General features: G+C 40.3%; 1 protein-coding gene and 1 long non-coding RNA gene across 4 annotated transcripts; both read right to left on the bottom strand.

Moving 5' to 3' along the window:
• Window positions 1-16: 16 nt before the first annotated feature.
• Window positions 17-1,977, bottom strand: LOC124117521. 2 transcript variants are annotated; one of them, XR_007218042.1, is made up of 4 exons: window positions 1,227-1,977; window positions 812-937; window positions 606-708; window positions 17-388 (listed from the first exon to the last, which is right to left on the bottom strand). It is a non-coding gene; the product is annotated as an uncharacterized LOC124117521 (long non-coding RNA). The 2 variants fall into 2 exon arrangements; XR_006858283.2 differs by having other exon boundaries at window positions 812-1,977.
• Window positions 1,978-15,696: 13,719 nt separating this feature from the next.
• Window positions 15,697-54,447, bottom strand: LOC124125268 (ADAM 17-like protease). Of its 2 annotated transcripts, XR_007218111.1 has the most exons (24): window positions 54,320-54,447; window positions 52,482-52,608; window positions 51,129-51,262; window positions 49,583-49,668; window positions 46,205-46,317; window positions 45,823-45,908; window positions 44,605-44,732; window positions 43,621-43,713; window positions 41,116-41,211; window positions 39,735-39,873; window positions 38,252-38,362; window positions 36,130-36,135; window positions 34,172-34,290; window positions 33,363-33,432; window positions 28,472-28,598; window positions 27,869-27,970; window positions 26,072-26,134; window positions 24,860-24,933; window positions 22,621-22,736; window positions 20,896-20,977; window positions 20,048-20,136; window positions 18,704-18,751; window positions 16,592-17,942; window positions 15,697-16,559 (listed from the first exon to the last, which is right to left on the bottom strand). XR_007218111.1 is itself a non-coding variant. In XM_046488542.2 (23 exons), the coding sequence occupies exons 1-23, from the start codon at window positions 54,369-54,371 to the stop codon at window positions 17,793-17,795; spliced, it is 2,211 nt and encodes a 736-aa protein (XP_046344498.2). In that variant the 5' UTR covers window positions 54,372-54,447; the 3' UTR covers window positions 15,697-17,792. The 2 variants fall into 2 exon arrangements, 1 of the variants encoding a protein (XP_046344498.2); XM_046488542.2 differs by having other exon boundaries at window positions 15,697-17,942.
• Between the last annotated feature and the right edge of the window lie 15,659 nt (window positions 54,448-70,106).

Raw genomic sequence — 70,106 nt, forward strand, 5'->3', positions numbered from 1 at the left:
CATCGTGTGTGTCGAATACAATTTATCCGATGTTTTTCAAGGTGTAAGAATTTAAACCATACACCCATGCATATTCTCTGGCATAAAATCACACGGACGAAATTCTGAACTGCAACCATGAATTCTTTATTATATTTGTTTGGGATGATCATGGATATTCAAGTCACTTATGAGTCAGAGTTCTTCATGAAACATTACAAACTGTCGTGTAGCAAATTGAAGCATACTTCCATACTTAAGATAACTTAAGTTTCAAGTCTTTCACGAAGCGCATGTACTTCGCAGATGTTTCTTGTGGGTAAATATCCCCAAAGGACGATGTTCGTAACAGCGACATGACCATCGCAGGCTTCAGGAAACTTCATGTCAAATATGACTCCCCAACATCCTACAACACAAAACATTTATTTGATCATAGTCATATAGTTATCAAACTCGTACATATTACATAGGACATTCTAACAAATGTTCGTTAGTAAACCCAAGATTACCGTGACATTTGTTTCATTATTTATAGGTTGCAAAATGTTTTGCCAAAAATGTCATTTGACTAACAAAGTTACCACTTACTTGGATAAAGGTTAGAGCAAAATATACACAAGTACCTTCTTATTTGATCTGCAAAACCTTGTGTCTTTTCCTCCTTTGTGTAGACGTGTGCCCTGTGCAATAGTTTCCATGGATGGTACTGATTATCTGCAATGCACCCTGAAATAGAAACAACAAGACTGATTCTCTAAAATATTTCACATAAAATAGCCAAAAACATGTCCTGTGAAGGTTTAGTTCTTTTTGTTCATTACATACTTACACTTCTCTCTGCTGATTTCGATGCATTGTCGATGCTTGCTGATCATGCCCTCGGATCCCAAATTTAGATGTTCAGAGATTTGTTGCACGTAGCCCGCTTCGCACTTTCAGGCGATTCATATAGAACCTGAAATATATATTCATTTTATTTGAACATCATTCAAATAAACGGAAACGTTCAAATAGTGACACTTGCAATTTGGATTGGAATTTCATCTCATAATTTATAAATAAAGCGTGTGGAACAATGGCAGAAATGACGGTCAAAATGGCGAGTAATATGTCGTCTGCTATGCGTTTTGTAAGGGGGCGGTTATACTTCGTTGGGATCAGCATATGAATATATCGCCGAAATATTACATTATTTTAGGTACGTATTAAATATGAAACAAAAGTATTCCTAGATGGATACTTACCACAGACACCTCAGATCATAGGAAATTGTAGCGCCAAATACATGCGACGTCACGCCAGTTTCTCACATAACGGATGTGAATCACAGAGCATGGACAGCTTTGAATGCTTGTTAGAAAAACAGAACACCGATGTTCTATTAATGGAACACGTGTTCTCGCATATAACATTATAGAACACAGCAGAACACACGCGTTCTAGGAGAGAACGCAGGCGTTCAGCAAATAGACCGTATATGTTCCAGAGCACCCATTAAAGATCCAGCTAAAATTAGCCATCAGAATGCCAGTGTTCTGATACACGTAAATGTCCCCAATGCAAGCAAGTTATTTCCGTGTATTAGCAATGAGTTGTATTTCAGTAATGTTTCTTGTTGTATTTATTCAGGCTACATATGAGTTATTATTAACACAAAGTATGCCATGTTTATAAACTATTTATTATTCATCAAACTCAAAATATAACCCTTCTTATACACATTTTCTGTTTGACATACCAATCTACCAGCCTCTCTTCTTCTCAAAAATAAATATTCCGAAAACACAAATATGATGGTCGAATTTAAATTTGTCTAACAGCATTCAGCACATTATCTCTGCTAATGTGCATGGACTTCTCCCAGGAGAGAACACACGCGTTCTACATCAGATCACATACGTTCAGCAATAGCACACGTGCTGCACGAATTAGAACATTCGTATTCTGTGGCAGAACGTATGGACGCGTCCAGTGTTCTATATTAGAACACATAGATTTAGAGTGTAAAGTTATCCGGGTTAGAATATGTCCCCAGCAACTTATGCTGGTCATGAAAGACAGCCATATCTATCGGATGGTTTGGCTCTTTATTCGCGTGTCTTCGTATGATGTGATAATGACAGCTTCCTGCAAATGTATACCCTTTGCGTGACTTCAGAATTTGGATTCGGTAAGGAAGTGAGATGCCTGCATTAAACAGAATGGCTTCCGAGGTCGACGGTTTGCGCGAAATTAAGACGCTCGGGCATCGAATGGAGGAAATACGGTAGCTGGAATACCGCTGAATGCTGCGTTAAAAACAAACTGAAAAACATAGGCAATATCGTCATTCTAATAAGTCATGCAAGACATAAACCATGCTACAGCCTCAACGACGGCCTGCGTGGTCTAGTGGTAGAGCATGTGTTCGACAATATTCCTGCTATATATGACGGCGGGGTGTAAATAATCAAGTATGGACCAGACAATGCCGTGATTGACATCATGAGTTTCGATCTACGCAACTGGGATATGATGACATACATCAACCAAGTCAGCGAGCCTGACCCCCTGATCCCGTTAGTCGCCTCTTACGACAAGACCTATATCATTCTACCCCGATCTTCATCATCTTCCCGAGGCAAGGGAGTTAACTGACTTTAAAAGTCGAGTTTCCACCCTTGCCGAACTAGGCTGGAATTCCTGGGTTCGATCGTAGCGCCACCAGTGGCTATTACGAGTTATGTCCTTTCTATGCCTCTCCTATTGACCAATCAGATTCAACCTCTCGTATCACTTGCATTTGCTTCAAACAAAACGGTGGCGCCAAGTCAAGACAATCTGATTGATAATCAAGATCTATATTGTGATAAAACGAGTCTTACATCGCGAAGTGCATCAAATCACGTAAGCACCTTGATTAAAAGCATGAAAAGATTTAGAAAATATCTGTTGACAACGAGTTAGCGGTGCACATGTTTTGCAAATCCTGCAGTCGACCGAAATCTGCATGACAGTTTACGAACCGGATTTCGATTTCGGAGCGCGATTTTGATTGGACTATACATAGACTCGTTAGTCCAGCCAAAATGTAACTCCATAATACCAGCCTAGTTCGGCAAGGTGGAAACTGGACTTTTATAGTCAGTTAACTCTCTTGCTTCGGGAAGATGATCTTCATGGGCTCGTTGTACACTCGAGCGTCCGCCCGGAGAGCGGAAGGTTCAGGGTTCGATGCCCGGCTGCGTCATACGAAAAGGCGCGGTAGTTGTTGTTAACCTGCCTGGCGCTCGGCATTAAGGGGCTAAAGCAAGGACTGATCTGCTCGGAGTCAGTATACTGTGTCTGAGTGGGGTATTCATATCATATTTGGTTTAAGTTATTTTATCTTCCCGGTAGGGCTGGGACGGATCAAATTTACTACCCGGGTACCCTCCACCCTATTACCCGACCCTACCCGGGTACCCGCTGTTTATATTTAGAGATAGATACAAACTATCCGATTTGGAAAAGTTTGACCTTAGCCCTTGCAAAATGTATTTAGATGCACGTGTAAAACGATCTGGTCATGCATACATTGAAGTTTACTGCATGAAGTTTTATCTTTATTCAAACATATAAAAGTCAGTCAGGTGCACTGTCAGAAAGAAATGGGAACATTAGTGACTTAAAGTGTAACCATAGAGTTTTAGATAATTTTTGTCATTAAACAATATATCACGTGACTAACCACGGGTCCGGGTAGTCCTGTGGGTATCCGGGTCCTACTCAGGACCCACCCGACCCAATTACCCGAGATACCCGTCCCAGCCTTACTTCCCGGTATGTTGTTAGTTGTTAATTCAGTTTTAGTTTAATTTAAAACCCTGAAATGCATGACACTTGTTAAATGTTTACCGCATTATGGAAGGTGGTGCATACGTGCCAGTTCACAACAACAGTCTGCGCGGCGATCATGTGGCCTGAATAGGCTACTGCACTCATTAAATTTAACTGTGGAAAAAACCGTGCTGTTTGCAATTTTGTACTCAGCAAACTGTAACACATCTGTCTATACTAAACTTTATGTGAGAACATAACGGCTTGCACATCGTGGTTTTTACAATATCACCATATCACTCATTTCCATTCGTGTCATAGCTCATTGTCACATCAACATCCTCATCATCAGCAATGAATCACACTCAGGTGGTTCTGTTTCATCAGAATCATCAAACTAGACTTTCAAGTAATCTCTCCCTTGAGCTGATGGGTGCTCATCAAGTGGCCTATTTTAATGTGCCAAATTCTTCTTAATATTTTTTTCCTTCGTTTTTCTTTTGTTCTATTGTGATTTATCCAAGTCTGACACTAAAACTCTTTCTACTTTTTCTAAAGTCAGTAGTTCACCCTACTGATAATCATGGGAGGTGCTGCTCCTCAGCTCTCGCTATGCTGCTATCCCTTATCATCTGCTTCAGCTCGTATAGATGGTGCAGTTATTTCTGTACAGCTGTAATGGGTACTTCTTTAAATATTGTTTAATATCATTCTCATTTGTACGGAAGCCTTTTAGGGCCATTTGTTTTTTCGATACTATCTTGAAATTTCAAGATACTATCTTGAAATTTCAACTTAGTATCTTGAAATTTCAACTTAGTATCTTGAAATTTTAACTTAGTACCTTGAAATTTCAACTTAATATCTTGAAATTTCAAGATAGTATCGAAAAAAAACACCCAAAAAACAAATGGCCCTAAAAGGCTTCCGTACATTTGCGATTCCCCTTCGAAATTTTTTGCAGTGTTGCACGCCAGGCATCCCCAGGGCTTACATTTCGGGTTATCGCGAGGTTGGTTAGACTAACGCTTGGTCTCTGAAAATATATAATTTTGATAGAAACAAACAACTCCATTTAAGTTGAACAAGAGCCCCTTTGAGATGGGAGATTCCTGAACCAGTAGGGCGATTCATTCAGGGCTAAGCATTACAGTAATGGCGAGGCGGAAGTGAAAATGATATGATTCCGGGACTGTGAGTGAGTGAGTATGGTTTTACGCCGCTTTTAGCAATATTCCAGCAATATCACGACGGGGGACACCAGAAATGTGAGACAGTCAAGAAGCTGGTCGTCATCTTCTGTCCGAGTTTCATTTGGTGAGCTTAAAGTTCGACGTTATGGTTGGTTGGTTGGTTGGTTGGTTGGTTTGTTGTTTAACGCCGCACTCAGCAATAGTCCAGCTATATGACGGCGGTCTGTAAATAATCGAAACTGGACCAGACAGCCCAGTGATTAATATCATGAGCATCGATCCACGCAGTTAGGATCGATGGCGCGCATCAATCAAGTCAGCGAGCCTGACCACTCGATCCCGTTAGTCGCCTCTTACGACAAACATAGTCGCCTGTTACGGCAAGAATTAGTTGCTGAAGACCTATTCTACCCCGGATCTTCACGGGTCGTCTACGGTGTAGTCTCGTGTACGTATATTGCAACACATGACCATGCAACTCATTTGTTAGTATAGAATATCAGTTACATGGCCCTGTGATTGAAGACACACTGACAAGGTAAGGTCGGCCGCCCCGGCCAGATGACAGACGCGGATGGATAGATCCCAAACAATGGTTGGCCTCCGGGCTGCGCGTTCTGACGAGGTGTTGAGGGATCTCTACACTGGTTATGTCCACATGTGTAGCATCGACCACTGAACTGGTGTTTACTTTTGTGTTTTGTTCTACCACATGATATTTATCTCACGGAGAAAGTATGAACGGAAGCTGCGGGTCGGTAGAGTAGCCTTGTGGCGAGAGTTTGCTCGTCATGCCGAAGGCCTTGGTTAGATTCTCCAATGGGTGCAAAGTGTGAAATCAGTTTCTAGTGTCCCCTGTCGTGATATTGTTGGAATATTGCTAAAAGCCATGTAACTCTCACCCACTTGCGATGTTTATAATCAGATTGTCATTATGTGAACAGTTTTTACAGACGTCATAGGAGGGGCCATTCATACTAAGTTTCAGCTCCATAGGCTATGTAGTTTCAGAGGAAATGTCGAGAATGTAAAAGTTAATGACGAAACCGGTTTCGGGTAAGACTATATATGTGAGTGAGTGAGTATGGTTTTACGCCGCTTTTAGCAATATTCCAGCAATATCACGGCGGGGGACACCAGAAATGGGCTTCACACATTGTACCCATGTCGGGAATCGAACCCAGGTCTTCGGCGTGACGAGCGAACGTTTTAACCACTAGGCTACCCCACCGCCCCACTATATATGTCCTCCGCAAGCTATGCCTGTCGAAAAAGACGACTAAATGGATCAGTGGTCAGGTTCGGTGATTTGGTTGATTGCCGTACGTCTTTGTAGATGGGGATTTCAATGTTGGGTTGACGTAAATAAACCACTGACAGCCTGAATTTTGAGTGTACGAGAGCTGGTCAAAAAGTTCTAAGCCAAACAAACAAAACCAACAATTTGTGAAAGTGTTTTTTAATTGTAGTTTTCAAAATAATCTCCCTGCTTTTCAATACACTTCTCATATCGATAGTGTCCCCGTGAAGATTCCGGGGTAGAATAGGATTTCAGCAACCCATGCTTGCCGTAAAAGGCGAGTATGCTTGTCGTAAAAGGCGACTAACGGGATCGGGTGGTCAGGCTCGCTGACTTGGTTGATGCTTGTCGTCGATCCCAATTGCGTGGATCGATGCTCATGATATCAATCACTGGATTGTCTGGTCCAGACTCGATTATTTTCAGACTGCCGTCATATAGCTGGAATATTGCTGAGTGCGGCGTTAAACAACAAACCAACCAACCAAATCATATCGATGGTGAAGCTTTTCAATTCCATTCAGGAAGACGTTTCCTGAAGCCACCCTGAAAAACACATTCACTGCAGCTTTGGGGCCATCGTAGACATCATAGCGCTTTCCACGTAGGTATTCTTTCAGTTTAGGAAACAGGTTGAAATAACTTGGTGCCAGGTCTGGCGAGTATGGAACCCACATTGTCCCACAGCAGCCTTTGCAAGTCGAGAGGGGCATTGTCATGAAATAGTTGAACTCCAGCAGTCAGCATTCCTCGCAGCTTTTCTTTGATAGAATCTTTCAGGCGATAAAGCAAATTACCGTTTGACTTTCTAAGTAATCAACAAGGATCACACCCTTCTCACCCAGGATACAGAGGCAATAATTTTTATTCACTGATCTTGAAGTGGAATGGTGCCATTCTATGGATTGAGTACTTTTCTCTCAGTCAAAACCTTGTTGACTGCTCGGTACTTGTTCTTTTTCATTTTTGACCCCGATCATATTCAACTGGCTGTCACTTATATACAAACAACCTCAACAGACCAAATACACTTGCAATAAACTACTCAAACAATGAACTACATTGACTAGTTCACTTTTTTATGGTCCATAGTTAAAAGTTGATCAACCTTAGAACTTTTTGACCATCCCTGCTATTTTTACCATAACACAAGGTCAGGGAAAGATGTTCACCCGTAGTCCCTGATTCAAACTTTGCCAGAATTAGGGCAACCTATCCCTAACCCTTCATAAATGATTTTTTATTACTTCCATACTTCTTGATAGGGTTTATGACTTTTTTTTAAAGTCGAGGCAGGGATAATGGGTTGAAGTTTTACTGTCAGTTTCATGTAACATGCAATTTACAAATTTGATCAATTTAATGATTCAAATAGCCATGTTTTTGCACCACAAATGCGCTCATTAATTCAGCAGGTTTGTTCAGGGAGCTTGTTTCATGCAGCCTTGAACAGTATCACAGACACATCACCGCATGTCAGCTTGATGTGGGAGGAAAGTGATGCAGGTCTCATATCACTGTTGTTGAAAGCCACCAGGACAGGAAGTGTTTAGAATGAATGTGAAAATGTAAAGATTGTTGAACCCCTCTGATCCAGTCATACCAAATCAATAACAACAAAGCACTTTCTACAAAAATAACCATTTATTGACATTACATTGAAAATGTAATGCTTCTTACACAGTTGAGTCTGCATAGGGAAAATCTTCCATGTACAATTATAGAACAAATACCATACAAAGAAGTCAGTCCGCCAAAGGCATGCCAGTTATTGTTAACATGCAAACGTCATCATTCCATCATTCTATCTGATATACACCGATATATGAAACTGATATACAGTGTGAGGTGTTAATGATATACAGTTAATACACACATATGTACATGAGATCATAGCAGTCGACATCATTATTCCACACCATCAACTGATGGATGTTCAGAACAGATTTGTGCAATGTCCGCAACCAGGGCATCAAATACAAGGAATAATATGCAGGTATTCTTATGGAAAATAAGGACATGACTCATTCAATGAGTTTAATTTATGTGATTCTGTATCACAATTGACAAGCCTTCAGCACGACTTCTGTTGTTCCTAAGACAGACACATGAAACAGTGACATTGCACCACTAGGCTGCTTGCCTCCTGATCAAACTAACTGGTACACTATATCCTATCTGAAAAACTATTTTGCAAGTGAATTAAGGGGATTGGGCTTTGCGAAAAAGAAGTTTGTCTCCAGAAAAAAATGGAAAAAATATTATTGTTTGCTGGACATGCCTGAAGTCCTTAAAATTAAAAAAAGAAGTAAATTAATAAGCTTCGCCTTTCACAGAAAGAAATGTTTTAGAAGAACTGACTGAAAAGATCTACTGTCTCTATTGAACATCCCCTCCAATTATCAAATGGTTGGTCTCCCCACTCCACCCCAATATATGGTTACCCTTGTACTTCATTCCTTTCCCATTTAAACTTCATGCTGTGTTGAGGCAGCACATGTATACTGACCACTCCCAGTGGCGGTTCCAAGGAGGGGGCTCCTGAGACATTACTCCCCCAAAACACCTTTGCATTAATGAAACCATTGTGTCTATCCTTATCTGATCTCCTTCGCTGTAGGACAAAACTAAGAATGGAACCCCACATCCACTTACCCACAGAAGGTACATAATTTGAACAAAGTCAACAATAGATAAATTAAACCCCTCCCCAAACCCGCAAAATGCGAACCCCTCAAAATTCTTGGATCTCCCAGCATAGGGAAGGGAGCGTTGCCTTTTCATTAACATAGACAAAGAGACACAGAACTTAATTATTTTTAATCAGACCTACAAATTCCTGTTCCTCCCAAGTTATGTTAAAGAATGATCACGCTTGAGTTAATTTCAAGATTTACAGTATTTGTTTGTTGTTTAACGCCCCACTCAGCAATATTCCAGCTTTATGACAGCGGTCTGTAAATAATCGAGTCTGGACCAGAGAATCCAGTGATTGACATCATGAGCATGGGATATGATGACATGCATCAACCAAGTCAGTGAGCCAAGCAATCTGATCCCGTTAGTCGCATCTTACGAAAAGCATGTATGTGCTCATGAGATGACATGTTTGAGTGAGCGTTACGCCGCTTTGAACAGCACTTCATTTGTACAATGTTCAAAATTAAGGGGATCCTTAGGTCCTAGAGGTTTGCTCCTATCCTATTTAAATCTTGGGCACGTCACGGCATGTCAGCTTTATCTCCTCGGAAGATCTTAAGTGGTGCAGTTCTTAGACGTTTACTACCTTGCTGAAACTCTGCCATGTGCTGACAAACCTTAAAACATAACCAGGGTGGAATGGGATTCGATCCCACTATCACAGTTTCCTGGCACACCTAAGGGAAGCAACTCTGCACAATGAATTCTGGCACCTAGACGACTGGGCCACCCTGCCCCGACAAATGTTTGAGATAGTGTTAAGGGTTATACCCTTTAGGAGATCTGCTGTCAAAGTATGAGCATGATTGTGAGAAATGGCATAGATCCCTTTCAGTCAAAAAAACCAGTTCCAACCCTTGAGGAACTGCATGCATTATCAAAACGAAAAAAACAGTTGTTCAGTGTCCCTTCAGACAATTAAAATGTTTCAATAATACAACTAAAATCAAGCAAGATTTATCATTAAAATTGACACTTTGAAAGAGTTACAATGTAAAAAATGTAATAAAAACAAACCGCTTATAAAGCATGCCTTGCAAAAGCTCTTGAAACCAATATGCCAGAATGAAAAGGCATGAAATTATTGAATTTTCAATTAAAAAATAACCTTGAACAGCCCAAACAAGTGGTCTGTACTTGCCTAAAAAACAACACTGAGCACAAAGCTGGCAGCAAGTTTGAAATATACACTTTCTAAATACAAAATTAAACAATGTTTGCAAAAATTCTTTGTTCAAACACTTTTTCACATAAAAGAACACAGGCTAAAACATTCCTTGCACATAACCCTTCTTATCACAGTCTGGAACCATGGAATCCATGGTGCAGGTTCTGTTCCTGAGCAGATAAACTAGTGGTCAATAGTATGAGCATAGATCCATAAGGAGGTAAAATGTTACAGTTGAGAGTTCAGCAGTGTTCAGGATGCTGTTCAGGCCACACTTCTTTCACTTGCTTAATCGATCTGCCAACTTATAATACTGTTGAAATGGGGATATTTTTTTATAGAATTCGCTCCTATTTTAATCCTGCCGAAAAAGCTGATAGCATTTTGCACCAAACAATTATTTTCTAAACAAGGAATCGACGAAGTTGACATATATTAAACATGGGAGTCAACATCAAATTTATTGTTGTTCCTGGAATTGATAGGATGCATAGATTCACGACAGGATTCCCTCTTGATTCATCAGGCTTGTATTGCTTAAAGGAACAGCTGTGTTGTTGGCCCTCCTCCCACATTAAACCAGTTTCATATATTTTAAAAACCCTGTAAAGTAAGTAAAAATAGAGTGTGGCCTCACCTGCTGGGTACGAAATCAGCAGACAATGCTGATCACCAAATTTGTTTCCTATGATGATGTTTGTTTTGTTTGTTGTTATTTAACGCTGCACTCAGCAATATTCCAGCTATATGAAGACGGTCTGTAAATAATTGAGTCTGGACCAGACAATCCAGTGATTGATATCATGAGCATCGATCTAAGCATTTGGGATACGATGACATGCATCAACCATGTCAGCCAGCATGATTACCTGAACCCGTTAGATGCCTCTTACGACAAGTATAGTCGCCTTTTACGGCAAGCATGGGTTGCTGAAGACCGGATCTTTACGGGTAGTTTCAAATTATAAGCTTACAGTACAGCCTTTACCTGAATCCCTAATTCCCAGACTTTAACATGCATGTTTGATCGGCTGAACAGGAGGCCAAGCACACTCACCTCATTTGCCGCCAATGCGTGACATTCCTGAGAAATCACTAGAACATTTCTTATATACAAATTCCTCACAATTAATTATTTGTGAGGTATTTTGATAAAATTAAAAACAAGGCACCAAGTAAAAACAATCCCGGTAACATATATGAAAAAATATCAAACCCAAAATTCTTCTCAAAAACATTCCTGGGTACTTTTACCATTCTCATAGGTCCTTCCTTCATATTTTGATTCAGCAAAGGACCTTTTTAAAGTCATTACTTAAACCATCATACAAAAAACACTGTTTTGAGCACAAAGCAAAATAAATATTTTTTAACCTAAAACATCTACTGTTTCCTTTTTAACAAAGAACAATTAAATAGGACAAGAAAAAAATATTTCCACAAAGGCATATCGTATAATACCTTGGATTCCATGCTAAAATTGTCAACAGGTTTATAAATATGTGTGGGGCTTCAGGAACTTACAGTCATCGAAAGGTGTAAAATACAAAACACATATCTCCATATACGTACATACATATAGAAAAGAAGTTAAGAAGCACCCGATTTCTTTTCATGACTATAGTTATCTGCCATGGCTGGTTGGTATTGCCACACACAGCCTTCCATTTGGGGGTGTTCTTTAACTTGTTTTGAGTAGTATAGTAGTAAATAACAATGTATATAAACAGGTTTACCTGTAGTCTGATGAACAATAAACTTATGTCAACTATTTTCTGTCACTGAACCGTATATACAGCAACAGAAGTCAATAATATGTCCACTCAATTGTGAATAAATTAACTTGCTCTCGTCGCTATATGGCTGAAATAATGCCGATGCGACGTTAAATTTTACCTCACTCACTCAATAATATGTGAAATCCAGTGAAATCCTGTTAATCTTGCCCTGTTTACTTATGTCTACATACCACACAAGGGAGACTACTCCATTACAATCATCTGTTATTCTGAACCCTGCTGGCCTATGTCTGCATAGCAAACAAGGGAGACTACTCCATTAAAATGACATGTTGATCTGGAAATTTGTTAATCCTGATGAAATTACCGCGACCAGTCAGTCCAGATTAACTAGATTAGTGCAGATTGACAAGGTTTCACTGTATGACCCAGGACACATCAACAAATATACTACTCAATAGAAGTTAAACAATACCCGATTTTTTCATATGACTATAGTGATTCTGTCAAACAGTCATATATCATGGGATGTCGGCTTAATGTGGGAAGAAAGCCTAAGTGATGCATGTCTCAGATGTTTACCACTTTGGCGAAACCAAGCACGGGTATTTTGGACTATTGGCTAAAGGTCTTAGTTTTTAAAGATGTAAGCCAACCAAATTAAATAAGAAAGGCTAGAGTGAGCATGAATGGATGTTCTCCTAAGCAATTCCCCATGAGAGGCACATAATCCGTAATCATAAATTTCAATTTTTTTTCTGGACATAGTAGCCATTTTCATTTTAAAAAGAAAATAAAGAAAAATAAATAAGATGTCAGTAATGCACAAACTTCTCGCAACATGACAAAGCTGGCATTTGCCAGGAGTAAAAATGATAATTTTGTCATGCCACTCAATGAGATTAACATGTTATTTGACAAAAAATGGCAAACATTCTCTGTATAGCTAGGATTGCTACGTCATTGGTTTGATCCAGCGGCAGTGTCTCACCAAACAACATTTGAAATGGTACTTGTGTTTGAGTGGGGTGTCCATGCGGTATGGTATCTCAGAAGGTCAGCACTTTAAAACCGGCACAGTATCAGCAGCAACACCGTGTGCGACATACGCTTGAAGTCGGAAAGCGCACATTAAATCTCCAATATAAGTAAGTAAGCAGCAACACACAAGTGCATGCACTTCGAAAATATATGGGTTAGTGAAATAATTTTGAACCAAACATTGAACCTCATTTCACCCCATGACACGAATATTCTGAGAAAATAGTATATGGCTACACCAAAATATGCAGTGATAAGGCAAGTCTATTGCCTCTTGCTATGAACATCTCTCAACAACACAAACCCTGAGCTGAGTTAAATAAGCAAAAGCTTCAAGCCATTTCAAGCCATTTTTATGTAGCGGGAAATATATATAAATAACCAACTTACAAACTAATACAAAATCTGTCGAATAAACACTTAGTCAGGATAGTGATGTATAAGTGTACATTGGGAAGATGTTTAATGAAGTTAAGGGGACAAATATAGGTGAAATACTTAATTATCTGGTGTAAATTGGGAGACAAATTAATGACACCAAATTTGTCTCAATACAAACATATACAGACATTGACACATGTTAAAATTTATTGCAAACTCAGGTCAACTGAGTGTGTTTATAGGCAAAGAGAAGTTGGATGTACATATGACAGGTAGTATTAGGGATAACAACCTCTTTTCTTTATAGACCGCCTCAGTGGTCTAGTGGTAGAGCGGAATGTCCGGGGTTCATACCAAAAGACATTTAAAGATTGTACTTGTTGTTACCCTGTCTGGCGCTTGGCATTAATGGGTTTAAACAAGGGCTGGTTAGCTCAGAGTCAGTATACTGTAGTCAGTATTCATATTCAACTGCAGCATGGTATCTCGGTGGGCTAGCTCTATAAATCAGCATTAGTCCGGACTAGTACAAGCAGCCACACACATACACACATCGCTATATTAGCGCAATAATTTAGGATGTGATGTGAAACCCCATTTCACCTCACCTCTTTACTTTATGTGACCTGTGAAGATTCCGGGGGTAGAATAGGTCTTCAGCAACCCATACTTGCCATAAAAGGCAACTATGCTTGTCGTAAAAGGCGACTAACAGGATTGGGTGGTCAGGCTCGCTGACTTGGTTGATGCATGTCATCGATGCTCATGATGTCAATCACTGGATTGTCTGGTCCAGATTCGATTATTTTACAGACTGCAGTCATATAGCTGGAATATTGCTGAGTGCGGCGTTAAACAACAAACAAACAAACAAACAAACAAAACTTTACTTTATGTACTCGACGTTTCCGGGGCACTTCATGCTCCTTCATCCAGTGAATGATGGAAGAGCATGAAGTAGTCCTGAAAAGTGCATCTACAAAGATGTTATCCATGTTATCCATGATAACATATTCCTTGTCATATGTCAAGTCGTTTGCCGTTGAATTGAAATTTCCTTCAGATGAGAATCACTCATTTACATCTCAAACAAAAATTACTAAACCTGCATATACCATAAATTGATGTTCATAGAGGAATATTCAGGGTTGGGTTGGATGCAAACTTCAACATCGATGTCAGTACATGCTTTGTAGGTAATTTGTGGAAACGCTGTTATATCAAAGCCACTGATTGAACACAGTATAGTTATACAATAAACAATTTTGTTCAATCTGGTGTCTGTTTTATATGTGCTGTATTCAATCTTTATTCGACACTGAATAGGCAATAGATCTATAGCATAATAACAAATTACATGTGGTAGAGGGTATTCCCTTGTTGTACATAAGGATACATCTGACACAATATCAAGGCTGCATCGATTTCTGTTCTGGACATTTAGACTGGTATTCACATTTTGGTTTTTTGTACCCAATACAACCCTTGCATGACAAAGTATTGAATTAGTGAGTGAGTGAGTGAGTTGGGTTTAACGCCGCTTTTAACAGTATTCCAGCTACCGGTATATCAAAACTAGGGCCATGCTGTGTATCAATAATAGATCTATATGTTACGTCTATGCTATATTGAATACTGCATCTTGAATGAATACTGCAATAATTCTACATCAATACAGCTTCTATGCTAAAACAATACTGCATCTATGTTATATCGAATACTGCATTTCGAATGAACACTGCAAAAATGCTTCATCAATCTTACATCAATGCTACCGTATTCAATGTAATAAGCGCCCAGGGCGCTCTCAAAATCAGAAAAGGGCACTTATTAGAATGCAATCTTGGTTAAAAAACGGAATTGAAAGATCGTAAATTTTGTGGTTTGGCAAATGCAGAAAAGAATCTGTGTCCGTATTTTACCCCATAGAGATATATGTCTCTCACAAGTAATACTATGTGCATGCTTAGCAACTACCGCAGTGGGCTCTTATTAAAGCGGGGCGCTAATTACGTCAAATATGGTATATCAATACCAGATCTATGTTGTATCGAATATTGTACCTATGCTGTAATATATCCTGCATCTATGTTATATCAAATACTGCATCTATGTCATTACTATAATGCATCCTTGCTCTATCCATTCCAGATCAGACTGCCTCCATGGTCTAGTGGTAGAGCGTCCTCCTGGAGAGCAGAAGGTCCAGGGTTCGATCCCCGGCTGCGTCATACCAAAAGATGTTGAAAGATGTTACTTGTTGTTACCCTGTCTGGCGCTCGGCATTAAGGGGCTAAAACAAGGACTGGTCGGCTCGGAGTCAGTATATTGTGTCTGAGTGGGGTATTCATGTTAAACTATTCATGTCAGTGGGCTAGCACAATTAAAATCGGCATTAGTCCAGACTAGTAAAAGCAGCCACACACACACACACACACACACACTCAAGCATGTCGGAATAATCTTGGATGCAACGTTAATCCCCATTTCACCTCACCTCTCCTCACCCATTCCAGATCCAAGCTGCATCATTAGTGTTTTAAGTTATGCTATATCAAATACTGCACCTATGCTGTATAAAATACTGCACCTATGCTATATCAAATACTGCACCTATGCTATATCAAATACTGCACCTATGCTGTATAAAATACTGCACCTATGCTGTATAAAATACTGCACCTATGCTATATCAAATACTGCACCTATGCTATATCAAATACTGCACCTATGCTATATCAAATACTGCACCTATGCTGTATAAAATACTGCACCTATGCTGTATAAAATACTGCACCTATGCTATATCAAATACTGCACCTATGCTATATCAAATACTGCACCTATGCTGTATAAAATACTGCACCTATGCTATATCAAATACTGCACCTATGCTATATCAAATACTGCACCTATGCTATATCAAATACTGCACCTATGCTATATCAAATACTGCACCTATGCTGTATAAAATACTGCACCTATGCTATATAAAATACTGCACCTATGCTGTATAAAATACTGCACCTATGCTATATAAAATACTGCACCTATGCTATATCAAATACTGCACCTATGCTGTATAAAATACTGCACCTATGCTATATCAAATACTGCACCTATGCTGTATAAAATACTGCACCTATGCTGTATAAAATACTGCACCTATGCTATATAAAATACTGCACCTATGCTATATCAAATACTGCACCTATGCTGTATAAAATACTGCACCTATGCTATATCAAATACTGCACCTATGCCATGTATGCTGTATAAAATACTGCACCTATGCTATATCAAATACTGCACCTATGCTGGATCAACACTACATTTATTCTCAATCCATACTGTACCTACCGGTATCCTTTAATCACTATTCATTTCATTTGACATCATACTGCATAGATAAATGACTACATAACGACTACAGACTGTTACACTTACAAACTAGAACTCTGTAGCCAACTCGTTGTGTACAGTGTTTATAAACACTCCCAAAGGGTAATTATTGCAGCGAATATGGTAAGGTCAGGTTTATTTATTTTGGAGGGTGGGGGTGCTAAAAAATTTCAGGTTGGTAGGTTGAAAAAATAGAAAAAATAACAATTTCAATTTCAAATATAATTTTTTGATTTCCTCAAAAAACATTTCCATAAAATACATTTTTCAACAGGTTTTGATTATAGCACTTTGGTTTTTTTGTCTTGACAAAAATCAGCATCTGTACCATTTATGGTAATTGAGAATGGGTAATAGATAATTACAGTTATTGTACTGGTCTGTCTTCCAGACCCTAAAGAAAAATATATAAAAGGAGTCTAACTCAAGTCTAGAATAATTTGGCAAGTCTGCTGAGGATTATTCTGGGCTTCATTTGGATTTTATTTATTTTATTTTATTGATATACATTTTTAGATAAGATAACTTTATTTTAGGGACTAAATTTCAGTCTATTATCATACAGACAAACACTTGTGAGGAGTGAGTGATTTGTGATTAATGTCTGAACATGACTTCAGTAATATCACAGCATGTCAGCTTACTGGTAGAAGAAAGCCTGAAGTGCTGCAGATCACTGATGTCTACCACATTGTAGAAACCCACAAACCTGGAAAACAGCTGATAGATGAAGGATAATGAAGATGAATATGGGATTTTACCCCATCATCATCAGATTTGGCAAGGTAAAGGGATACAACTCCGTCAAGCAAATTTCAACACCTTAGACTAGTGGGCCATGCTTGCTCAAGATTAGTGATGACTCCACAGAAATGTGGCCATTTTGCCCAACATAAACACCCCTCCAGCTGAGAATTGCAATAAATCTACATGCAATCTGGCCCCCTGTAGTTTGTGCTTGTCTAACATGGAGCCGACAGTACGTCAATGTTTTACGTTTGCAAAACCAATCATTGCACAAACGACATGTTGACAACAAATACCCACTTCTTGTCTTTCATGAAAGTAAGCTATGAAGCCTTGAGTGGTCAAACTGTGGACTCTTTTTCCATGGACTGCACTGAACCTGTGGACTGGGACAAGGCCCTCCTGGGTGGCGCTGGTCGGCCTAGGCGCCGGATTCCTGACACCTGGATTTTTCTCTCCAAGACTTCATCACTGGTGATAAGGTAGGGACTCTGCAGGGAAAACATCAACTCTTATTTTCACCTGGTGTTAGCTAGACTACACGGTCAATGTATTTATTCATGACATATCTCTACATATCTCTGTGTGGTATATTGACATATCTCTCTATGTGGTATTCATGACATATCTCCACATATCTCTATGTGGTATTCATGACATATCTCCACACATCTCTGTGTGGTATATTGACATATCTCTACATATCTCTGTGTGGTATTCATGACATATCTCTATGTGGTATTCATGACATATCTCCACATATCTCTATGTGGTATTCATGACATATCTCCACACATCTCTGTGTGGTATTCATGACATATCTCCACACATCTCTGTGTGGTATATTGACATATCTCTACATATCTCTGTGTGGTATATTGACATATCTCTATGTGGTATTCATGACATATCTCCACATATCTCTATGTGGTATTCATTACATATCTCCACACATCTCTGTGTGGTATTCATGACATATCCCCACACATCTCTGTGTGGTATTCATGACATATCTCTATGTGGTATTCATGACATATCTGTATGTGGTATTCATGACATATCTCTATGTGGTATTCATGACATATTTACACACATCTCTACATGGTATTCATGACTTATTGTCTGGTCCAGACCAATTATTTACAGACCACCGTCATATGACTGGAGTATTCCTGAGTGTGGCGATAAACAAACAAACAAACAAACAAACAAACAAAATCTACTAACGGCAACAACGGCATCAGCCACTTACCCCTTTCCAATCTCGGACATCTTTACTTTCTTTTTCCTCTCTCTTGTCCTGAAATCAAAATTATAATTTATAACATCTTGAGGAGTACTGATTGAATCAACACATATGAGGTAAAAAAAATATGAAATATACCAATGCCCCGTTTCATATAGTGTTCATCACATTATGAATACCGTAACTACTAAACATTAACATAGACTTGCGGCAGTCATAACACTAAGATAGTAAAACAGGGTCCAGGTGAGTGAGTGATTGTCTAACACCAATGTCACAGCAGCATCACAGTCAAATTGGGACTTGAGAAACAAGTGGTTGATAACATGAGCACCTATCTACTTCATGTGACCCATAGTCAACCGGGTGCCCTCTCCACAAACCATTCATAGCGTAAGCCTAAAATAAACTATAAAGTTTCATTCGGTTTATATTGGAGGTGGTGAGGTGAAATGGGGAAATCACATTCAAGATAGTTTCACTTATATAGCGATCAGCATGCATGTGTGTGTGGCTGCTTGTACTTGTCCAGACCTAGTGCCAGCCAACTTAGAGGTGAGGTGAAATGGGGTTTAACGTCGCATCCAAGTGTATTGCACTTACATAGCGATGTGCATGTACGTGTGTGTGTTTGTGTGGCTGCTTGTATTAGTCCGGACAGGTGTCGATTTATAGTGCTAGCTCACTGAGATACCATGCTGCAGTTTAACATGAATACCCCATTAGGACCCAGTATACTGACTCTGAGCTGACCAGTCCTTGCTTTTGCCACTTAATGTCGAGCGCCAGACAGGGTAACAAGAAGTACTTTTTTTTAACGTCTTTTGGTATGACACGGCTGGGGATTGAACCCTGGACCTTCTGCTCTCCGGGTGGATGCTCAACCACTAGACCATGGAGGCGGTAGCCAACTTAGAAACCAATTCTAAACTTTATTACAGTGTGAAACAAACCACTTTCGTGCTTTGACAACTCAATTTTATTGGAGATACTATTAGTATCTCAACTAGTTTTGGATAGTTGACAGTGAAGAGGACTTCTGTTGAAAATATGAAGATTTTTCTGGAATGCTACAGCCAAAATACAGGACTTCTGACACTGTTATAATAGAGGTTCTGTATTTCTAACAATTATTTTAACTTGGATACCCCACTCAGAAACATTACACTGACTCCGAGCTCGTCAGTTCTTATTTCATCCCTTGATACTGAGGTTTGCATCATTAAGAAATTAGTTATAAAGTACCTGAAAGAAGAGTGAGTGAGGCAGTTGGGTTTGAATGAAGAAAGCAAATATGCAGGAATACTGCCCACATTGCGTGTAGTGGGATCTGCTTGATGGTGGACTTACTATACAGCTGAACACCCAGCTGGCAGGCACCCAGATGATCAAGGACAACACGATGACCGTCCCCACAATGTTGCTTCTCATGATCTCCACTGTAACAGGAACAAAATACATACTGATCATCAGGCTTCTGCTGCACACGCATTGATGTTTGTTTGTTTGTTTCTTGCTTAACTCCGCACTCAGCAATATTCCAGCAATATGATGGCGGTCTGTAAATAATCAAGTCTGGACCAGACAATCCAGTGACTGACACCGTGAGCATCAATCCACACATTTGGGATCGATGACAAGCATCAACCAAGTCAGTGAGCCTGACCACCCGATTCCGTTAGTCTCCTATTTTAAGACAAGCATAGTCGCCTGTTTCGGCAAGCATGGGTTGCTGAAGACCTGTTCTACCCTGGATCTTCATGGGTCCACACAATTATATGATCTGCGAGTCTGGATGGCCTATATATTGCAGTTTGATGTATTGAAACAAGTGATCAAGATCAAGTTTACTTTGGAACAAGGATATTAACATGTAAGATTAACATAGAGCTTCAGAGGTTGCACTATTGAAGTTTGGATGTCAAGTACGCCACACGTCACAGTTGTCAATCCGGGGCTCCCAGGTGAGCCGACATGGGTTTTACGCCAAGTTATGTAAGCAAATTGACAAGATGTGGTAGGTCAGCATGTGAGGGATTATTTATTTAATTACATTCTGGCTTTTTTGACAATGTGGGGAAGTTAATAAAAGAAATATGCCTCCTGACGAATATTATGGTTGGTCTGCAAAAATAGAACTATTGCGAGTGTGCCTTGCTCCCAATCTTCGCAGAACTTTCCTGCTTTCCTGAACTTACCAAATTTACTGGGAGTGAGTTTCTCTATGAAGTCAAAGAACCTGTAGATAAGATCCGTTGTGGTCTTGGTGCAGGTCCCTTCCTGAAAACAGATGGCACTTTGTGGTTGCATATGTTCTAACTCTAACCCTAGCCCATCAACCATCCCACACGCAAGCCATCCTCCATCCCACACCATCCTGCATCCCACACCATCCTGCATCCCACACAATCCTCCATCCCACACCATCCTGCATCCCACACCATCCTGCATCCCAAACCATCCATCCCACACCATCCTGCATCCCACCCACACCATCCTGCATCCCACACCATCCTGCATCCCACACCATCCTGCATCCCACACCATCCTGCATCCCACACCATCCTCAATCCCACACCATCCTGCATCCCACACCATCCTGCATCCCACACCATCCTCAATCCCACACCATCCTGTATCCCACACCATCCTCCATCCCACACCATCCTGCATCCCACACAATCCTGCATCCCACACCATCCTCCATCCCCCACCATCCTGCATCCCACATCATCCTCCATCCCACACCATCCTGCATCCCACACCATCCTGTATCCCCACACCATCCTCCATCCAACACCATCCTGCATCCCACACCATCCTGCATCCCACACCATCCTGCATCCCACACCATCCTCCATCCCACACCATCCTGCATCCCACACACAAGCCATCCTCCATCCCACACCATCCTCCATCCCACACTATCCTGCATCCCACACCATCCTGCATCCCACACTATCCTCCATCCCACACCATCCTCCATCCCACACCATCCTCCATCCCACACGCAAGCCATCCTCCATCCCACACCATCCTCAATCCCACACCATCCTGCATCCCACACCATCCTGCATCCCACACCATCCTGCATCCCACACCATCCTCCATCCCACACCATCCTGCATCCCACACCATCCTGCATCCCACACCATCCTGCATCCCACACCATCCTCCATCCCACACCATCCTCCATCCCACACCATCCTCCATCCCACACCATCCTGCATCCCACACCATCCTCCATCCCACACCATCCTGCATCCCACACTATCCTGCATCCCACACCATCCTGTATCCCACACCATCCTGCATCCCACACCATCCTGCATCCCACACCATCCTCCATCCCACACCATCCTGCATCCCACATCATCCTCCATCCCACACCATCCTGCATCCCACACCATCCTCAATCCCACACCATCCTGCATCCCCACACCATCAGCCATCCCACACCATCCTGCATCCCACACCATCCTCCATCCCACACCATCAGCCATCCCACACCATCCTGCATCCGACACCATCCTCCATCCCACACCATCCTGCATCCCACACCATCCTGCATCCCACACTATCCTCCATCCCACACCATCCTGCATCCCACACTATCCTCCATCCCACACCATCCTCCATCCCACACCATCCTGCATCCCATGCCGTCCTGCATCCCCACACCATCCTCCATCCCACACCATCCTCCATCCCACTCCATCCTCCATCCCACACCATCCTCCATCCCACACCATCCTGCATCCCCCACCATCCTCCATCCCACACAATCCTCCATCCCACACCATCCTCCATCCCACGCCGTCCTGCATCTCACGCCGTCCTGCATCCCACACCATCCTGCATCCCACACCATCAGCCATCAAACACCATCCTCCATTCCAAACCCTGAAAATGAGTCAACCTACCTTTGAGCAGTAACCCTGGTAACAGGGCCTTCCTTCCTCCAGATTTCCCCCCCTAGGTTTACACCCCTCCGGGCCACTGTCTGTGTGTTTACAACATCTGGCGCAGGCACTCTGTTCTATAGCGAGACATCAAAATCATCATTTAATCCTCAAACAACCACAACCACAATATGATCATAACCTTATTTATATAGCCATGAATTGTATCATTCTAGGTTCACAGATGTTTTTATAAAACAAGTTTTAGGCCAGTCATATATAAAATAAAAGATAAACATGTTTCCTCTAATACTTTCTTATCAACCCTCCTCAGTCGTGAGTTGGTTGAAATATCCTTTGCTGCCATTTTTAACTTTTGAAAATTGCTAGACATTTGTATTGACTTTAAAGAAGATGGATTTCATGACTTGGATTTATACAGTTGATCAGAGTATTTAGTGTTTATTCAATTTATACCAGTTTATATTTTTATCTTTTTTTAAACCATCTCCATGATGTAGAGGATAGAGCATCTGCCCAGAGAGCAGAATGAGGTGGTTCAATCCCATGGCTGTATCATACCAGAACATGTTAAAAGATGGCACTTGTACCGGTACATATAAGCTTATACATAATGACAGACGCAGGATTGGTCAGGGGTAAAACATATTTTGAATGTCATTTTCATTTCCAAATTGGCAGTATTTGGCCTTGGTTTAATAGATCAATAAACAATGGCCTTAAAACATGTATAATGTGGGGGAAGTTCTTGTTTGTTTGTTTGTAGTTTAACGCCGCACTTCAGCTATATGACGTCGGCCTGTAAATAATCATGTGTCGACCAGCTAATCCAGTGATTGACATCATGAGCATCGATCCACGCAATTGGGAACCATGACGATCATCATCCATGTCACTAAGACTGACCACCGGATCCAACGACAACTCAGGGGTAGGTAACTTTCAAGGGGAGGTAATGCTAACCAAACCACAGTGATATGCTTTTAACCTATCATTGAACATCTGTATCACTCTGTGTCAGCTTACTGTGGGGGGAAGTCCAAGGTGGGGCAAATTGTCGACATCACCACTTAGGTGTAACCATGAACATTGAGATCAAGGATGATAATCAGGTACATGACCTGATCAAACCTGAGGTGAGGTGAGGTGAAATGGGGTTAAACGTCACGTCCAAGATTATTGCACTTATAGAGCGACGGGCATGTACGTGTGTGTGTTTGTGTGGCTGCTTGTATTAGTCCGGACTGATGCCGATTTATAGTGCTAGCTCACTGAGATACCATGCCGCAGTTTAACATGAATATCCCACTCAGACACAGCATACTGACTCCGAGCCGACCAGTCCTTGTTTTAGCCCCTTAATGCCGAGCGCCAGACAGGGTAACAACAAGTACCATCTTTTAACGTCTTTTGGGATCGAACCCCGGACCTTCCGCTCTCCGGGCGGACGCTCTACCACTAGACCATGGAGGATGAAACCTGACCATTGCTTGTCGTGAGTGAGTTGAGTTTTACATCCCTTTTCGCAATATTCCAGCAATGTCATGGTGGAAGACCCTAGAAATGCGCTTCACACATTGTACCCATGTGGGGAATCCAAACCTGGGCCTTTGGCGTGACAAGCAAACGCTTTAACCACTAGGCTACTCCACTGGCCCCCTTTGTTTGTTGAACATAGTGTGTTCGGTTTTGTTTACAGGACACCTCACTCAGCAATATTCCAGCTAATCACGACGGGCTGAAACTAATCAAGTTTGGATGGATGTTGTTTAACATGGCACACAGCAATATTCAAGCCCTATGGCCGCGGAATCACACAATCCTGTGATAGATCTTATGAACAACAACCCATGATGTTGGGGTACAATGACACGATGACACGATGACACGCAATTAACCAAGTCACCGAGCCCTACCACCCAATCCTCTTATGACAAGCATGGGGTGTGAGGTCTTCATTGGGCGGTGGGTTATGCTTGTTTGTTTGTTTGTTTGTTGTCTAATGCTGCACTCAGCAATATTCCAGCTATATGACTGGACCAGATAATCCAGTGATTGACATCATGAGCATTGACCTACTCAATTTGGATACAATGACATGCATCAACCAAGTCAGCAAACCTGACCAACTGATCCTGTTTTTCACCTCTTATGACAAGCATAGTCACCTTTTACGGCAAGCATAGTTTACTGAGGATACAGTGGGTTATGTATACAAGTAGGTAGATGAACATCTTACTGTCCAAGCAGATGCACGGCTCCATGTCCATAACTTCACAGAAAGACTTGCATATACCATCGTAGCATTTCCCACTGTAAAACATATATTGTTGTAGCTATGAACAAGGAATCCTAAACAATCAGGTCCTAAATGATCATTACACTGCAACAGAGTTTCTAACTACCAGGACCGATTGTATCCAACTTAAATGATCGATTTATGTATCAAACCTTCTGTAACTAATGTATCATTAAATCCACCTGTAATGTTTTAAAGATGTTGTATTTTCATGAGTCATGAGTCAAAGGAAAGTTCTTGGGCATCATTAGCAGTCATTAAAACAAACTTGGCTGGGAAAATAATGTTGATGCTTTGGATGCATAAGGAAAGACTGTGTTTTCAGAAACCGAACTCAGCATTTCGAATCCATAAGTGATGAAGAAGTTTGGGCAGACTACCTTTGGGGAAGACAAGCATCTGATGCATCTGTGATGTTGTGAGAGATGAATTACAGCCCAAATCTTCAAGATATATTCGCAAGTTTTGAGCTACAGTTGAATGTTTGATAATTACGATGTCGGAACTAGAAGCATTGTGATATGCTAATAAACGTTTGATACAACCTATTTTAAAGAGTGAGTGAGTGAGTGAGTGAGTGAGTGCTTAATGCCACTTTGAACAGTATTCCAGTTATATCACAGTGAGTCAGGTTTTTTTGGGAGGAAAGGCTGAAGTGATGCAGGTCTCAGACTCTTAACATTTCAGTGAAACCCATGAGCATGGGGATACTGCTGACAAACAAAAAAACAAAAATGGGAATCGAACCCAAAATCATAGGTTTCTGTCATGCACAACAGACGCGACTCTGCACAGCGAATTGCAGCACCTTAGATGACTGGGCCACCTGTGTCCCCTTTAATGATGCATTTAACTAATGATGCATTAAGAAATTAATGTATCATTTGGGTTTAAGGTAGCCATTAGTTAAGGAAGGTTTGATACAATCAGGTCCTGAAAAACAGACATGTGTAACTGAGTAGGTCATGCTCATTTTTGTTTTTGATTTTTGTTAACCATTTATTATCATATGATTTTGTAGTTAATAAATTTACACAGATTGTGAATTCCTTCAAACCCAAATTATTTTGTTGGTAGCAACACCAAACAGTGATTAATGTTTGTTCACAATTCGGGAATTAATCTTGAAGTGTTACAGTAAATTGTACATACCCATCTATACAATCTGTTCCATTCAACTTCGGCTCGGCCATTGGGCAGTCATAACTAGAACCGCTGGAATAGTGCTAAGGAAAACATTAATGGGAGGTCAATTGTTGTTCGTACAGTTATTTATTTCCAAGGAACAGTTGGACCTACACAGCCCAACCCCCTCACAATGATGGACTGTTAGAACAAGTCCATGTAAGGGACTGGTCATTGGTCATAGGTAGCTGGTGAGATTTGTATCATACTTTGTTTACGCCCGGTTTCTTCATGATAAATGGCACTATAAGTCCCAGACGAATTCTGCGTTTCCGTGATCGTGGAATGATTGGCAGAAAATGTAACTTCCTGCAGAATAGCTAAAACATCACGGAAGTTGTCTTTTGTTATCAATCAATAGACTAATTTTAACAGATTTTGCACTCGAGAGATGCCCATTCATTTAACATGCGATTCAAACATGCAAAATATGAATCCTACAATAAAATGAAATTTGAAATATATCACTCACTCTTAAATGTTCTTGTGGTATAACAACTAAATAGACTAACTAATAAGGCTAATCCTTAATGAGTCTAAATTGAAGTAATTGCTGAATGTTATTCTAATATATTCGATGACAGATTTACTTTAAATAAAATAGTTCAAGGCAATCTATAAGACTATGTAGACATATCTTTTGTCTTATTGGATATTATGTCTGGGAGATGGGATCTTGATACCTTAGGCTAGTATTTATCTGAGAGCTTTAAATCTATTAAACTATGTAGACATAATTTTTGTCTTATTGAATAGTATGTCTAGGAGATGTGTTCTCGTTACCTTAGACTAGCATCTATCTAAAAAGCTATGACTGAAATTACTGATATTACTGATATTACTGATATTACTGATACTGATTTACCTGATGATATGTATTTCTTGCTAAACAAAAATTATATGAAATGTTGTACAAATATTACACCCTGATAACTCATAGAAGCACATGCTGATGATCTAATTATTATATGAAAACTTAGTATAAATGTTATATCATGATATAACCATGACACTACATCTAACCATAAATAAATATCAGATGATATGCATATGTATTTGCATAATTTTATGTCTTGAAATTTCCAATTGCAAGAGATTAAATATTGTAAAGAACCCAGGATTTGTAATTTTTGCTGTAGAATTTTGATATTTTACTGCAGAAGTCGTCTGTGACAGCACAATATTAGTGTGGCTGTTAGTCTGACAACAGACCGGTTACATGAGATAGTGAGTGAGTGATTGAGTTTGGTTTTACGCCGCTTTTAGCAATATTCCAGCAATATCACGGCGGGGGACACCAGATATGGGCTTCACACATTGTACCCATGTCGGGAATCGAACCCGGGTCTTCGGCGTGACGAGCTTTAACCACTAGGCTACCGGACCGCCCCTACATGAGATAGTGAAAATGTGAGGACTGCTAGTATTCAGTTCACTATCCAGATGTCTTGTAATAATTTTCATCTTTTACCACCAATATACATTTGTCTACTTTCAACCTGACAACTTTTGTAAGAATTTACAAAATAAATAATTCTTGCTTTCCTACACGATCATTTCCGTGAACAGGCAGTTTCTTGAAGCAGTTTCCTAACATGTTTCTGGTATTGTTTCAAGAGCTCATAATCCTAAGTGCTATAATTAGGAATAAGTTAAAGGTGTCAGGAAATGGTAAATTACGTTTATAAGGCACTAATCTCTGAGATATATATTATCTCTGCATAATAATCTCGGTTCGTGGGGAGATGGTTGCGAAAAGGATACTTGCACTTGGTGGTCTGTAGACAGCTGTTGGGGGACGTGATTCTACACTGGTAGTCCTCAGTGGCCATCTGGCAGTTCTCACAGCACTCCGAGTTCATGGGGCTGAAATATAGACCAGTGTTAGTTCATAACTCTCTCACAGACTAGACTGAAGTACAGACCAGGGTTAGTTCACATCTCTCTCACTGAACTGAAACACAGGCAAGGATTAGTTCATAGCTATCTCAGAGACTAGACTGAAGCACAGACCAGGGTTAGCTCACAACTCTCTCACTTGACAATGTAATATTTTCTGTGGAAAACAACACGTTTTTACTGCAAATGTAGGAATTGTGTATGCGCTGGTGATGTGCTTCATTCCAATGTGCTTTATAGATGGGGTCTATAAATTAGCATTGATTTTGAAGGCTTTTACAGGGTGGTTGCCTTATAGGTGGGGGTCGCTTATAGTCAGCGATATACGGGATATATCTACCTGCACTATATATCTATCTGCACTATATATTTACCTGCACTATATATCTACCTGTACTATATATCTAACCGTACTATATATCTACCTGTACAATATATCTACCGGCACTACCTGGACGATATATCTACCTGCAAGTGGCTCCTGACTTGAACCGACACTTGCTGGTGCAGCAGTCGTCACCATCAGGTCCGGCGTCACAGTTCTCCAGGTTGTCCACGATGCCGTTCCCACAGTATGGCACATTGTCCTTCCTCTCTGTCAACACCAAGAATGAGTGAGTGAGGGAATGAGTTCATATGCCAACATCAGCATCAGTCAAATCACAGTGGCCCTCATCCGATATCAAGCTTGTTACAAAATTTCCATTGGCTGATAGTATGAACTGGTTACGAATCCTCCGACTCAAAATACAAAGAAAATGGAAAAAACAATTTAATAAAAATTATAATTTTTAACCAATATTTTTATTAGTGCCAACCCCAAAAAGAATACCCCTTGTACTAGAATAAAAAAAAATATTTCTAGAATCTTGCAAAGCAGTAACGAGATGACTTTGTCATCAAAACTCACGACTTTGCTTCCACAATGACCTTGTCTTGTCATGTCAGAATCTTTTCATATTTTTGTGTGTTTCCTACCGAACTGAATGTCTTTTGGAAACATCCGAAACTAACTAAGATTGTCTCAACAGTTTGCCATACTTCCATCCAATGCAAAATTTCAAGACTTTTGTATCACTATAGCCACATGATGTCAGTCTGCACAGGACTCCTGTCTGATCAAGTAGCAGGCTCAAAGGCTTTAATCATTATTTGTTTGTTTGTTTTTTGGTTTTTGTTGATTAACGCTGCACTGAGCAATATTCCAGCTATATGACAGCAGTCTGTAATAATCGTGTCTGGACCAGATAATCCAGTGATTGATATCATGAGCATTGATCCACGCAATTGGGATACAATGACATGCATCAACCAAGCCAGCGAGCCTGACCAACCGATTCCATAAGTCGCCTCTTACAAGCATGGGCTGCTGTAGACCAATTCTAATCTGGATCTTCACGGGTTCTTTAATCATTAACGATGTCTGCCTGTCTATATTCAGAGTATTTAACTATTTCTAACATAGACAGTTTTAAATGAAGATGATTTTATCCAACTTCCAGATTGAAAAACAAAGGGAGTTAGTGTGTCTGTCTGGACTCTCCTATTAAACATTGGGAAATCACTCACAGTCATAACAGTTTGGTATAAATGTATAATTAATAGTATTTGATTATTTAAAATACTTTAAGCACATATGGATAAAATGTTGATCTACAAGAAAACATAATAAATTATATATTTTAGTGTGAATATTTTTGAGCAAATGGACAAATATATGCACATTTAGTACTCCCCACTATCTGAAATGTGCAGCACTATCATAATACAGTATCGTCATCCAACAAGGTTACAATGCAGTGACGTCATACTTCAAAGAACTTAACAGCGTTACTCTCATTGGCTTTTGCTGAAAGCAATATGCGACCTGTCATAAAAACAGAATGATTTCAAGTTTTGTATGGTGTCTTACTCTGTATGACAATCTGACTGTAGACTACGATTTTCACCTACAGCGCCCCATACTGGCAATAGTCTTTCCTAAAATATGTTGTTATAGACTCCGAAATATGAGAGTTCGAGTTGCGCAGTGAACACAAAAATAATGCCAGCAAACATCCTTTATGTGTAGGTTGACTCAACAATTTCACAAATATTTGAGAGTGAGTGGGGTTTTACACTGCTTTTAGCAATATTCTTTGCATATCAGGCTTTGGAGACAGAAATGGGCTTCACACATGTGACAAGCCAATTCCTGGCCACCCGACTGCTCCTATATCCCATAGGGTGCATGTTGTGTATTGTATAAAATATATAATACCATGACCAGTATCGATCCACAGACTCTCTACTTTATCAGTGCCAATACTTGCATTCGGATTACCTCCCTTGTTTGCTCTCTTGGATATGAGATCGTTATGTAATAAACCGCATGGTTTTTCACCCGCCATTGATTTGGGTTAGTTATTTGGAAACTAAATGCATACGCCAGTGAAAACGTGACAATTTTGTGACGAGGATTGTTTTTGTTCACGCCACTAGTGACAAACGAATTTTTAGCTATAATGGCAGCCATTGGAAACATTGAAGCGTTTGACGAAGCGAACGGCACATGGGATGTGTATGCTGAACGCATGGACGCGTATTTGAAGGCGAATGCAGTTGAGGAAAACTTACTTGTGGGTTCATTTCTGGCTGTAATTGGAAACAGAACTTATACTTTACTCAGAAGTCTTGTATCACCGGGGAAACCGGCAGATAAATCTTTGGAGGAACTGACGAATGTTTTAAAGGAACACTACAGTCCGAGACCTGTTGTAATTTCTCAGAGACATAGATTAAGAAACCGGCGCCAAGAAACAAGTGAAACTATCGCCCAATATGTTGCTACACTTCGTGAGTTGAGTGAACATTGTGATTTGGGACAAATCTGAATGACCAATTACGTGATCAGTTAGTTTGTGGTCTCAGATCGGATTCAATACAAAAGAGAGTTTTGTCAGAAGATGCATTGACACTGGAAAAAGCATTGAAGATTTCAGTTTCCCTTGAGACAGCTGCCAAAGACACTCAAGAATTACACAACAAGGTAACATCAGAAGTAAACAAGTTATCAGTAAAGAAGAAAACTTTCCACAGAGATAAGCATGACAAGCGTCACACATATCCATGCTGTAGTCACTGCTCCAAGACAAATCATCATGCTAATGACTGTTGGTTCAAAGACATTGAATGTTACAAATGTGGCAAACCTGGACACATTAAAGCTATCTGTAGATCTAAACCATTAAGATCAGATGGGAGGAAGAAACAAGGTTTTGACAAACACAGGGTTCATCATCCAGATGAAGAACAAGGTGACGATATGAATGAACTTCCTCTTTTCTATGTGAAAGGTCACGACCTTGACATCATTTGGGTGTATCTGAAAATCCACAACAGAGAACTGAAGATGGAGCTCGATACAGGATCAGCCTTATCGATCATATCAACCAAAGAATATAAATCTAGATTCAGTGATCTCAACCTGAACAAAACTGATGTTGTTCTAAAGACTTATACAGGTCAACCAGTTAAACCTGAAGGCAAGTTAGACGTTATCGTCGAATATCAAGGTCAGAGGGAGAACTTAGAGTTGTATGAGGTTGATGGTCCAGGGCCGTCTCTACTGGGAAGATCTTGGTTACACAAGATACAGCTTGACTGGCCATCGATTAAACAGTTAACAGCCGTACCCAGAGAAACTAAAGGCGAGTTACAGGACATTTTACAAGCTCATGCACCAGTGTTTCGCAAGGAGCTTGGAACAGTGAAAAATGTTAAAGCAAAGATTGAAGTAGAAGATGGAGTGACGCCAAAGTTTGTCAATGCACGACCAGTCCCCTACTCTCTACGCCCAAAAGTGAAAGAAATTGACAGAATTATATGAAGGTCACCAAGGTGTCGTCAAAATGAAGGCTCTCGCACGAAGCTACGTGTGGTGGCCAGACATAGACAACGACATAGAAGAGACCGCCAAAGAATGTGATGAATGTCAGAGACATCAGAACTTGCCACAACCTTCACCTCTGCATCCATGGCAGTACCCACAAGGTCCATGGCACAGACTGCATGTTGATTTTGCAGGCCCATTTGAAGGTAAAATGTTTTTTGTGGTGATTGATGCTTTCAGCAAGTGGCCAGAGGTTGTAATTATGAATTCAACCACAGCTTCTAAGACCATAGAAGCTCTTCACAGCATATTCGGTAGATTTGGATTACCTCTACAAATCGTAAGTGACAACGGACCTCAGTTCATGTCTGAAGAGTTTGCTCACTTCGCCAGCATGAATGGGTTCCAACACATAACGTCAGCGCCCTATCACCCTGCAAGTAACGGGTTAGCTGAGAGGTTTGTTCAGACCCTGAAACAAGCTTTACGTGCAAGTTCATCCCAAGATTCAACTCTCCAACAGAGACTGTCAGTGTTCTTAATGAGATATAGGAACATTCTACCAGTAAGGAACCACCATCAGTGTTGTTAGTAGGTAGGAGATTAAGGTCAAGATTGGATCTTCTAAAGCCAAGTGTAGCTCAAACAGTGGCTATTTCGCAGGAGAGACAGATCCAAGACCGAGCCAATCGAAGGATTCGAACACAGGAGTTTGAACCCAGTGATACCGTTATGGTAAGGAACTACCATGATGGTCCCAAATGGATACCAGGATCAGTTGTTCAACGCACAGGACCTGTTTTATATCAAGTTCAAGTAGATCCGAACACTACATGGTGACGTCACACAGATCAACTTGTGTCACATACTCCGTCGATACAAGCTACACCTGATCAACACAGTAGCATCAACATTCCATTCCTTGAGGGAGAAAGTTGTACAAATGTTCAGGATACAGTGAACGCAGAACAGTGTGTAAATGACAAGGTTGTCATTCCTGAACGTCGATATCCAGTGCGTGAAAGAAAGGCTCCAGTCCGCCTTGATTTGTGACTTTAATGTCAGCAGTATTAATTGTTTAATTGAAATGATTTGTGTTGTATTAATCAGTTGAAAGACATTCAGTTAAATGTGTTTATTTCAGGGAACAAAGACTTTTAACCAGTGAAGAATTTCATTGACTCTTGTTACTAATGTTTACATGCAAGCTAACTTGGGAAGAGATGTTGTGTATTGTATAAAATATATAATACCATGACCAGTATCTATCCGCAGACTCTCTACTTTATCAGTGCCAATATTTGCATTCGAATTACCTCCCTTGTTTGCTCTCTTGGATATGAGATCGTTTTGTAATAAACCGCATGGTTTTTCACCGGCCATTGATTTGGGTTAGTTATTTGGAAACTAAATGTACACGCCAGTGAAAACGTAACAGTGCACAGTGCCAGGGCAAGATGAAGTGAAGGGACAGATATATGGACTTACCTACAAAACACTTGAAAGCTTTGGCTCTCAGCACATCGGACACATAACGCCTGCTGCAGGGGGAGAATATCTGGGCAGATACGAACACAAATAACTCCATTAGTTGGGATAGAGCTAACATAACTTTCTTATCAACTAACCTTTCATTACTAGCTACGAATAAGTCTGAGCACAAGGAGTCTGGGTGCCGGATGGTACGAGTGCTCTAAGCTATTTAAACCATGGCCAATATTCAAAGAATCCTAGCACCTCAAATGTTGAAACAACATTGTTTTGAGAACCGTATTTTAAAAGATATTCAAGAACTCCAGGGAGATGAGAATACTGTTTTCATGCACTGACACACTGATCCCAGTAATATTTGTCTAGTAATATTTGTCTAGTGTTGCGAGAATGCTTTAGTTCATGAATCCGGTTCAACATAAATATGCCTTTATTACCATTACCGTATTCGACGTAATAAGCGCCCTGATCTAATATTTGCCAATATATTGGCTAGTGAACAATCTCAATTAGCACCCCTTCCAAGTGGTTTACGTACACAAGACTTATTTATTTGTGTATAATACGTACTCGTATGTTATATGCACCCTTAATTATGGGCAATTAAATCCTGGAAAAATATTTCTGTCGTATATAAACATTTCAGGCTGTCAGCATAAACCACGAAATCTACGATTTTTCAACTCAAAATAATATTCTAATAAGAGCCCCCTATTTCTAATTTTGAGAGCGCCCTGGGCGCTTATTAAGTCGAATACGGTATTTGATAATTCTGATATTGACAAGAGAAATGGTGCTCATCGTACATGGTTGTTTTCCTCCCACCCGCTGACGGCGTAGGGGTACATGATGTAGCGGCCCTTGTTGAAGGAGTCAGGGGCACACTCGGGCGTGTCTACGTCATGCTCACTGCCCCAGTTGTGGCCTGAAACAACATGAAGCTGCAGACAACAACAAAATACAACAACATGTACAGTCAAACACTGTTGTGTCGAACTTACGGTTGTCTCGAAGTAAAAGCTTGGTCCCTGCCTTTTCCTTTTTTATTCATTTTTTTTTTAGGTGTCGAACCTCGGATAACTTGACGTATTTAAATAAGTCCCTTCAACTTCGACACAACTGTGTTTGTCTGTACTTACAAAAACATCATTGCTGTATATGCTTACACAAACTTTATTGCCGTATATACTTACACAAACATCATTACCATATATAGTATACAAAAACATTAAGCATGTCTGATTCAAGTTATTCAAAACTATGTTGAGAGTCCGTAAGCCCTAATTTTATCGTGTATACTGATCAAGCAGTTAATGATACTTTAACTAGAGACAATCTTAAATAGTTTAACTCAAGTCACTAATATAAAAATCTTTTCTCAAATTGGGCTACTGACTGTTGAGCATTGTTTCCCATCAATTGAAAAGCATCAGATCTCAATGTACGAATGTGTGCAACAGAAAATATGTCAGGGGGGTGATAAAAAAGAGTTACTGATAGACTTACTGCATGTTTGTCAATGGTATTACATTCCTATAGGCTGTACAATAACAGGGATTTATCAGGATTCCAAACTAAGTGCCAATGTTAGGCAAATAGGAGAAAAAATTGTTACTTTGTTCAAACTTGGGTTTATTTGTTGGGTCTTTATTTTCTTAAATTCAGAAGTATTTAACATAGCATTTACCATTGCACTCAATACAAAAACGTAAAACTATATGTTCAAGCCTCTCCCTCTATATTGCTCCCTTTATCAGTGTTATACAAGTCACCTCTTGGAAGCTATAACATGGGCCACGAATATACAAACAGGAATTGGGAAATTTTAATTCCAATATGGGAATTTTTACTGACATCTGTCTAGACTCGAAGACAAATGTTGGCTGAGCAGGTCTGGTTATATCCTTGACTAAGGGACAGGCCATTTGATATTCTGGGGGGGGGGGGGGGGGGGGGGGGCATTTGTTTGGGGAATAGATATTTTTTCAGCTACAGCTGCAAAACCAGATATTTTAAAAATATTTTTTTCTTAAAAAACACCTTGCAAGAATGTTATTTTTGTGGCAGACAATTTCTGTTTTTCTTTCAACAGTCTGAAGAATAATTATATTTTTCACAAATTTTCTGAGACATTTTATCAAAATATCAAAAAGTAATGACTAAGTAAAGGACTTAGTAATGGAAGCCAACCATCTGATAGAGTGGGTGAGTAGAGTCGTATGACAGTTGTGTCCCAGAACCATCATGACAAGGCCACAAAGACTTGGCTTCACACATGGAGAATGGAAATCTAAGTCTGTGGTGTGTGACTTGAACACTTCATCCATAAAGCTACACTATATCACCTTACATAATCAGCATCACAGCTTCTCAGCATCTGAATCAACGGCTAGTTCTATGTGTCCATAAAGGCCCTGACTGGTGAGGTGGTGAGGTGAAATGGGGTTTAACGTCGCGTCCAAGATTATTGCACTTATATAGCGACGTGCATGCACGTGTGTGTGTGGCTGCTTGTACTAGTCCGGAGTGATGCCAATTTATAGTGCTAGCACACTGAGGTACCATGCCACAGTGTAGCATGAATACCCCACTCAGACAGTATACTCTGAGTAGACTCTGAGCCGACCAGTCCTTGTTTTAGCCCCTTAATGTCGAACACCAGACAGGGTAACCTTTTAAAACATTCTTTTATTTCTATTTTCAGAAAATCATGTTTGCAGGTTAAGACTTTTTCTTTATTTTCTGTTAAGAAGAATACACTTACCAAATTCTATTGAGGATCAGCAATAATGAAAAGACAAAACAAAATAAAATATTATTATATATCTGCAAAAGTTTCATAAGAAAGAATACAGGATATTATTGTATACCGTATTCGACGTAATAAGCACCCACGGCGTTATTTGCTGATATATTGGCTAGTGAACAAGCCCAATTTGCATCCCTTCCGATTGATCAATGTACACAAGACTTATTTATTCGGTATAATACGCACACGTGTGTTATATGCACCCTTATTTATGGGCAATTAAAATCTGGAAAAATATATCTGTCATACATAAACATTTCAGGCTGTCAGCATAAACAACAAAATTTATCTTTCAACTATGTTTTTCTTCACAAAAATAATATTCTAATAAGAGCCCACTATTTCTAATTTTGAGAGCGCCCCGGGCGCTTATTTCGTCGAAATACGGTATCTGTAAGTGGCATTTAGAGCCTGTGTGTAATCAGAGACAGGAATGACATATGGACTGTATGCTTGTAACGGATGGTAGCATCTGTACTGAGCATATCATTTGGAAAATAGCTGAAGTTGGAATCTGTCATGTCTTCAACTTTGCCTCACAGTTGAAGTGAAAAGCGTAAAAGAGAATTAAATAACCAGTGATCAACCTGTAATCACCAAATTGTTATTTCCTAATGACGCTTGTGGTTGATAGTACCATATTCGACGTAATAAGCGCCCCACTCTAATAAGCACCCAGGGCGATATTTGCTTATATATTGTGAACAATCCCAATTAGCACCCCTTTCAATTGATCAATGTACACAATATTTATTTATTCGTGTATAATATGCATTCATGTGTTATATGCACCCTTAATTATGGGCAATTAAATTCTGGAAAAATATATCTGTCGTGTATTATACGCACAGACTTTTCTTTTGTATCATTTCAGGTTGTTAGCATAAACCACGAAATTCATGAACTTTCAACTCTTTCATCCAAATTTTATTCTAATAAGGGCCCCCTATTTCTAATTTTGAGAGCGCCCTGGCGCTTTTTACGTCGAATACAGTATATCAAACGTCCCACCCAGTGGATGTGGATACATACATTGAGCTGTAGACCCTTGGGTGTGCTCTAGACAGCTATCTAATAGGGGTGAAATTATATACAGGAAGGCCATGTTACGATATGTATCATGATATATAGGTCACGATATGATATGTAGCGCGATACACATATTTTTGTCAAATCTCGTTGAACCTTCTTGGCTATAAATATTTCAGAGCAGGTTCAAAGGAAAAGCTAGCTCTAGACACATGTTCGTAGCGGCTATTTTTAGTAGTGAACTCTTGAGTGTGCTGTAGACAGTTACCGACATAGGTACCTACACTTATACATGAGCTGTACACAGACACCTACCATGAGCTGTACAGAGACACCTACCATGAGCTGTACACAGACACCTACCATGAGCTGTACACAGACACCTACCATGAGCTGTACACAGACACCTACCATGAGCTGTACACAGACACCTACCATGAGCTGTAGACAGTTACCGACATAGGTACCTACACTTATACATGAGCTGTACACAGACACCTACCATGAGCTGTACACAGACACCTACCATGAGCTGTAGACAGTTACCGACATAGGTACCTACACTTATACATGAGCTGTACACAGACACCTACCATGAGCTGTAGACAGGCACTTACCATGAGCTGTAGACAGACACCTACCATGAGCTGTACACAGACACCTACCATGAGCTGTACACAGTTACCGACATAGGTACCTACACTTTTACATGAGCTGTACACAGACACCTACCATGAGCTGTAGACAGTTACCGACATAGGTACCTACACTTATACATGAGCTGTACACAGACACCTACCATGAGCTGTAGACAGTTACCGACATAGGTACCTACACTTATACATGAGCTGTACACAGACACATACCATGAGCTGTACACAGACACCTACCATGAGCTGTACACAGTTACCGACATAGGTACCTACACTTTTACATGAGCTGTACACAGACACCTACCATGAGCTGTACACAGACACCTACCATGAGCTGTACACAGTTACCAACATAGGTACCTACACTTTTGCATGAGCTGTACACAGACACCTACCATGAGCTGTAACTAATGTGGACTCCTGTGTGAGCTGCCTGATGCCTGCTGTGTTGAGGGAGCTGCTCCACCCAGTGTTGAGGTAGTGCCTCTTACCCCGCCTTGTGTAGGCTAAATAAACAACACACATATGCCAACCATTATCGAATAGTTCACCATATTTGCCTCATGACATTACAACACAGATAATTACAACATTGTATAGATAAATAAATCACTAATTTTGTGTGTACAGGTTATTGCCATTTCCAGGATATTTTACAAGAAACTTACACATGATAATCTTAACCTCTGTATATAAACCAATGCCTAGCATAACAGGAAATAAAACAGAAATTATCAATGTCTTATTACAAAATTCACATTTTTATTTTTCACCAATTATGCTACCCTGAAGCAATATGCTGTAGCTTTTAACTGTACACAATATACGAAATATCAATTTTTCCAGAAACTGGTATTAGAAAATGGTGTGTGCGCATTATGTACTCAAGTGCATGCTGTATACAACAAAATATGCTATCGAATGAAATCTTTAAGGTGAGGTGAGGTGAGGTGAAATGAGGTTTAACGTCGTGTCCAAGATTATTGCACTTATATAGCGACGTGCATGTACGTGTGTGTGTTTGTGTGGCTGCTTGTACTAGTCCGGACTGATGCCGATTTATAGTGCTAGCTCATTGGGATACCATGCCGCAGTTTAACATGAATACCCCACTCAGACACAGTATACTGACTCTGAGCCGACCAGTCCTTGTTTTAGCCCCTTAATGCAGAGCGCCGGACAGGGTAACAACATGTACCATCTTTTAACGTCTTTTGGTATGACGCGGTCAGGGATCGAACCCCGGACCTTCCGCTCCCTGGGCGGACGCTCTACCACTAGACCACGGAGGCGGTCGAAATCTTTAAGACGTTTTAAAGGCCAACATTTCAAATGGCGCCAAGTGTTGGGGACACCACGTACACCAACAGGAGACAATACTTGTAAACAACACGTGGAATCAGTCAAGAAACTTGTCACATTGAAGACATCTGTTATATAAAACTAGAAGTCTCACTGTACATTTGAAAATCTTACTGGCCACAACCCAGTGATAACATCTACTTCTGTGTACTACATGCACACACCTGGAAAAAACACATGGACCAGACTATATTCCAGACATCCATTTATCATCATACAAATAATTACTCGTGAAGAGGTCAATATGTGAAAACAAGGACCCGATCCCTGAGGTTAACTGACTGGACCAAGGCTGCAGCCAAAGTCCGGTGAGACCGCCATAGGGTACAGGTCCGGGGGTCCTCGTTTTCACATATTTACCTCATCAAGAGTAATCATTCGTTCTGTTTCACCACAATTCACTTTAACGTCTATGAAGTCTTCAAAACTATCCTCTGTTTCATTACAGTAACTTAGCTGCGAACCATGAAATATTCCTACAAGACACCACGTACACCAACAGGAGACAATACTTACAGGGAGAACATATTCCGCCGACAGTGCCTAGTCTCGGTGACCCTATGTACGCCAGGCCCAAGACGCCGCCGCTGAAACTCTGGTATGTGAAGAGATGTGCCAGGCAGAATCGACCAAAATACACATGGCTGCTGAACTCCTGTTCCAAAAATGAAAGAATAATTACATTATTACATGAAATGTGACACTAACCTTATGATGATAACAAATGTTAATTTTCATCAAATGTTTCCACAATAATTGAGGCAGGAAGTATCATTCTTTCTACATTATATTTTGTTTAAACAAACTGTTCAAGTCAACTGTAGACATTAACCGTCACCAAAAGTGATTCACATAAATGTTTGGTAAATTGCATGCATTTTTCTTCATCTACTCTGGGTACAAAAGAATTACACCATTTTGTCCGTAAAGACATAAATTTTGATATTTAAACTAAAGGGGTGCTTATTAAAACCATACACAATCAGTGTTCCCACTGGCTTTTGAAACTGCCGGTCCTTGTGGACTGGCAACTCTAAAAATTACCAGTCCCCCCTAATTTTTGCCAGTCCCACCTTTCAACAAATAGAAAAATGTATGAAAATTATTTGGTTTTAATTCTTTCAACATAATGTTCAGTGCAAAGATGTCATGTCTGAAGGACCTTAGTTATATCTTTATGTCATTCACTAAACCTTCAGTCACAATTTACTCTCTCTTTTTTTTTGATATTTGAGACGAGGTCGCTACAAATAGATATTCAACCTATATATAGACCAGGGGAACCCTGATGGTAACGGACAAGCTGACTTTGTTCGAAAAATGTATATCGATATGAATATCACCTATGTTTTCTTCAACAAAGAAGGATTTATAAGGAACTTTATTTGCCGGTCCACAGGGACTGGCAGTCACATGAATTACCGGTCCAAGCCTAATTTTACCGGTAAAAAACTGGTAATTACTGGTAAACGGGAACGCTTCACAATGAATTAAAAAAATGTTCAGAGATTATGTAGTAGTGAACAAACTTGGTTCAAACAATGTCAGTGAAACCTTTACAGTAACAGTTGCACAGCAATTAAACACCCCTTTTGCGCTGCTGTTTTCTGTAAAAAATGAACTGTCATGTAAATTTTCAGTCATAGTTGGGGGCGCTTATAAAGATTACATACAGAATTGTTCAGAAGTTGATCACGGGTAGGGTGCTTAATACAGCAAATACGGTACTGGTTTGGAAAACAAGATGATGGCCCCAACAAAACTGCGACCAGTCTTCGTTGATCTGAGATCCTACATCACAGTTGCATGCATTTGCATAAAGTCGACATTTAGAGTATGAATAACGTTAACATATTAAACTGGATCAACGTCAATACTACCAACATGGCCGCCTTACATTCAGCAGCTGGCGTGTGTCCCACTGGCTGGGGTTCTTCATGTTGTAGTGTTTTTCTCCCTTAGCTACAGTTGTAGGCTTGTTGTGGATACGCATCTGTAAACAACACGTGGAATCAGTCAAGAAACTTGTCACATTGAAGACATCTGTTATATAAAACTAGAAGTCTCACTGTACATTTGAAAATCTTACTGGCCACAACCCAGTGATAACATCTACTTCTGTGTACTACATGCACACACCTGGAAAAAATACAGACTATATTCCAGACATCCATATATCATCATACAAATAATTACTCTTGAAGAGGTCAATATGCAAAAAACAAGGACCTGATCCCTGAGGTTAACAGACTGGACCAAGGCTGCAGCCAAAGTCCGGTGAGACCGCCATAGGGTACAGGTCTGGGGGTCCTCGTTTTCACATATTAACCTCATCAAGAGTAATCATTCGTTCTTTTAAACCGCAATTCACTTAACGTTTATGAAGTCTTCAAAACTATCCTCTGTTTCATTACAGTAACTTAGCTGCGAACCATGAAATATTCCTACAAGACGCCATCTTGTTTTCTAGCAGACGAGTCAATATTCATCACGAGACAGGTCAGTACTAATCATGTGACAGGTCAATATTCAAGGTCAGTGTCAGTCACATGATTTCGGGGGCTTCCCTGAAATGTATTGTTTCATCACATGGTACAGATTAACCAATGGAATTGCGAGATTCTTAACAGAGGAAAAACAATTGCAAATATCATCATGTGATATTGACCTCAATTTGATAAACGTCTCAGATACCACTGATACCTAATGAAAGGTTTGGCATAAGAGCCCTGCATCTGCCTGGTCGCAAGGACTGGGTCGTACTTAAGATGCAATGAAGCAGCTAAGAATTGAACGGAGAGTAATTTAGCTATCATGGAATATTTTAAATATGTTTAGTAAATAGACAAGATATTGGAATATATTATTCCTGATAAAAAAAATAGCTTCAGATACAATTTTTGCCGATCCTTGCATTTAAAATCCTGTAAAGTTATATCATTGGGATTGTCTTGACCGAATCACCGGTAGATTCCAAGAAAACGTGTGTACAGCTGATTGCTGTTTCCGGCTTAGTTTACGAGAAAATACACAAGGTAATCTTAATCCCTGGATATAAAACAATGCCTAGCAGAACAATAAATACTATTTAAACGGGAAATCAACATGTCTGGTGATTTTTTTATCTCAAATTCACCTGTTCGTTTGCCGGACTCCGCTGAAGGGGTACAGTGTAATTTTTTTCTGCGCTTGGTATTCAAATTTATTTTTTCCAAAATACTGAACCCGCTAGAGGGGGGTGCGTATTATACATGGGTGCGCACTATACTCAAGAAAATACGGTAGTTACCAAACATGTCACTAGGCTTAAAAAAATAAAAAATTGGTTCTCAGGCAATGACTTTTGAAAATATAGCACGGATTAGTGGTTGTTCCTTTTTCTTTTGCTTGTTCAAACTGGTATGTAACCAAATAAAAATTGTGTACCATGAACCTGGGAAAGGGCCTCACTACATAAGCAAGCATACAAACTCCTATTGCCACCATGTTAATACGAGATGCGCAGTGAAGCAGTGCCCATGTAAAGGGAAGTAACTGTGTGCTAAATTCTTGTTAAGTATTAGGATTTTATATATTTTTTTTTTAAATGGAAATAAAAACGAAACGTGCGGCAGACTTTATGATGATGCAGGCGGTGCCTGAGAACCAAGACTATTATTTCTTTAGCAGTACATAATCAATTTTGGTTTCTCTATATTAATATGACTACGTATCTTTTTTAACCCAAACAAATGTGTTTCATCAGAACCAAAAAAATGGACACAATTAATAAAATTGCTATTAGGTATCGAATGTATAGTTATCGATGCTCCATTATTGCCAGGAGTACATGTAGAGCAGGTAGTGGACTCATTCCAAAGATGACATCCTGCCATTAACAGAGTCACCCTGCTGTGTTAAGTAAAGGCATCTTGTTCCCAGGGTTTTGATTCCTAAATAAGGACGTTTGGCAGGCAAACTGTGAATTTTTTTTGAAAATTGTTTCATGTTAATGTTCTCATTTTTATAAAAAAATCTGAGGAATTCGGAAATTCTTAATTAAAAATGTGAATTTTTACTGTTATTTGCTGCAGGCTTGTGACCAAATATCGGCCCCTGGTCAAGACCAGATACATCCCTGAGTTCCTCATCTAAGTTTTGGCAATTCCAGTCCTATCCTGATGTGGGTTTTCATAACTAGTCAGTATTACCTGCATATTTCAGTTATAGCAGAGAGTGTGCATAGTCTGATAGCATTGTTTGATAGCCAAACCCAGATGGGGCTGTAAAAGTTGCCTGAACCCTGTGTTGGAATCTGACACACATCTTCGGACAGACAAGTGAACACTTCAAGCCTATACCCCACAGCAACTATAGCGTGAAAGAATAAAATGCTGGTAGTCATGGTAACACACAATCTCACCTCTTTGATCTGAAATCCAAATCCTATCTGTCCCTTTTCCTTATTCCATAGCGTGTCACGGTAAATGTTGTCTATCCTCTGGATCAGCCCAATCTGAAAACACAATGTATCCTGGCGTGGAGTCATCCCACAGATGACATCATTACCTTGTCAACTTGCTTAACCTTTTTGGTCATGTGGACAAGGCGTCCAACCTTGGAAAGAAGGTCCGTCTTTCGAAACCCATCAGGGTACTTGGTAATTCAATGGTCGCTACATTGCCTCCCTATGTGGGGCTGAGCAAGTTAATTTCATAGTTGCGCAAAGTAAGTCTTAATACCCTACAATGCGACCTGGGACGTGCCTTCTGTTGACGGAGGAGTATGTAGCAGGGCGTGGAGTCATCCCACAGATGACATCCTTACCTTGTCAGCTTGCTGACGGGGTTAACCTCTTTGGTCATGTGGACAAGGTGTCCGACCTCGGATCAGAAGGTAGTTTTCGAACAACAACTATCGTCCTGTGATCTTTTATGTTTGCTGTTGTATTTGAGTCAAGGGACCAAGGTAATGCCAAGGACCATTTGACTCTTATGCTTAATTTCAAACACTGCCTAAGAACTGCCTTGCTCAGTTGTCCACGTAGTCTCAGCTCATGCAGATCTTGAAGCAAAATAAAAGCAGATCATTTTGTATTTTATAGAATTCAAATACAATACAGTATTATTCTTTCGAACAAACCTAACAGATATAAGCATAAAAGACGAGGAAAAATTGATTAACTGATTCTCAGGCAATCTTCAAACAATGTTCCAGTTTGAGAGGCCAGTTTTATTTGTTTGAAAAAACGTGCACCTAGGGGGTTTTGAATTCACATTTTTTGTGTCCGATGTGTTTTTGTGTCAGTTATATCCACTGCCACCATCCCACATCAATGACACAAATGTCACCATCTTTGAGATAATATGACCACATTTGATACCACTGTCTTGAGTGGATTTCTTACCAAATAGTTTGCAGTTCGATGTTTGAAACCTCCGCCAACACCTTCATAAAACAAGTAGTCTGCGACCAAGATTAGGTTGCAAGTGTTTTTATTTAGCAGCCATGCTTGCCTCTTCTGACGTCCATGATCTGAAAGACAAACAAATATATTGCTTATTAATTGTTTGTTTGTTTGCTTGTTGTTTAACAGCACTCTAAGTAACTCTGTATGGTTGTGGTCTGTAAATAACTGAGTCAGGACCAGCCAATCCAGTGATTGACATAATGAGCATCAATCTAAGCAACTGGGTATGATGACATGCATCAACCAAGTTAACGAGCCTGACCACCCGATACCATAAGTCGCCTCTGAAGACAGGCATGGGTTGCTGAAGATCAATCCTAAACAATATCTTCACTGGTTTATTGTTTATTATGCCCAAATATGATAATAACCCCTCAAACAGTTATGCAATCATTACTTTGGAAAGAGCTCAATTCTGATTGGCTAATCATAGGTTTCAAATCACAAAAAGAGCACATGGTTCCAAATTCAATTTAGCTCATTTTAATCTACATGTTACCCATAGCTCTGCCATGTCTACATTTGGAACAAAGTAAGATTATCTCCAGGATCAGCTTAATGTCAGGTTATGGATACAGGACTTGCTTTTGCCAAATGGCATTGTTTTTTAATATCTGTATATAAGAGAGGAAGTCAACAGAGAACACAGTAATGTATCTGTGACAATCATATCAGAGGCCCAGTGGGTATGTGCCCAAGAGTCTTCTATTTTTCCAGCTACTATAGTCATTTGATGCACATAAAGGAGGTCTCGCGGGGGACATAACGTTAGACACCGCATAGATATAGAGTGTCTGCCCTGGCAGTGGAAGATCGATTCTCAAGCATGTAAGACCCAAAGACTTTAAAAGAAGTTACATGTTGTTGCCCTGCCTGGTGCAGGTCGGTGCACTGGTGTCTGAGTGGGGTATTCATGTTAAAACTGTTGAGTGGTATCTCAGTGGGCTAGCACTATAACACCGGCATTAGTTTAGACAAGTACAAGCAGCCACACACATGGCTTGTAATTGGAATAATCTTGAAGGGAACGTTAAACGCAATTTCACCTCACTTCACCCATAATGCTATATTGTCTCATGTAATATATTGTATTTTCGGAATTCAATTTTCAATGCTTCGCTGTATTTTAAACTTAGACTAAATGAAAGCGCACACCTGCTGAATCTGTCTGGTTTTCTTCTGATTCCTCATCAATTTCTCCCTCTCCAATATCAGGATGAATACTCTCACATATACTTTGTCTGAAAAAAAGAAATATGTTACCATGGTTACAGTGATTTCCTTACTAAATATTTCCAAGATAAACCTTCTGTGTTTTCAATTCAGGTTACAAACTCTGATGTGAAACCTGTATCTTTACAATTTATAACCTCATGAAAAGATGTACAGTTTTGAATGAAGTTACAGGTATCAAATCTACATTTGAAAACTCTCAATTGAAAATGCAGTTGTTTTATTTCCTAATTCACTTAAGACAGATAATCTGTAGTTCTTCATAGCTATAATTTCACAGTCTTGTACATCATCCGACACCCACCTCTTGTTGCTGTGGTTGGACAGGTGAGGGTAGGCGTGGTCCCACTTGATGTCAGAGTGGCGGTATGCAATCAGGGTGTGGTTGTCTGAGGGAGGCAGGTGTCTCCATGACGGCTGAAAGATCATCAAATAATTTAGGGGAATTGATTCTGGTTTATAATAATAATAATAATAAATAAATAAATAAATAAAATAAAATAAAATAAAATAAAATAAAATAAAATAAAATAAAATAAAATAAAATAAAATAAAATAAAATAAAATAAAATAAAATAAAATGAAATAATAATAATCATCATCATCATCATCAATTTGCATGGCTCTTTTCCATGCTGGTTATCATGTTCCAAACACACAGAGAGAATTATAACTTCAGGTGAAGGATCAGTGTGTGCATTCCATTGTCATTCTCAGCTCCCTTGGGAGGATACAACCAAGATTGCCTGTGAGATGCTAGAAGGTTAACAGTCACATTACCATCTCATCCTACCAGGTACCCACCCACTGCTGGATGAACAAAGGCATATTGAACAAACAACATTGAACAGAGTTTCCTGCCTTGGGTGACATAACATGTGCTTCAGTGTGGGGCAGGACCGAAGCAACTTCTCTCCCCGACCAACATTGCTAAACCTGATTTGTGACCTGTGCACAGCGCAAACAGATGTGAAGCCCTCATACAATCTCCGTTAAATCAAAGAATGGACTTCTCCACATACCTAAGCTCCTGCTTTGGATGTTAAACAAGTTCAAGCCTATTTGTACCAAGGTATATAAGAGGACAAGGCCACATAGTATTTGTTCACTACGATCAACTGGCCAAACACGACACAAACATAACCTCTCGAACCATGAACACTCTGTTGTATTAACTTCATTCTTCAAGTTTAGCCATGCGTAAAATGTCGCCAACATCGTTTTGAGTAGGTACCCTGAATAGTAATAAGTAAATATTTACACACAGGCTAACCTGCTGTTTACTCTGGTGTGTTCACAGACTTCAGGACAAAGTGAAAGCCTCTGATTGACAATGTCTGGAGCAGTTCCGCAAGAGGTGAGGTGAAATGGGGTTTAACGTCGCGTCCAAGAATATTGCACTTATATAGTGACGTGCATGCACGTGTGTGTGTGTGTATGGCTGCTTGTACTAGTCCGGACTGATGCCGATTTATAGTGCTAGCTCACTGAGAAACCATGCCGCAGTTTAACATGAATACCCCACTCAGACACAGTATACTGACTCCGAGCCGACCAGTCCTTGTTTTAGCCCCTTAATGCAGAGCGCCAGACAGGGTAACAACAAGTACCATCTTTTAACGTCTTTTGGTATGACGCGGTCAGGGATCGAACCCCGGACCTTCCGCTCTCCAGGCGGACGCTCTACTACTAGACCACAGAGGCGGTCCCAGTTCCGCAAGAAACAATATGTGATTATGATTGTGTTTTACCTTATTAATATCAGCCATTCTGAGTAACAAAACAATTAACGGGGTATGAATCGTCCCATTTTGTCCCATTTTTCTAATGCTTAATGCTGTAAATATCAGCTAGCACAGCTCTAGATAAGCTTTTGGTTATTTGCGTATATTACCCATGGGTTGGATTTTTATTGGGCAGCCACAATTTTTAGTGTGTAAACATATTTTTTCACCCACGTTTCTTTTCATTTGGATATTTTAACTTGAAAACCGATTCCATAACAATCCCCATAAATCAAATGAATAGTACGTTTTCCGAATGTAACTGTCGGTAAATGAATTTTGTGATTGGCTGATACACAATTGTTGTATCTAACAGTAGTAATATAAAAAACTGATATACATATTAGTTTTATTTCAAAAGCATTTTTATAGTTTTTGTTATGTGTTTGATACACTGGGGATTTAATTTGTCTGCATATTTCATTTCAATTTATGTACTTTTTCAGCAAATACACAGCTTACGTAACACGTTGGCTTTTTTGTACCACGTCTACTGGTAATATATGTAACTTTTAAAATTAAGAATTTGTCTTAAGCTTAATATATATACAGAGCTGGAAATGACAGATAATGCACCTACCGTATTTTCTTGAGAATAGTGCACATTTTAGAAGCGGGTGCACATTATACAAACCATAATGAGTTTTGATGTTTTTTCCCCCAACGGAATGATATTACCGTGAGCACGTAACACCGGAAATACCATGTCAACAAATCCATACTGAAGTACGCAAATTAATCATGTAATTAAACTGTCTGGCCATAAAAAGTGTTCTTTGTATATCTGGACTTATGTTTGTAACTTATTTCATAAATTTTATTAAAAATACCTTTTAATATTGTTTTAATTAATTTCGGCGAAATCGTGTGTGAAGCGATTGGAAGATCGCACAACTCACTGTTATTAACAGCAACCACGGTCAGATTACCACGACTGACGCCTTGAAATGAACTTCAGTTGACAGAGAATGGATACATATGTCACAAATGCCATATTTTGACTCGTTAAAAGTCATATTTGTTATAGTTTGACGATTCTATATCAACATGTAGTTCTCGCGATCACGTGCGCGGGAGCCTCGACGGTGACTGGTCAAACTGGTTCCATGTAAAATCAAAATTGTTATTGATAATGGTAAAGTGATAATCTTGGGCAAGGTTACAAGCCTCCAGATAAGCTTTGTATTTGCGTAACAGTCCAGGTACACAAATTAAATCAGAATTAACATGATTAGAGAAACTATCTCATTATGCTTTAATTGCATACAAATATTCATGACATATTTCAAAACCCCAACAGCATAAGAATTAACAACAGTTTACATCATAAACATTCTAGACACACGACCGTTTAAAAGAATGAAAGAGTGAATGTATGTTGTTTTAGGGTGCAGTTAGCCATGTTTCTGTCCTAGAGGGATGACAATAATACACTGGGCAAAGCAAACCAATGGTCGATGACATGAGCAACAATCCTCATCCTCAGGGTTCAATGACACACAATCTGCGAAGTCACGTTCTTATTTTAGTCATCTCTCATGACACTGTTTGTTTGTTTGTTTGTTTATTTGACGCCACACTCAGCAATATTCCAGCTATATGATATGACGGCGGTATGTAAATAATTGAGTCTGGATCATACAATCCAGTGATGGACCTCATGAGCATCGATCTACGCTATTGGGATACAATGACATGCAACAACCTAGTTACCAAGCCTGACCACCTGATCCTGTTAGTCGTCTCTTACGACAAGCGAAGTCGCCTCTTACAGCCAGCATTGGTTGCTGAATCTCATGACTCGATCAGCATAGGTAGCTGGTGACCCATTTCACGCTGGAATCGCCACTGTTGGGGGTACAGGAACATACCACTTGTTCTACAGGGGATCTGATTACCTCAACAGAGTAAACATCATCTTTCATTGCCACTTGAATATTCCACTGTGAGTCTTCTAAATGAGCATCAACTACACCCTCTCCATCTGAAAAAAACAAAGTTAAAGATTTCAATAAAACATATGTATACTACTCATCATTTGAGAAGGATACAGGACTATAATACTGATATGTAATTAGAGTAAGTGAGTGAGTGAGTGAGTATGGTTTTACGCCGCTTTTAGCAATATTCCAGCAATATCACGGCGGGGGACACCACAAATGGGCTTCCCACATTGTACCCATGTCGGGAATCGAACCCGGGTCTTCGGCGTAACGAGAAAATGCTTTAACCACTAGGCTACCCGACCGCCCCGTTATGTAATTAGAGGACTGGACTGGTGTACTTGAATTGTGTACTTACTTTTTTTAACTTTAAATAACGCTTCAGTTGCATGGAAGTATTGGATAAAATTTGTATTACAACATCTTCAAGCAGCCAATTAAACACATTCAGGTCCCAAACTCAGAATATCCCTATCAAATGTTGACTATCATATTAAAGGTGGATATGATACTCAAGGAAAATATTATTTGGGATGATACCAGTATCACACCGAACACACAGATTCAAACTATGAACTATTGTGTAATGAGATGAGCACTTTGTCCACAGGACTAAAGATCTGAACCCAAAAGACAGCAGAGATGCATCTTGGATTCAGGAATTCGAAGCGGAAGAGAGTGGTTCAGATGCTAGCTCTGGCAAAACTCAGTAATGCAGAGCTCCAGAAATGCGGTATATTTGTGTAAATTGCAAACAATAAGACACCATAACCCAATTAATTTAAAACAAGCATGAAATACTCATATCCAAAAGCAATATGACCTGTCCAGTTGTGTGCAAGGAAAGAAATATTGTACAGTTTGCAAGATCTGCTCCGAAAATGAGCACAACCATGGGTGAGTGAGTGAGTGAGTGAGTGAGTGAGTGAGTGAGTGAGTGAGTGAGTGAGTGAGTTTGGTTTTACGCCGCTTTTAGCAATATTCCAGCAGTATCACGGCGGGGGACACCACAAATGGGCTTCACACATTGTAACCATGTCGGGAATCGAACCCGGGTCTTCGGCCTGACGGGCTAACGCTTTAACCACTAGGCTACCCGACCGCCCGAATAACACAAGAAACAGTGCTACATCTTGTTTATTGTAACTTAGATACAAATTGGAAGTCACCTGCATCATAATCGGGCCTCGGAGTAGAAGTATATTGAATACCCAAAGACAACCATCAATATCCAGTGTGAATGATAACATGCGAGTAAACATGCCATGGCTCAATTATCTGGCGCCCTGGTTCTGTTCAATGTTAGGGAGGTCGGGTAGCCTAGTGGATAAAGTGTTCGCTCGTCACGCCAAACCTGGGTTCGGTTCCCGACATGGGTACAATGTGTGAAGCCCATTTCTGGTGTCCCCTGCCGTGATATTGCTGGAATATTGCTAAAAGTGGCCTAAAACCATACTCACTCACTCACTGTTCAATGTTAACAAAGTGCAAACAAACAAACCTGTTAAATGTCCAGTATAGAACTCATTCCGGTTGATATGAAATGGCTCTGTATGTCCATCTTCGTTGACAGTGAAAGATTTGAAAGAGTTGGACAAAACTCTGGTGTCAGGTTTCATCACCATATTGAAGTTTCTGAAACACATGGCACAATAAATACGATAGAAATCTTTCCCAATGAATATATACCAAACAGTGTCAAAAATAAAGCTTAAACGTCTAGAGGTCTAATAAGCCTAATGTTAAAGGTTAAATATTTAGGTGGTCTCTGGATTCAAAACTGCCTCCGTGGTCTAGTGGTAGAGCATCCGCCCATAGAAAGCGGAAGGTCGGGGGTTTGATTCTTGGCTGCGTCATACCAAAGGATGGTACATGTTGTTACCCTGCCTGGTGCATGGCATTAAGGGATAAAACACGGACTGGTCGGATCTGAATCAGTATGCTGTGTCTGAGTGGGGTATTCATGTTAAACTGCGGCATTGTTTGTTTGTTGTTTAACGCCGCACTCAGCAATATTCCAGCTATATGATGGTGGTCTGTAAATAATTGAGTCTGGACCAGACAATCCAGTGATTGACATCATGAGCATCAATCCGCTATTCGGATCGATGACCATTAACCAAGTCAGTGAGCCTGACCACCCAATCCCCTAAGTCGCCTCTTACGACAAGCATAGTCGCCTTTTACGACATGCATGGGCTGCTGCAGACCTATTTTACCCCGGATCTTCATGGGTGTCATGGTATGTGAGTGGGCTAGCACTACAACACCGGCTTTAATGCAGCCACAATTCACACACACCTAGCTATAAAAGTGCAATAATTTTGAACATGATGTTCAACCCCATTTGGCCTGACTTCTCTTATCGCTTGGGGGCATGGGTGGCCCAGTCGTCTAAGGCGCCACGATTCGCTGTGCAGAGTTGCGTCCCTTGGGCATGCCAGAAACCTATGATTGTGGGTTCGAATCCTGGTTTGCCCCCATTATGTTTCTAGGTTTGTCAGCACCATACCCGTGCTCGTGGGTTTCACCGAAGTGGTAAACGTCTGAGACCTGCATCACTTCGGGCTTTCCTCCAACATTAAGCTCACACGCCGCGATATAACTGTAATACTGTTAAAAGCGGCGTTAAACCCAACTCACTCACTCTGGCGCAGAATACGTACAGGATTCCTCTCTTTCGGGAGAGTACTTTGACTGGACAGCTCTATATCGATAGTAATTGATTTTTCTAGAGACAAATGGTATTAGAACATTTTTATGATACTAGCAACGTTTGATTGGTCATTTTTCTATAACATAACCAGTATGGATCCCTGTAAGCAATATGAGGCAATTGTATATAAAGTCCTACCTTCCTAAGGCACTGAACCAGACTTCCTTATAAGCTGCACTCTGTCCATCCGCACTTCTCTTGACACGACTCCGCACCTCCACTGATTTCAGGGTTTCAAAATAATGTAATTTACTGTCTATATTACCTGTAAACAAAACAGACACTGTAAATAACACCAGTTTACATGTTGGCTACACATTCTTCGCAAAATAATAACTTAACAATTAATCATTAGTCAGGGTGCAATTTTGTTTTCTGGTATAGGCTGCAGCTAACAACTGATTGCACAACAGATACACTACTGGAAAATTAAAACATAAAGACCTGCACTCAGACAATGTTAGTTTACTCATCTTACGACACACTTGTTTAATTTTTAAGCGACTGTGTGCTGGTACAAGTATATCTACAAGTCTTTGATTTGGTTTGGTTTGTTGTTTTACGCCGCACTCAGCAATATTCCAGCTATATGACGGCAATCTGTAAATAATCGAGTCTGGACCAGACAATCCAGTGATTGATATCATGAGCATCGATCCACGAAATTTGAATCGATGACATGCTTCAACCAAGTCAGCGAGCCTGACCACCCCATCCTGTAAGTCGCCTCTTACTACAAGCATAGTCGCCAATAATGGGTTGCTGAAGACATATTCTACCCAGGGACAAGTCTTTAAATGACATTTAGATTTTTTTATGGATGTCAACTTCTTTATTATCAGTATATAACATCATACATGATCATAATCACCTCATAAGAATTATCATGTTACATTTGAACATTTGTTGGGAATAAAGTACAATAAATCAACATACTTTCCTTGTTATAATTTAGCCAATGCGCCCCTCACTCCATGCAGATAAAAAATTGTATTTCTTAATCGTTTTGCTTGTGTGTTTAAAATCCAAAGATGTCTGCTGTCCCACTACGCAGCAGATTTTCTGGGTTATAATGATTACCTGTTTGCTATCATTATCAGCATGATCAGCTGATTTCGTTATGCTTTGACATTTGTCAACATCAATCACAAAGCAATTTTATTTCTATTTGTTTCGATCTTGTATACATGGCATAAATTTGAAGCAAGTGATATTTATTCACCTGTTTGTGGAGCATGATACCAACTGCACTCAGTGCAGTCTGTTTATAAACAGAGTCAGCAGAAGCTGATCTGAACCTGCAACAGTGCAGTCTTGTCAATTGGAAATAATAGCCTGAAGTCTGCAGAATCGTTTCAGAAATACCGCTATATCCTAGATGGTGCAAATAATGCACTCACTGTGTTGAAAGAGAAAATCTTATAACATGACTCCCTAATATTCGAATGTCAATACTGCCCTGCTGATGCGTTACTTTCAACTTCCCACCTAAGGGAGCTGTTATTGATTAAGCTATACATAGAGCTGGCATAACAGCTAGGGGTGTCCAAGTGCAGCAGTTACAGATAGATGTAACGCCTGTCATTTTCTAACCCGAACTCATAGATAAGATTTCGTATTTAAGTTGCTAATTCTTAGATGGGATGTCACATTAAATATTTAACTTATGACGGTGTCGACTACCGGTGACTCTTGTAAGGAATAACATGATCCTTAACATATTTTGCATTTATGTTGCCATTGAGCAGTGTTGGATAGTTGAAAAGACGTGACATTACTGTCAAATTGTGTTCTGAATGAATTTAACAGGCTAGCTGTTTAGACAGAAAATCATTTTCGTATTACTTTTGTGAGTGTCATGGTTATTTTTAGATATTGAATAAAAAACGTCTGTCAAATATCTGAGAATCTTATGTTAAACATAAATATACATATTCATTGCTAATTCCAAAGATAAAAAGCATTAATTATCTTACCTTGCACTAATTTTAAACACAAACACACTACGACCATGGGTATACACTTCATAATGCTGGAATGAGATAGTCAGAACGTTCTTGAAACTTGAAATCACATTTCGTTTGGCCGTGTTACTAAATGCGGAAGTGTTTTGGGTTATAATAAGCTCGCTATCAGCGCGTGCTATCAAATTCTGCATTAGACGTATCAAGCTGACGGAGGGGGTAGTCGCTGCGAGGAGCTTTAGCTTGGAAATCACCGCATTGCAGTGTCCTCTAGCGGGGAAACCTCAGTCCAGAGGAGACGTCCCAGTTAATGTGGCCATATATATATATATCGATGATATATATGTTGAACTCACGGATTTTAGGTGATCCTTGCATGATTGTCGAATTTGAAAGTGTATTGCAAATGCAGATTATTAATGACTGTCCATTATTTCCATCTGATTTAATTACTTCAAAGTTAGGCACCTCTTCCGTGACGACTAATGGGATGGGGGTGGTCAGCCTCGCTGACATTATTGATGTGGTCATCGTAGGTCGATGCTCATGATACCAGTCACCGGATTGTCTGGTCCAGACTCGATTAATCACAGACCGTCGTCATACAGCTGGAATATTGCTGTGAGCTGCGTTAAACAACAACAAAAAACAATAACATTCCCTCAAAGTAATCGTTTTACGATCTTTGAGTGGCACCAATACTTGGATATGTATAACCACAAGTTTACACAATGGTATGGATGATTGGCTCCTTTATTATAAATGAAGTAACAATGGGGATTATTCTAACACTTGCTTGAAAACTGTTAAAATCATCATAGAAACGTCTTTTTTTCTTTAAATAGATTAGAACGAACTGAAAATGTAAAATTCAAATATTCTTCCAAGCAATTGCTGTCAAATTATCTAGTAATCTATATTTCCCATTAGAAATGCACAGTAGTTTGAAGGGAGAAGATAATTTGAGGCGTAACTTTTTCAATATCACGAATCACTTATAGTCAATGAAAACATGTCTTTAAAATATATTTTTTTTAAATCGAAAGAACCTTTCCTCTTCTGCTGTTTTCATACGGAATCAAGCAAACTATAGACTTAGTTAGTTTGATCTAGACTTGCCTAGGCTTTTAGTAAAAACAAATACCTAAAAAATATAAATTCCAGTCATGGTGAAGGTCTAGGGTCCCGTAAGCCCGTTCCACAAAACGATCGTAGCACCTTAGGCCGTAAAACCCATACTTTTGACTTAAGACAATCGTAGGAATTCCAAATTTAAGATCACTTTGTTGGACGGGCCACTGGACTGGTTGGCTGTGTACACAGTATAAGGAAGATTGACAAATAATGGGATTTTCTATGGAAACTAGATATTTTTTTAACAACTACAAAACCAGATATTAAAACTATGGGCCTAAATAATTTATTGTATAAAAAACACCTTGCAACAATGTAACTTTTTTCAGACAATCTCTTTTTCTTTTAAACTGCATGAAGTAAAATTATGTTTTTCAAGAATTTACGGGGGCAATTTAGTTTATCGATCCTCGCCCATCTCCCCCATCACACCCCGTAGTCATTACGGGTATCTAACTGCAAAGGAAGATGCACAAATAAGTCACAATATTTTATCTCTTCATGATACAGAAGGGGACAAGCTTTCACCTATTTTCACAATGAAGAAACTACATATTTTAAAAAAATAATATGAATCACATCGTTATGTCGTTAATCACAAATAGATATCGTGTCTGAATTGGTAATTCGGATTGGAATCGTCTGATTTAACCTAGGCCCTGATAAGTACACGTGTACCCTTACGGATTTAATCCGGCCTTATTGATCCTCATATTGGCACGTGTCATTAATATTAACATTATTACTAGGGTTAAAACAGCACCAGTGGTTGTGCTGCAGTGTCGTGATTAAAATATAACCCCATCTGACGATAGTAGTGGACAATTGTCAGAGAGTTGTTCTTACAGATCACATTCTTTCTCCCGAGCAATTTCAATGCAGCGCTTGTTTCATCAACCACTGAACTATTTCAATGTACTTACCCTTTTTACGATACTGGAAGGTGTCAATATTAATAATAATAATAATCCTTGGAGCAATCACGTGACCATAACAAGGAAATCTCACCGTACCCAAAAGTTAAAACTGGATTGTCCGACATTGTCTCAATATTCTGCTTGTTTGTTGTTTAACGCCTCACTCGGGAATATTCCAGCTTTGTGACGGCGGTCTGTAAATAATCGAGTCTGGACCAGAAAATCCAGTGATTTACACGCAAATGGCATACGATGACATGCATCAACCAAGTCAGCGAGCCTGATCACCCGATCCCGTTAGTAGACAAGCATAGTCGCCTTTTACGGCAAGCATGGGTTGCTGAAGATCTATTTTCCCCCGGATCTTCACGGGGCAGCTGTTGGTTAGATGTCAGTGCACATGCCTTGTAACTGAATGAAATACAAAACATGGAATTAGTTCTACAGCTGAGTTTATCGTGCAAATACCCAAAGGTAAAAACGTGGATCACAATACACATCGAATTTAGACATGGAACGTGTAAAATAAAAATTCATAATTTCTTGCATGTATGGGCCGTGCATGCATTATGGAACAAGACAATTCAGGGAATGTTGCCAGATGTAAATTTGTACAGGATGAACTCGTATGTTTATAACGAATCCTTCAGTTTAAGGTAACAGTTTTGTTTATGACGACATCCTATTTTGTTTCAATACACGGATGTTGCCATTCTTCGGGGATAAGAAATTTCAAGCAAACTAAAATGGAATGATTTTTTAATTTAGCATCTACAGGGTCTCAGTTAATGTTGTAGCAGAGGAACATCATAACATTCACTTGAACTTATTCGGAAGTGTTGATAAACAAAGTGACAATGGACACAACTCTTTTATAATCACAAAATGTCCGTGCGTGTATCCGTTTTAGCTGGCGTGTACTCAAAATTGTGCTTCTGTAAGTGCAAGAACAACGTTTCCAAAGGGCGTTCCCCGTGACCTATATTTATTATATACACATTTATATTTGCGCCTTGTCTTTTTCAGCCATGTTGGTGAAAGTTGATTCCGGTTTAATTGTTGTAAATTTAACTCTGAAACCCGCTTCGTTAAACAATGAAGTAAGAAATTCACTCTAATCAAAACCAGATCTCTCAAGGAGAGGGAAATTTATCCAGTTAAAAGTTTCGATTTTAATTAAATTATTAGGTTAATGTTTTCCGTTAAACCGATGCATGAGGAATCCTTTGAATAGTCGCGTAGACTTCACCTAATACGTGGACCGCCTCCGTGGTCTAGTGGTAGAGCGTCCGCCCGGAGAGCGGAAGGTCCGGGGTTCGATCCCCGGCCGCGTCATACCAAAAGACGTTAAAAGATGGTACTTGTTGTTATTCTGTCTGGCGCTCGGCATTAAGGGGCTAAAACAAGGACTGGTCGGCTCGGAGTCAGTATACTGTGTCTGTGTGGGGTATTCATGTTAAACTGCGGCATGGTATCTCAGTGAGCTAGCACTATAAATCGGCATCAGTCCGGACTAGTACAAGCAGCCACACACATACACACACGTACATGCACGTCGCTATATAAGTGCAATAATCTTGTTTTAACCCCATTTCACCTCACCTCACCTCCCCTATACGTACTCATCAGTCAAAGTGCATGTCAACGCTTTACCCTATAAACATAGCTTATAGAGTAAACTTTTACTAAGCTGAGTACAATAGCACACATTTCTGAGAGTAAACCACTTCAATATGATTGGATTCTATATGATTAACTATGATTTATGGAAGCATGTACAGGTTAAACTTACCTCGTTGACTCAAAACGTCAATTTAACCGGAAGAGATTTCGTGTTGAAACTGCTTCCTGTGGTATTTTGATGTAGATAAAGTTTTACACGGAAGCTGCAGGTTGGTAAAGGTCATTGACAAACAGAACAGGCCATGAATTTAACCTAAGTAGGATGGCTTCTGAAATGAAGCGTCTGAATTTAGAAAAGGGAGATAATCAATGTGAGATAGAATAGGTGTTTCATCAACTTCACTTATTTGATCTGTGAATGAAACTAACGAGTGACTGGTAAATATGGTATGTATCCCGTCCTAAACAATATTCCAGCTGTACCATTTTGCTCGGCAGCAAGCTGGTTGCTCACGAGGATAGGAGACGAAAGAAGTCTGACAGAGTTGCCTCCCTTAGACCATAGGCATCTTTTAAGTCCACTGAGTGGTTGGTCGGTGACATGAATGCATCTGTCGGTCTGTCTGTTTATATGTTTGTTTGTTGTTTAGTGCCGGTCAGTAATAATCCAGCTGTTTGTCGACAGGCCTTGCATACCAGTGATTGATATTATGAACAAGGACCAAGTCATACAGCCTGACCGCCTCGTAGGATAAACCTATTCGAACCCGGAAAATACCTTTTTATTCCCGTGTGTGAAAATAAATATATTGGCATGATATTGGAAGAATATGATTCTTTAATTACAACTTCAAACATATAATGATCCCGTGAAGATCCGGGGTAGACATGGCTTTCACCAGCCCGGGATCGGGTGGTCAGACTCGCTGACTTGGTTGATGCATGTCCTCGAATCCCAATTGCGTAGATCTATGCTCATGGTGTCAATCACTGGATTGTATGGTCCATAGTTGATGAGTTACAGGCCGACGTCATACAGCTGGAATATTGCTGAGTGTGGCGTTAAACAACAAACCAACCAACCAGCTTGTTTACCAATACGTATTTCAAACCCAATAACATACTATCAGTTTTGAGTCTCGACACGATGGAAAGAGTTGCCTCCCTTAGACCACGGGTAGAGTTTCTGAGATTAAAAGTTGAGCGCAACGATGAGAGCCCACTGAAATTTATTTATGTGTGTAAAACTATGTGCATTATGGACATTAAATCGTTTGAAAATAGCCTCTTTAAAATATACATCTTGAATAGCACCGTACATTTCTAATTATAAACAGATATATGTTGCGTCCCAACCTAGGTAGGAAGAGTTCTCTCCCTTCGACTGTGATGGCCCTATCTACGCGCTTAATGTCAGATGAGATGTGATGCTGGAACTTGAACATCTAATTGATGATTAAATAAGATTATTCCGTAGGGCTTCAACAAAGTCGTTACTGCCGTGAGTGAAAAGTGAGCATACAAAAGATGAACCTAATTAAGTTATCCAGAAACAGAGACACCCAAAGGTCTGTGAAACCAGAGTTTAAGTGTTGTACGTAACACACATAAACTGGACACCTTACCAAACAGGACAAAGTTGACATCCGACGAATATGAAGACATTACACGGAAAATGACAAAGGTCAAGGTCATTAGAATCTCGCTAGTGTCCACGCTTATCGTCAAGTACTGCCAAGTACCTCCTGCCAGTGAACGAAATGAAAATTTAAGATCCTACTTTGGTGGATGTAGCCCTGATGTGCAAACTTTTGCATTGTTTGTGGTTCAGCCGTACCCTTGGTGTTCTATCGGCTTCAAATCTGGAGGTTCAGATAGGCGGATGAAAGGTGGGGTGATGGGTTGGGTGGGGGGGATGGGTTGGTGCCTGCATCGATGCTCATGATGTAAATCACTCGATTGTCTGGTCCAGACTCGATTATTTACCGACCGCCGTCATATAGCTGGAATATTGCTGAGTGCAGCGTTAAACAACAAACAAACACTCTTGTACAGCATCGAACCGCGTCTTAGAAGTCACGTGGCCACGAACAGCTACACAACGACTCATTCACTCATAGTGGGCGTCACGAGCGAACACGTTAACTATGGTAACCATCGCCCCTGTTTGAATATATAACGTTTAATTACACTGGAACAACAGTCTGTCGATATGCTGTTAGAAGAACACGATTCAGATATATGTTTCGTATTGTCGATCAATATAAACGTACTATAGGACAGGGGGATTGATGTAGAATATGTACATGGTTATTCTTGTGATGGTCGAGTGACGATCCGAGTCGTTTGAAAATCCGTGTTGGGAGTTTCAGAGAGTAAACTAAAAACTACATAATGTTCACGAGGATAGGAGACGAAAGAAGTCTGACAGAGTTGCCTCCCTTAGACCATAGGCATCTTTTTAGTCCACTGAGTGGTTGGTCGTTGACATGAATGCTTCTGTCGGTCTGTCTGTTTATATGTTTGTTTGTTGTTTAGTGCCGGTCAGTAATAATCCAGCTGTTTGTCGGCAGGCCTTGCATACCAGTGATTGATATTATGAACAAGGACCAAGTCATACAGCCTGACCACCCGATCGCCTCGTACGATAAACCTATTCGAACCCTGAAAATCCCTTTTTATTCCCGTTTGTGAAAATAAATATATTGGCATGATATTGGAAGAATATGATTCTTTAATTACAACTTCAAATATATAATGATCCCGTGAAGATCCGGGGTAGACATGGCTTTCACCAGCCCGGGATCGGGTGGTCAGACTCGCTGACTTGGTTGATGCATGTCCTCGAATCCCAATTGCGTAGATCTATGCTCATGGTGTCAATCACTGGATTGTATGGTCCATACTTGATTAGTTACAGGCCGACGTCATACAGCTGGAATATTGCTGAGTGTGGCGTTAAACAACAAACCAACCAACCAGCTTGTTTACCAATACGTATTTCAAACCCAATAACATACTATCAGTTTTGAGTCTCGACACGATGGAAAGAGTTGCCTCCCTTAGACCACAGGTAAAGTTTCGAAGATTAAAAGTTGTGCGCAACGATGAGAGCCCACTGAAATTTATTGATGTGTGTAAAACTATGTGCATTATGGACATTAAATCGTTTGAAAATAGCCTCTTTAAAATATACATCTTGAATAGCACCGTACATTTCTAATTATAAACAGATATATGTTGTGTCCCAACCTAGGTAGAAAGAGTTCTCTCCCTTCGACTGTGGTGGCCCTATCTACGCGCTTAATGTCAGATGAGATGTGATGCTGGAACTTGAACATCTAATTGATGATTAAATAATATTATTCCGTAGGGCTTCAACAAAGTCGTTACTGCCGTGAGTGAGAAGTGATCACACAAAAGATGAACCTAATTAAGTTATCCTGAAACAGAGACACCCAAAGGTCTGTGAAACAAGAGTTTTAGTGTTGTACGTAACACACATTAACTGGACACCTTATCAAACAGGACAACGTTGACATCCGACGAATATGAAGACATTACACGGAAAATGACAAAGGTCAAGGTCATTAGAATCTCGCTAGTGTCCACGCTTATCGTCAAGTACTGCCAAGTAAATCCTGCCAGTGAGCGAAATGAAAATTTAAGATCCTACTTTGGTGGATGATAGCCCTGATGTGCAAACTTTCGCATTGTTTGTGGTTCAGCCGTACCCTTGGTGTTGTGATAGGCGGATCCTGAAAGGTGGGATGGGGGATGGGTCCGGACTCATCCATTTTCCACGCCCCCCCCCCCCCCAAATTTTGAAAGCCAAATGTAGTATGGTGTAGGCATTTAAATTGATAATTTGAATCCCTCCCTTTTAATAATACCGCATCCGCCCTTGAGAGGGCCACGAAGAAACTGTTCATTGTGGTTCCGTAGGAGTAGTGCTGATCCTGACCCGTGAAGATCCGGGGTAAATCCGACTAACGGGATCAGGCTAGCTGACTTGGTTGATGCATGTCATCGTATCCGAATTACGTGGATCAGTGCTCATGATGTCAATCACTGGATTGTCTTGATTGTCAAATATCGTTTGTACCTTTCATATATGTATAGCCATATCACAACGCGTTTCTGATTTTGGGAGTTCATAATGAATGTAACCTCAGCAGCTGAAAGGTTATAATTTTGTAGAAAGGGCAATCCTAAACTACGAGCTTGGAGTTTGAACTAACGGACAATGAAAGTGGTTTTTGAGGGACTTATATCAAACTTGCAAGGACTGCCAATTTCACTGACCCTCATACCCCTTTAAATGTCACACGGCGAGTTTCATCTCCCACAGGCAAGATGTTCAGGGCATCACTGGTCAGTCCGCCTCAGGCACCATAGCCTTTTTAGACCTTTGACATTTAGACCTGCGACAGGTAGGCGAGACAAGCCCTGTGTGAATATATATATCTGGGTGATCTATCCTTGTCGGGGCTGAGACAGACAGGTACGACGTCTCACAGGCAGACTCTTGTAATGACTGAATTTCCCCTGCAGGTGTGAGCTTCTGTGTAAACCATGAATATAAGAAACTTTTTAAACAACGATGGTGTAGGGTGGGGTGTTTTCTTTAGGGGAAAACGAAACATTCCGAGGTACATGCACAGCGGAACCTTGATTATCCGGACGAGATTGCTCCCTGTGGAATCATCCCATTTGGAAATTCCGGTCTAACGAATGTTGGGTGTGTAGGAATGTGCCATTTATGATGTATACACACGTCCCAAACAGTTACCTTAAGGTAGGGTTTCAAAGTAGTCAAATTAGGAACCGAGGTGAGGTGAAATGGGGTTTAACGTCGTGTTCATGATGACTGTACTCATATAGCGACAAGCGTGCCGGCACGCGGGTGCGTAAGAGTGTGTGAGTGTGCGTGCGTGCGCGTGCGTGCGTGCGTGCGTGCGTGCGTTTATGTGTGTGGTTCCTTGTCCGGGCTAATGCCGGTTTTATAGTGCTAGTTCACTGAGACGCGATGCCGCAGTTTTGATATGGATACCCTAGACACAGTAAACTGTTTCCGAGTAGCCGAACAGTCCTTGTTTTAGCCTCTTACCTCTTAATGCCGAGCACAAGGGCCCACTTGCACAAAGCGATCTTAGCGCTAAGATGATCGTAACTCCCATACTTCAACACAGGCTTACGATAGTCTTAGCGCTAAGATCGCTTTGTGCAAGTGGGCCCAGGAGCGATACAACACGTACTATATTTTAACGTCATTTGGTTTGACGCGGTCGGGGATCGAACCCCGGACCTTCCGCTTTCCGGGCAGGCGGACCCGTGAAGATCCGGGGTAGAATAGGTCTTCAGCAACCCATGCTTGCCGTAAAAGGCGACTACGCTTGTCGTAATAGGCGACTAACAGGATTGGGTGGTCAGGCTCGCTGACTTGGTTGATGCATGTCATCGATCCCAACTGCGTGGATCGATGCTCATGATATCAATCACTGGATTGTCTGGTCATGACTCGATTATTTGACAGACCGCCGTCATATAGCTGGAATATGTCTGAGTGCGGCGTTAAACAACAAACCAACCAAACAACCAACCAACCGGGAAGGCGCTGTATCCACTACCTCATGGAGACGATGTGTCGAAGATCAGACGTCGGTAAAGCCCTCCTGAAACGTATAGCTTTACCATTGAGTCCAAGTTTGAAGGTTTAATGGCAAAAGTCACCTTACATTACTTTAACAAACAAAATGCTTGTATAATTTGTGACACTTGTTTTAGGGATCACAAAACAACATGACAACAAGTCCCTCAACTTCCATCAATGAAGATTCAATAAACTAAATAGAAAAACTGTCAGATAGGCGTATTACCATAGCTGAACTTGAGAAAGACACAGGTCTAAGCCATGGACCCATTTAAGCTATAATTCTTGAACATTTACAGATGAATAAGCTATCTGCTCATTGGGTGCCAAAGTTTCTAAGTTCTGATCTTAAGGAAAAAGAATTGACATTGCCAGCGAAAAGTGAGAGCGAATTGAGAAGGATTTCGTAAAAATAAAAAAGAGATTAGTAACGGATGATGAAACATGGGTCTATCACTGTGATCCCAAATCAAAACGCCAATCCATAGGATGGCACCATTCCACTTTTCCGGCACCAAGATCAGTGAAGACAGTTATTGATACTGTATTCTGGGATGCAAAAGGTGTGATCCATGTTGAATACTTAAAAGACGACTATGCAGATTTGCTTCATCGCCTGAGAGATTCTATCAAAGAAACGCGGCGAGGACTGCTGACTGCTGGAGTTCTCATACTTCATGGCAATGCCTCTTCTCAGATCTCTCGACTTGTAAAGGCAGCTGTGCGTCAATGTGGGTTCGAAGAGCTTCTTCCTGGCTGGAATTGAAAAGCTTCACTATCAATATGAGAAGATTATGGGGATTAAGGGGTGATTATGTTAAAAAATACATTAAAAACAATTTCACAATTGTTGATTTGTTTGTTAGGTTTTGACCAGCCCTTATAGGTCTTCAGCAACCCGTGCTTGCCGTGAGAGACGACTATGTGTCTCGTAAGAGGCGACTAACGGGATCGAGTGGTCAGGCTCGCTGACTTGATTGATGCATGTCATCCTATCCCAATTGTGTTTATCGATGCTCATAATATCAATCACTGGATTGTCTGGTCAAGACTCGGTTATTTACAGACAGCCGTCATTTAGCTGGTATATTGCTGAGTGCGTCGTTAAACAACAAACAAACAAACAAACAAAATAACACGTATATGCTGAAACATAAAAACCGTAACTTTTCAGCGAGTATAAGAACCAACAGTTTGTTATTGAGGGAACGCTCGCTTCGCCTCAACTCCAAATTTGTGCATTGAAACTTTTACAAACTGCAGTAAAACTGCCCGTACATTTGAGAAAAACGCCGTTTAGAATCCTTCCATTTCATGTAATGTACAACAAAATAAATATTTGTATACCTATGAGAATCACCGGAAGTATCACTCAGGACCATCACATGAAAGACCACAAAGGATGTGCACCGTTGTCAGCAATCTGCCAGTGTTTGTGTGGCCTTACAAGAACCGATGCCTGAAAGTACGATCTGTGAGATGCCACAGCCAAGCGACTACAGTCAGGGTACATGTACGCCGAAACATGGAAAAGGCTGTCTATTCGGGTGTCGAACTTCGACAGTTTCAGCTATCTAACCTCCATTTCAAGTGTCAGGGCGTCAAGTACTAATGTGCTGATCTGGCAATGATGCGAGAAGAATCATTTGAGACTCCAACTCCTATAATTTAGGCTGATTGGAATACTAACCTGAATAGGTAGACGCTTCAAATAAATCCACAAAATCCTTTCCATACCCATAAGAAATCTCTGCTAAGAGTCCAATGTACGATTCCGACTACATCATAAGCATTTGTTTATGAATCACTACCAAATAGTAATGATACCAGGTGATGGTGATGATGAAAATGTGAGCGTCACAAACACATGCAAAGGCAAGTCAATAATATAAACACGGGAACATACATATATAGTACATATGTATGGTACATGTATAGTACATGTTAAAATGAGGAATTGCATTGTAAAAAAAATGCTACAAAAAGCACCTAGGTACTGCTGCTCATCAAGAACATTCCAAATGAACTGAACCCTTTGGTGAGATCACTACCCACCAAAACCAGAAACTTGGTATTGAATGCTTTCCATATCAATGTGAAATGTGGTCTGTTAGATGTCAGAGGACATCAGGTTGTCGCTATCACTCCAATGTAAGGCATTGTCACATTTTGTACATTTCATGTCTTTCATTTTTATTATCTTCACGTCGACAACCCGGGTTCCATTCCTCACATGGGTACAATGTGTGAAACCCATTTCTGGTGTCCCCCACTGTGATGTTGCTGGTATATTGCTAAAAGCGGCGTAAAACCACTCTCACGCACTCATTTTTTTCTGCCATGAACAAATCTCAGTCCCATCATACCAGGTTTTGGAGACTGATTTTGCAGTTCTTGGGCAACTGTTTTAAGCCTGATACCATTTTGCCCACTTTGATAGTTTTATTGGGAAAAAATCAATTTTAAAGTGTAAACTATCTTTTGCCCATGATTTTTAGTATGTGGTTTCTATCTATTCTTAAATATCAGGTTCATATTTCAGTCGGTTCGGTCAGCACCATACCCGTGCTCGTGGGTTTCACCGAAGTGGTAAACGTCTAAGACCTGCATCCTCACACATCATCAAATTGATACGCCGCGATATAACTGTTGTACTGTTAAAAGCGGCTTTAAACACCATTCACTCACTCACTCACCTAAATGACGTCGACCCCGTGCCACGTAGTTATCTTAGCGCTACGACTCTTGCAGGGGAATGCTACACACAGCATGGGAGTTACGGTCGTCTTTAGCCTCAAGGTCACTTTGTTCAACGTGTCCATGAAGTTTTTTCTCAACACTAAAAGATAACAACTGATAACTCCAGGTTACCTTGAGTCCAGTGCATCTTATTCCATGATGTATTACATCCAGATGACACGGTCTTATTTCAGACTCCACCTCTTTACAGAATTATTCATGTTTTCCACTCATTTTTAGAACAACGGATTTTTTATTTTTTTTATAAAAACCGAAGAAGATGTATTTGGTAGAGGTGTATAACGTTATTATTTTCCCCTTGGGTTAGCATTTTGCTTGGGTTTTACGCCGCTTTTAGCTATATTCCAGCAATACCTCGGCGGGGGACACCAGAAATGGGCTTCGAACATTGGGGAATCGAACCTGGGTTTTCGTCGTGACGAGCGAATACTTTAACCACTAAGCTACCCCACCGCCCCTTTCTGAACTGAGAACATGTTCCTATTAAAACGTTGAGAGTTCAACCACAACGACCACATCCATGTTCTGTCTTGAGCAGATGGAAGGAAGTGATAAGCGGCCTTCATATCGTCTTTCGATTTGATTTCATTTTTTAGGGGGGAGGGGTAAACGGTATGACCGATTTTTATGACGTCTGTAAGACGTCTGGGGTTAAACATGTGGAAAGTATTTGTCTGAGAGCATCAACGCTGAATTTTATGAAATACCCGCGAACTTGTTACGACAAAACTCTTTCCATAATCGCAAGGTATCTTTGCGATCCATTGTACTTTTCTGACTGCATCATACGCATGTGTTTATGGATCTCTATCAAGGCACACCAGTTATGCAATGCCATCTCAGTTGCAATGATATGCAGTTTCGTGACAGGCGCCATTAAAACGCGAGTGGCACCGTTGATGAGAGGTGCGGACTGGGATCGATCGTAGCGCCACCAGTGGCGATTACGAGTTATGTCCCTGCTATGTCCCTTCTAATGACCAATCAGATTCCACTTATCATATTCCTTGCATTTTCTTCAAACAAAATGGCGGCGCCCAGTCAGGACGATCTGATCGATGATCAAGTTCAATATTGTAATAAAATTGGTCTTATCTTGCGAAGTGCATCAATCACGTGAGCATTTTCATTCAAACGTGAAAAGAATTGGAAAATATCTGTCGATGCCCATTTAACAGTACACATCCTTTGCAAATCCTGCAGTGGACCGAAATCTGCACGTGGAAAGCCATGTTGTTTACGAACAGGATGTCGATTTCGTAACGCGATTTTGACTGGACTATGCAGAGACTCGTTACTCCAGCCAAAATATAACTCCAGAATCCAAGCCAAGTTCGGCAAGGGTGGAAACTGGACTTTTGAAGTCAGTTTACTCCCTTGCCTCGGGAAGATAGGAGGAACTTGCTTGCTTCTGAGGATCTTTGGCAGAGTCTCTGCTAAAGTGCCCTCTGTGTTGAAATGATAGTTTTATGTTTTAAGTGCAAGTTAAAACTTTAAGTGCAAGTTAAAAACCATCATGCATGTTACTGAATATTGAATTGTCCGTGCGCTCTTGTATGTTGACTGACATTGGCGTTAACCGCTTATTGGCAATGAATGCGCCATAACGAGGAATTGCTCCCCGTTGAACGAACCGATCGGGATAATTTGGTATCAGTTGTCATGTATAAATTGTTTGACGCTTAGCGCAAGACTAGGTAGCAGTTCGCTTGACCCCTAAAGTGTTCCACTGAAGTGATTTATTTTGTTTTGATATTGGATGAGTGAGTGCGTGTCTTTGAAGAGTATTCCAGCTCAGCTTCATTTCAGTAAAGCCAATGGGTTAGGTCACTTTGCTAAAACCCAGGAGCCCTGACATGGTGCTGACAGAGCAAGGATGAGAATCACACCAAGGGTCACTGGATCCTGGCGTGCCTATGGGACGCAACTATCCAAACAACCTTAAAGGGGACATGTACACGCAAAAATCACTTTCTTTCTTTTTCTAAACAAAACGCAATTTTAGAATTAGTTGGTATCTGTGTTTGAAAATATACACTCATTTTTTTCACAGTGAAAGTAGGAAGCTCACAATAGTGTTAAAATGATATGCCGTTACGAGGCCTTCGTTTTACGAGCGAAATAGGCCTGAGTTATCCCCCTTAGATTATGACGTAATTGGTGCCAATTCAACTGGGTCCCTGTCTATTCTCAACCCAAATGATATCAAGGACAACAACGGTAAAACAACATGGTCTACGACACACTCCGGCGCAGTGGTGACTCAGCATAATACAATTCTGGCTGGCATCTGAGACTCTAGAATCACAAAACTGTACCTACACCACGTAAAACGGCTCTAACAAAGCATGATGACGTCATAATGTTTATCAATTGGCACCAATGACGTCATATTGCAAGGGGCATAAGCCATGGTGTTTTTGTTATGGAAATAGAACACTTGGTAAATGTGAAAAATATAAATCGTTTTAATGCAAAAAATATGTTAATTAAATATGATGTTTTTATATTTTTGTCTATGACACTTCTTTGTTAACACTTTTAATGTGGAAAAAGTACAAGAAAAATTGGTTCTTTTCCGTGTGAACTTGCCCTTTAATGGCACTCAGTCGGCCATTGGGTTTGTTTGTTTCTTGTTTAACGCCGCACTCAATATTCCAGCTATATGACGGCGGTCTGTAAATAAACTCTCGACCAAACAATCCAGTGATTGACATCATGAGCATCGATCCACGCAATTGGGATACGATGACATGCATCAACCAAGTTAGTGAGCCAGGTCACCCGATCCCGCAAGTTGCCCCTTACGACAAGCATCGTCGCCTTTTACGGCAGTTATGGGTTTCTGAAGACCTATTCTAACCCGGATATTCACGGGTCGGTATCAGGATCTTCACGGGTCAGTACAAGCACTACTCCTACGGAATTACAATGTTCAGGTCCTTTCGTGGCCCTCTGAACCTCTAGATTTGAAACCGATAGAACACTTGGCTTGCTGAAGACCATTTCTAACCCGGATCCTCACAAGTTCGGCAATTGGGAATCAGTGCAACAATAAAAACCGATCAATTGAATAATGATGGTTACAGTGTCTTTACTGACTGATGGTGTTGGCTGTTGATCATCTGTGGTGTAGTGGTTGAAGTGGAAGAAGCGTCAGTCAGCCTGGAGGTGGGAAGGTCGGTGGTTCGATCCTCTGGCTGCGTCATACCTAAAGACGTTAAAAGTTGGGTCTTGTTAAACTACCAAGCATTATTAAGTGGATAAAACAAGGACTGATCGGCTCCAAGTCGGTATTGTGTGAGTGTTGTGTCTATGTTAAATGTGGCATGATATTTTAGTTGGCTTGCGCTATAAAACCGATATAATTCCGGATTAGTACAAGTAGCCACATACGCGTAAATGTCACGTAGGCCATAATCCTGAACGTGTTGTTGACACCCCCCCACCCCCCCCCCCCCCCCTCTAGTTCGGATACGCCATGAACAGGACACTTTAACTGCAGCAGTGTCTGTTCAACGATTGTCTTTGCCTTTATACATTTATGTCAGTAAATATTTTTGTAAATATTCATGTGTCGTTTGTTTGTAATTAAACGCCAAACTCAGCAATATAGTAACTGTATGACAGCGTCCTTTTCCCACTACATCGCCGAGATGATCGCGCGTCATGGCGACGGTCCGAGGTCGACACAGGGTCACTGCGGTTACCA

The sequence above is a fragment of the Haliotis rufescens genome, unplaced genomic scaffold (assembly GCF_023055435.1).
Source record: "Haliotis rufescens isolate VD_foot unplaced genomic scaffold, xgHalRufe1.0.p SCAF_4, whole genome shotgun sequence".
In the NCBI taxonomy this organism is placed as follows: domain Eukaryota; kingdom Metazoa; phylum Mollusca; class Gastropoda; order Lepetellida; family Haliotidae; genus Haliotis; species Haliotis rufescens.

Bases quoted from the DNA above. Each gene is read 5' to 3' on its own strand.
- LOC124125268 (XM_046488542.2), bottom strand. From the start codon at position 54,371: ATGAAGTGTATACCCATGGTCGTAGTGTGTTTGTGTTTAAAATTAGTG. The intron at 46,318-49,582 runs GTAATCAGATCC...ATGATCTTTCAG, and splicing joins ATGATGTTTACTCTGTTGAG to CCGTCATGGAGACACCTGCC. The intron at 22,737-24,859 runs GTAAGATGTTCA...GTCTCGCTATAG, and splicing joins GCCGTGCATCTGCTTGGACA to AACAGAGTGCCTGCGCCAGA.